Below are 60,490 nucleotides of genomic sequence, written 5' to 3'. Positions count from 1 at the left end.
TCGCTGTCACCACATGGCCTCTAACAACCCAGAATCCTCTCATCCTCCTTGAGGTCAGAGCCATTTCAATGGTGAACCCATCCACAACTATTCTGGGCTTAGAGAGGATGGTCAGGAAAGTGCTTTTTAATGATTTTGGCACTTCCCTCATCAATTGTCCTCTAGCTTTGGTAATGAAGGTGAATTCTGGGCCTTTTCAAGGAATATAATTATTGGGTTGCTCAGCAAGATACATATATAGATTCAGTAAATCATTCTTGCCTCCTGAGGTCTTTAAATGTCTTCCTCTAATTTATGTCAAGAGACTTCCACTGTTGTACAAATTAATGATGGGCCAGAATCATATCCAGGTTTGCATAAACTAACACTTCGAATTTCTAGAATAATGGCTGCCAGCTGTCAGTGGGAGAACATCAGATGCAGAATCGCCAGTAAGTACACTCAAATCAATAAATTCATTTTGATCTAAAATTATATTCAGATTTTCCTTAGTTGAGAACTTTCCAAATCCACCTGCATAAATAGTCCCCTGCCCGCTCATTAAATAAAGTAGCAAATTCCTGTAATTTTTTCTTTGGGAAGGTCTCTTCTGCCCTATATTTGTCTACTTTTCATCCCCCAGGACATGCTAGGTGTGGACTTCCAATTCTGGCTAAGGGGCAAAAAGGGACCTGTTTTCCCCAGCAATTAGGATAATTTTCCCAATTAAAGGAGGATCAAGTTCTTCAGGCAAGGGAGAAGGGAACACTTTCTTTTCTTTTTTTTATTTTTTATTTTTGAGATGGATTCTTGCTCTGTTGCCCAGGCTGGAGTGCAGTGGCACGATCTCAGCTCTCTGCAAGCTCCGCCTCCCAGGTTCATGCCATTCTCCTGCCTCAGTCTCCCGAGTAGCTGGGACTATAGATGCCCACCTAATTTTTGTATTTTTAGTAGAGATGGGGTTTCACCGTGTTAGCCAGGATGGTCTCAATCTCCTGACCTCGTGATCTGCCCGCCTTGGTCTCCTAAAGTGCTGAGATTATAGGTGTAAGCCACCGCGCCCAGCTGGGAACACTTTCTTAGGGCTCAGTAGACAAATCTCTACATTCTCACTAAGAAATCTAACCAAGTTTTGGCTGGGCACAGTGGCTCACATCTGTAATCCCAGGACTCTGGGAGGCTGAGGTGGATGGATTGCTTGAGCTCAGGAGTACAAGACCAGCCTGGGCAACATGGCAAAACCTTGTCTCTACAAGATATAAAAATTAGCCAGATGTGGTGTTGTATACCTGATGCCCCAGCTACTGGGGAAGCTGAAGTAGGAGAATCGCTTGAGCCCAGGAGGTCTAGGCTGTAGTGAGCCATGACTGGGCCACTGCACTCAAGCCTGGGCAACAGAATAAGACCCTGTCTAAATAAAAATAAAATAAAATAAAATTCCATGTGCCAGGACATTGTGGCGAGGGCAATCTTCAGAGCCTCTTGTAAAGCAGTATTGAGGTCCACAACACTTCCTGCAGCAATGCCTTCCTGGGCCGTGGTGGTGGGTTACGAGTGAAGCCAGATCTTGAGTGCATGCAAGCCTCTGCCTCTGCGTGACTACACAGCTGCAGGGAAAGAGTTTTTAATGCTTTTTTAAAAAGTTGAAGTAAAAGTTATGCAACATGCAATTAACTATTTTAAAGTCTACAATTCAGTGGCATTTAGTGTATTCACAATGTTGTACACCAGCAACTCTCCTTCTCTCCTTAGTTTCAACTTTTTTTTTTTTTTTTTGAGACAGAGTTTTGCTCTGTCACCCAGGCTAGAGTGCAGTGGTGAAATCTCAGCTTACTGCAGCATCCACCTCCCAGGTTCAAGCGATTCTCCTGCCTTGGCCTCCCAGGTAATGGGGATTACAGGTTCCTGCCACCATGCCCAGCTAATTTTTTGTATCCTTAGTAGAGATGGGGTTTTACCATGTTATCCAGGCTGATCTCAAACTCTTGATCTCAGGTGATCCTCCCTCCTCAGTCCCCCTAAGGGCTGGGATTACAGGCGTGAGCCACTGTGCCTGGCCAGTTTCAACATTTTTTACCACCCTAGAAAAACACCCCATCCCCATTAAGTAATTATTGCTCATTTCCCCCTCCCCCAATGCCTTGTTAACTGCTAATCATCTTTCTGTCTCTATGGATTTGCCTAGTCTGGATACATCATGTGTGACAGTTAATTTTATGTGTCAACTTGACTGGATCAGGGGATTCCCAGACATCTGGTCAAACATTATTTCTGGGTGTGTCTTTAAGGTTGTTTCCAGATGAGATTAGCATTTGAATCTCTGGACTCAGTCAAGCAGCTTGCCTTCCCCAGTGTGGGTAGGCATAATCTTATTTGTTGAGGATCTAAATAGAACAAAAGTCAGAGCATGGAAGAAGTCAGGGCTTCTGTTCTTTTTTTTTTTTTTTTTTGAGACAGGGTCTTGCTCTGTCACGCACACTGGAGTGCAGCAGCACAATGATAGTGTAAACCAAAAATAAAATTCTAAGCCCACAGCCGACTGGTGAGCCCTCCCCTTGGCCAAGGGCATTCCAAAGTTAACCTGAAGAACTAATTCAGGCCATGATGAGAAGTGGGGGTTCAACATGCCTCAGTATATTCTCCTCCCTTTTGGAATTCAGGCACAGCTGACCAGATTAACATCGATGCGGAGACCTTAAGATTGGCAGAACAGACTAGTTAAATCTGAAGAGAAACATTCATAATCTATTCTCTCTGAAGCCTGCTACCTGGAGGCTTCATCTACATGATAAAACTCTGGTCTTCACAGCCCTTTATCATAACTCAGACACTTCTTTTTATTGATTCCAGGTCTTCAGGTAAACTCTTTCAACCAATTGCCAATCAGAATATTTTTGGAGCCTCAGGACCCACAGAATAGGAAAAAAAAGAAAAAGAAAAATTTTGAATCCACCTATGACCTAGAAGTCGCTTTTCCACCCCACCTCCAGTTATCCCATCTTTCTGGAACAAACCAGAAAGGTTACATCTTCCATATATTGATTGGTGTCTTATGTCTTCCTAAAATATATAAAACCAAGCTGTAGTCCAACCACCTTGGGCACATGTTTTCAGGATCTTCTAGGGATATCTCCTGGGCACGGGCCATTAGTCACTCATATTGGGCTCGGAATAAATCTCTTCAAATATTTTACAGAGTTTGACTCTTTTCATTGGCAATAGCTCACTGCAGCCTTGAACTCACTGCCTCAGCCTTCCAACTAGCTGGGACTACAGGTGTGTGCCACCTTGCTGAGCTAATTTTTAAATTTTTTGCAGAGAAGGGGTCTTGCTATATTGCCCAGGCTGGTCTCCAACTCTTGGCCTCAAACATTCCTCCCACCTTGGCCTCCCAAAGTCCTGGTACTACAGGCATGAATCACTGTTCACAGCCCACGGCTTCTTTTCTGTCTTACTGTTTGAGCTGGGACATCTTTTTTTTTTTTTTTTTAGAGACGGAGTTTCCCTCTTGTTGCCCAGGCTGGCATGCAATGGTGCCATCTCGGCTCACTGCAACCCCCACCTCCTAGGTTCAAGCGATTCTCCTGCCTCAGCCTCCCAAGTGGCTGAGATTATAGGCATGTGCCACCATGCCTGGCTAATTTTGTGTTTTTAGGAGAGACGGGATTTCTCCATGTTGGTCAGGCTGGTCTTAAACTCCCGACCTCAGGTGATCCACCTGCCTCAGCCTCCCAAAGTGCTGGAATTACAGGTGTGAGCAACCGTGCCCATCAAGCTGGGACATCTTATCTTATTTTATTCTACACTTAAATTGGGATTTATACCTTCATCTGCCCTGGTTCTACCACCTTTGACTTGAATTACACCACTAATTTTCTGTGTCTCCAGCTTACAGGTGGCAGATCATGGATTTCTCAGCCTTTATAATTCCATTGTAACAACCTGATGGGTTCTGCCTGCCTGCTGCACAAGTGAAGACTACACCATTGCAGTAGAGAAAGAGTTTAATTGATGCCAGACTGGTCATGACATGCAAGAGTTGGAGTTATTACTCAAATCAATATCATCTAAGACTCATAGGTTAGGGATTTTTCAAAGGCAGTTTGGGGGAAGGGGTAGGGGTGGCTAGGAAATGGGTGCTTGCTGCTGATTGATTGGGGTGTAATTATAGGGGTGTGGGAAATCATCCTCCTGCATGCCAAATCGCTTCTGGGTAGGGCTACAGGAGCCATCAGCAGGTGGGTCCAGGTGGAAGTAGGTGTCAGACATGCAAGAAATCTGAAAAGATATCTCACAAGGCCGATCTTGGGTTCTACAATAGTGATGTTATTTGCAGGAGTAATTGGGAAAGTTGTATATCTTGTGGCTCCTGAAATAATGGCTAGCAATCATTTATGTCTCTACCTTGGCAGAATTCAGGCTCCTCTCTTCCTCCTAACCTGGTGGTCTCTCATTAGCTTTACAAAGGTGGCTGAGTTTTGGGGAAGAGCTATTATCATTTACATGATAACCTGAATGTCTTCCAAAGCAAGGCTAAAGGTAAGAGGGGGATTGGCTAGGCTAAATCAGGTCTTCCCCACTGTCATTTTCTCACTGACACAATTTTTGCAAAGGTGGTTTCACCTTGAGGAATTTCTCATAATAAATCAATTTCTCTTTCTCCTTTTGGTTCTGCTTTTTTGAGAATCTCAACTAATAAATTATATAAAAGAAATCATACAAAATGTGACCTTTTGGCTGGGCATGTTGGCTCACACCTATAATACCAGCATTTTCAAAGGCTGAGGCAGGAGGCTCACTTGAGCTCAAGAATTTGAGACCAGCCTGGGCAACAGAGTGAGACCTCAACACTATTTAATTAATTAATTTAAAAAATTAAGTAATTAATTTTGAGACAAGGTCTCTGTCACCCAGGCTTGAGTGCAGTGATGTGATCATGGTTCACTGCAGTCTTGACCTCCCAGGCTGAAATGATCCTTCCACCTCAGTCTCCCAAGTAACTGGGACTACAGGCGCATGCTACTGCACCTGGCTACTTTTTGTATTTCTTATACAGACAAGGTTTCACCATGTTGCCCAGGCTGGTCTTCAACTCCTGAGCTCAAGCAATCCACCCACCTCGGCCTCCTAAAGTGGTGGAATTACAAGCATGAGCCACTGTGGCCAGCCTATTTTATTTTTTTATTTTAAGACATTTATTTAAGGATTTATTTATTTATTTATTTTGAGATGGGTGTGACAGTTCACGCCTGTAATCCCAGCACTTTGGGAGGCTGAGGTGGGTGGATCACCTGAGGTCAGGAGTTTGAGACCAGCCTGGCCAACATGTTGAAACCCCATCTCTATTAAAAATACAAAAATTAACTGGGCATGGTGGTAGGTGCCTCTATTAAAAATACAAAAATTAGCTGGGCATGGTGGTAGGTGCCTGTAATCTCAGCTGCTTGGGAGGCTGAGACAGGAGAATTGCTTGAACCAGGGAGGCAGAGGTTGTAGTGAGTCAAGATTGCACCACTGCACTCCACCCGGGGCAACAAAGAGTGAAACTCCACTCAAAAAAAAAAAAAAAGAAAAGAAAAAAGATCTCTTGTGTTTGGCTTATTTCACTTAGCATAGTTTTTGAGGTTTATCCAAGTTGTAGCATATATTGGTACTTTGCTCTTCCTTATGACTGAATAATATTCAATTGTATGTCTATGCCACATTCATTCATCTGAAGGTGGATATTTGGGCTGTTCCCACCTTTTGGCTATTATAAATAATGCTGCTATAAACATTAATGTACAAGTTACTCTGGACATATATTTTCATTTCCCTTAGGTATATACCTAAGTGTGGAATTGCTGGGTCATATGCTAATCCTATGTTTAACTTTTTGAGGAACCCGCCAAACTGTGTTTCACAGTTGCTGCACCATTTTACATTCCCACCAGCAATGTACAGGTGTTTCCCTTTTTCCACATCCCTGCTGTTCCGCAGTAGGCAAGCCCACCTCCCTGAAAGTCCGAGGAAGCTGAGTGGCTGGAGACGCTGACATATTCAGTTTCTCATTAAGAGACATTTAATAGGCTGGGCACAGTGGCTTATGCCTGTAATCCCAGCACTTTGGGAGGCCGAGGCGGGTGGATCACCTGAGGTCGGGAGTTCGAGACCAGCCTGACCAACATGGAGAAACCCCGTCTCTACTAAAAAAACAAAATTAACCAGATGTGGTGGTACATACCTGTAATCCTAGCTACTTGGGAGGCTGAGGCAGGAGAATTGGTTGAACCCAGGAGGCGGAGGTTGTGGTGAGCCAAGAGCGTGTCTTTGTACTCCAGCCTGTGCACAAGAGCGAAACTCTGTATCAAAAAAAAAAAAAAGACATTTAATAGGGACTTATGAACAGAAGTCATGTCTGTGTCTTGGGCAACAGTGAGATGAGATAATGGTTACCTGTGCCATTACTCCCTGAGCCCAGGGCTTATTTACCACAGAGAAAGGGCATATGTGATTCAGAAGGAATGTATAGGACAATTGCTTACAGGCAGATCTCATGGAAAGTACATGAACATGAAGGTTATTTTGACCTAAGGGCAGGATTTATGGAAAGAATGTAATCTTACATAAGGAACAAAAAACTAAAAATCTTAGAGGCTTTCCTGGAACTGAGGTTAATCAGAAATCAACATGGTGGATTAACATCCAGAATAGAATTGCTTTGTCCTCTACCCTTGCCAATACTTGTTATCATCTGTTTTGTTTTTTGTTTTTGTTTTTGTTTGAGACAGAGTCTCACTCTGTCACCCAGGATGGAGCGTGATCTCGGTTCACTGCAACCACCGCCTCCTAGGCTCAAGTGATCCTCCCACCTCAGCCTCTTGAGTAGCTGGGATCACAGGCGGGTGCCCGCACACTCGGCTAATTTTTGTATTTGCTATTAATAAGACCTTGTCTAGTCCAAATTAACTTAGAACTGGCATAGGTAGTTCCTTCCTGGTTCTGTAAGTACTTTAAGGCTTGGCTGAGTGCAAACAGCTCCCACTTTTGAGCAGACCAATTATTAGGAAATTTTCCTAACTCTGCTTCTATAAGAGTTTCCCTATCAATTACTGAATAGTCATTGTGTTTTTTTCCCTCAATCACCTGGGAGGAATCATCTATCATCCTGTCCTGAAGGGAGTTCCTCCTAGGTCTGATAGGGCCTTTGTATGGCAATTAATTAAGATTTAGATCCCCTGTTAGGAAACCTGCTGGGTTAAGGAAATTATCAGTGGTTAAAATTAAATGATCTTTTTCTAACAGAATAACCCCATACTGTAAGATTTTTGCGTTAGTAAGCTACCTTTTTGCTTTTTTTTTTTTTTTTTTTTTTGACTTAGGATAGTTCTGAACTGGTGAAGTGTGCTCACAATGAGGTTTCCTCTAAAAGTTATTTTTCTACTTTCTTCTGCTAGCAAAGCAGTTGCTGCTACAGATTGAATGCATTTGGGCCATCTGCGGGTTCCTGGGTTAAGGATTTATTTATTTATTTATTTATTTATTTATTTATTTATTTATTTATTTATAGATGGAGTCTTGCTCTGTTGCCCAGGCTGGAGTGCACTGATGCAATCTTGGATCACTGCAAGCTCCACCTCCCGGGTTCATGCCATTCTCCTGCCTCAGCCTCCCGAGTAGCTGGTACTACAGGCGCTTGCCACCATGCCCAGCTAATTTTTTGTGTATATTTTTTGAGACAGAGTCTTGCTCTGTTGTCAGACTGGAGTGCAGTGGTGCGATCTCAGCTCACTACAACCTCCGCCTCCCGGGTTCAATCAATTCTCCTGCCTCAGCCTCCCAAGCAGCTGGGACTACAGGTGTGCGCCACCACGCCAAGCTAATTTTTGTACTTTTAGTAGAGACGGGGTAGGGGAGGGACCAGTGGGAGTGGAGCTACTTTTTCTTCCCCCGAGAAGAAAGGAAAGCCGGGGGTGGGGGGTTTGTGTAAGGTTCAACCCCCTCCATGGGAATTTCTCACCTCTTTTTTGAGGTTCAATCCCCGCCAAGGGGATTTCTCACCTCTTTCTGAGGTTCAACCCCCACTCATGGGGATTTCTCACTTTTTTTTTTTTTTTTTGAGACGGAATCTCGCTCTGTCACCCATGCTGGAGTGCAGTGGTGCAATCGCAGCTCACTGCAAGCTCTGCCTCCAGGGTCCATGCCATTCTCCTGCCTCAGTCTTCCAAGTAGCTGGGACTACAGGCACCTGCTACCACGCCCAGCTAATTTTTTTGTATTTTTAGTAGAGACAGGGTTTCACTGTGTTAGCCAGGATGGTCTCCATCTCCTGACCTCGTGGTCCACCCGCCTCACCCTCTGGAAGTGCTGGGATTACAGGCATGAGCCATCACGCCCGGCCAATTTCTCACCACTTTTTAACCTCCAGGACATCCCAACTAAGGAATACTTCACTGCCCCGCACGGCTTTCTTTCCCTAGTCCTGACTGAGGAATGCTTTACTGCCCCTGCGGTTTCTCTCTCTTTGGTATGTCCTAACCAAGGAATGCTTCACCGCCCCACGGCTTTTTCCTTAGTCCCGACCACCAAGGAAATACTTTACTGGCTCCTATGGCTTCTCCTTCCTTGGTCTGTGTGTGTGGCAAGCCACCCAGGTGCCAAGGCAAGAGACCAAAGGCACAAGCTGTTCCAGTATAATAAAGAAAATAATTAGAATAAGAATAGTTTATTAGAAATAGAATATAGACATGATTATATATGAATATTATTAATCATTAGTTTGTAGCATTACTCTTTTATTAATAACTTCTGTTCTACAATTATAACTTAGGAAAACCGGCCATACAGAGTTAGCAGCTGAAGGGACGTGGTGAGAAGAGACCGGAAGGCAAGAGTGTGAGCCCTCTGTCACACCTAGACAGGGCCACTAGAGGGCTCCTTGGTCTAGCAGTAACGCCAGTGCCTGAGAAGTCACCCATTACTTAGCAGACCTTGGTCTAGTGGTAGCACCAGTGCCTGGGAAGGCACCTGTTACTTAGCAGACCAGGAAAGGGAGAATCCCTTTCCCTGGGGGAGTTAGAGAACATGCTGCTCCACCACCTCTTGTGGAAGGCCTGACATCAGTTAGGCCTGCCCACAGCCATCTGGAGGCCTAAATGTCTCCCTGTGATGTTGTGCTTCAACAGTCATGCTAATGGTCCACTTTCATGTACCACTCTGTACACCTGGCTCCGCCTTCTAGATAGCAGTAGCAGAATTAGTGAAAGTATTAAAGTCTTTGATCTTTCCAAGAAATGCATAGAAGAAATAATGACATAAGCTGCCCCCTTTCTCTCTCCACCTTGGCTATCAAATAGGGAAGGGCCTCCTGTCCGGTGGACACGTGACTTGCATGACCTTACCTATCACTGGAGATGACTCATACTCCTGACCCCGCCCCCTTGCCTTGTATACAATAAATAGCAGTGCGACCAGGCATTTGGGGCCACTACCGGTCTCCACGTCTTGGTGGTAGTGGTTCCCCAGGCCCAGCTGTCTTTCTCTCTCTCGCTTTGTCTTGTATCTTTATTTTGATGATCTCTCGTCTCCTCACACGAAGAGAAAACCCACAGGCCCTGTAGGGCTGGACCCTACAGTGTCATTGCTGCAGTGTGTGAGGATCCTTTAAGCTAGGTTGCTGGCTATTTTTTTTTTCCATGTTGCTGAGAGCTCAGGTTATTCCTCACACTGGGTGGGTTTTGATTTCTCACCCCTGAGGCAGCCACTCGGGGGCGGGGTGCACCTCCTTACGAGAGAGAACCAGCGACCACCCCTGGAGGGGAATGTAATCCCGGATGAGCCCCCAAATTGTTATAAATAAAGTTTCAGTGCCGCAAAAGAAATAGCACTCGAATATAAAATTTTCTTTTTAATTCTTAGCAAGGCAAGTTACTTCTATAGAAGGGTGCACCCTTACAGATGGAGCAATGGTGAGCACACACTTGGACAAGGGAAGGGAAGGGCTTTTTATTCCTGATGTACGTGGCCTCTGCTGCTGTGTCATTCCCCTATTGGCTAGGGTTAGACTGCACAGGCTAAACTAATTCCAATTGGCTAATTTAAAGAGAGTGGCAGGCTGAGTGGTTTGGTGGGAAAAATGGTCATGCAAGGTGGAGAATGAGTCAGGGTGGAGCAGGTAGCAGGTAATCAGAATGAGTCAGGGTAGAGCATGTAATCGGAATGAGTCAAGGTGGAGCAGGTAATTGAAAAAGGTTGCTTTATGAGAAAGTTAAGTTTGAAAGTAGAAGGCAAAAAATTGTATATACTGACGTATTGATTCTTCAAACATAAATTTAGAACTCATATCTAACATGTTGCTGAGTTTAAGAGTCTTTTTGGGCCGGGCGCGGTGGCTCAAGCCTGTAATCCCAGCACTTTGGGAGGCCGAGACGGGTGGATCACGAGGTCAGAAGATCGAGACCATCCTGGGTAACACAGTGAAACCCCGTCTCTACTAAAACTACAAAAAAACTAGCCGGGCGAGGTGGCAGGCGCCTGTAGTCCCAGCTACTCGGGAGGCTGAGGCAGGAGAATGGCGTAAACCTGGGAGGCGGAGCTTGCAGTGAGCTGAGATCCGGCCACTGCACTCCAGCCTGGGCGACAGAGCGAGACTCCGTCTCAAAAAAAAAAAAAAAAAGAGTCTTTTTGTTTTTTGTTTGTTTGTTTTTGAGACAGGATCTTGCTCTGTCACCCAGGCTGGAATGGAGTGGCCAATCATAGCTCACCGCAGCCTCCAGTTCCTGGGCTCAAGTGATTCTCCCCCCTCAGCCTCCCGAGCAGCTGGGGCTATGGGGATGTGTCACCATGCTCAGCTAATTTTTACATTTTTTGTAGAGATGGAGTCTTGCTATGTGTCCCAGGCTGGTCTTGAAATCTTGGCCTTAAGCCATCCTCCTGCTTGAAACCTCTGCCTCCTAGGTTCAAGCGATTCCCCTGCTTCAGCCTCCTGAGTAACTGGGATTACAGGTGCCTGCCACCACGCTTGGCTAACTTTTTGTATTTTTAGTAGAGATGAGGTTTCATGGTACTAGCCAGGATGATCTCGATCTCCTGACCTTGTGATCTGCCCGCCTCAGCCTCCCAAAGTGCTGGGATTACAGGCATGATCGACCACACCTGGCCCTGTAAATATTTTTAAAGCAAGTATTAGAGAACCAAAGGCAAAAAAGGAAACTAAAGTAGCATAAAGAGAATAACTGGAAGAAGTATCTGCCACCCTTATATCTGAGAATCATAGGAAGAGGGAGAAATTATTCCAATTTAGAAGTTAGAACTAAGATTGCCAGGTAAAATACAGGACACTTCTTTAAGTTAGAATTTCAGATAAACTATGAATAATTTATTTTTATTATTTTTTTTTATTTTTTGAGATGGAGTTTCACTCTTGTTGCCCAGGCTAGAATGCAATGGCACGATCTTGGCTCACTGCAACCTCTGCCTCCTGGGTTCAAGTGATTTTCCTGCCTCAGCCTCCCAAGTAGCTAGGATCACAGGCATGTGCCACCATGCCTGGCTAATTTTGTATTTTTAGTAGAGATAAGTTTCACCATGTTGGTCAGTCTAGTCTTGAACTCCTAACCTCAGGTGATCTGCCTGCCTCAGCCTCCCAAAGTGCTGGGATTAAAGGCGTGAGCCACCACGACCAGTCAACTATGAATAATTTTAGTCAAACTATACACTATGTGAGATTTGGAACATACTTATACTTTTTTTTTTTTTTTTTTTTTTTTTTTTGAGACGGAGTCTTGCTCTGTCACCCAGGCTGGAGTGCAGTGGCCGGATCTCAGCTCACTGCAAGCTCCGCCTCCCGGGTTCACGCCATTCTCCTGCCTCAGCCTCCCAAGTAGCTGGGACTACAGGCGCCCGCCACTTCGCCTGGCTGGTTTTTTGTATTTTTTAGTAGAGATGGGGTTTCACCGTGTTAGCCAGGATGGTCTCGATCTCCTGACCTTGTGATCCACCCGTCTCGGCCTCCCAAAGTGCTGGGATTACAGGCTTGAGCCACCACGCCCGACCATACTTATACTTTTAAATTATTTATTGTTTATCTACAATTCAAATTTAACTGATACTCTGTGTTTTTCTTTGCTAAGTCTGGCAACCCTAGCTAGAACCCTGACATCTGAGGCAAGGAGGCTGCTTGTCAGTGACAGATGTCTTTGAGGGGACCACAGTGAAGCTGATGATTCTGTGAATGGTAGAAAAGTGCAAACAAATCAACTGCTGATACTGGAATAAACTGCAGCTACTGGGTGAAAAATCATTGCTGAGGGGATGCTGATAGGTATAAGAAATTGACAAGAGCTTCTAGCTTAGAAGTTTCCCTCTGGTGTACTCTACTGGCAGCTGGAAAAAAATAATGGTGGTTTTCAATTTCAGCTCTGGCATTAGAAAACAGACCATAGACAGTGGGTTTAAAGCCATGAGTCAACAGATTAGTAATCAGCACAGCTGGGCAGCTGCCAAGAACATTTTCTCCAATGCCCCCCCTGGAGGTGGACATAGAGAAAAATGGACTAGGAAGATCCTTCCAGAGAATCCATCCAGGGGCTGACTAATTGGTTGATCAAGAACTAAGAATCGGCAGGGCAGGGTGGTTCATGCCTGTAATCTCAACACTTTGGGAGGCCAAAGTGGGAGTATTGCTTTAGCCCAGGAGCTTGAGACCAGCCTAGGCAATATAGCAAGACCTCATCTCTACAAAAAAATTTAAAAATCAGCTGAGTCTGGTGATGCACACCTGTAGTCCCACCTACTCGGGAGGCTGAGGAGGGAGGATCCCTTTAGCCAGGCAGGTGGAGGCTGTAGTGAGCCTTGATGCTCACTGTACTCCAGCCTGGGTGAGACAGCGAGACCCTATCTCAAACAAGCCAACAAAAATAATCTCTGCTTTTTGAATGATAGGTTTTTAAAAAGTTGTAGTCATCCTTTCTTCTCTCTCATTGTATACTGGGAGTGTTGAATGATAGACAGATAACGTCTTTACACATCTGAATTTGATGGAGAAGACTGCATGTTATACCGAGACTTTAAGTATGATGCAGTCACTTTGGATGGGACTTTAGAATACCTCTCAGGGAGAAGATCAATGTGTTTTATATTTTGGAAGAAGAATGAGTGTGGATGTGGAGTAGTCAAAAAGTGGACTGTGGCAGAGGCTGAGTAATTACCATCCTATACAAATTCTTCCAGAGAAGAGAAAAAGTGAGAACTTTCCAGTGCATTGCATGAAGTTGGCATGACTGAGGTAGGAAGCAGGACTGGACTCCAGAGCTGGGGCTTAGACTCTGGACCAAACTGAGGACTAGCTAAAACAGGTCTAGGGCGGAAACAGCTTTCCATAAAACATGCCTACCAGTATGCCATGTCAGTTTACCATTGCCATGGCAACACCCAGAATTTACCACCCCTTTACGTGGCAATGACCCTGATAGCCAGGAAATTGCCACCTTTTTCCTAGAAATTTCTGCATAAATTGCCCCTTATTATATTATATGCAAAGATAATATTTGCATATAATTAAAAGTAAAAATATGAATGCAGGCCTGCCTCTGAACTGCTATTCTGGGCACACTGCCTATGGGGTAACCCTGTTCTGCAAGGAGTGGTACCTCTGCCGCCACGGTGCACTGCTGCTTTGATAAAAGTTGCTCCAAGACTTTTTTTTTTTTTTTTTTTTTTGAGATGGAGTCTGGCTCTGTCGCCCAGGCTGGCGTGCAGTGGCCGGATCTCAGCTCACTGCAAGCTCCGCCTCCCGGGTTTACGCCATTCTCCTGCCTCAGCCTCCGGAGTAGCTGGGACTACAGGCGCCCGCCACCTCGCCCGGCTAGTTTTTTGTATTTTTTAATAGAGACGGGGTTTCACCGTGTTAGCCAGGATGGTCTCGATCTCCTGACCTAGTGATCCGCCCGTCTCGGCCTCCCAAAGTGCTGGGATTACAGGCTTGAGCCACCGCGCCCGGCCGCTCCAAGACTTTTTAAAACCACTTTTTGGTTTCATGGTTATATACAGGACAGGGCTCACCTGTGCTGCATCATAACCATGAAACCAAACCTGGTAAGAAATGACAAGAATAAAAATGAAGGGTCAATCTCAATCATGGATATCCATCTAAACAAAATATTAGCAAATTGCATCTTCTATAAGAAAACACCAAATGGCCGATGATGCTGGTGCAGCGGGTGGGGCCAGAAGCCACAGGGGCCCTAGAATGGGAAACCGCAGCAACTTTCAGGAGAGGCTTCGGTAGTGACATTGAGGCCAGGGTGACCAGGGCGGGGCCCAGCTGTGGAGCATGCCGAAGCAAGTCCAAGGCCAAGGAGTGGATGCCATTACTTATAGAAAGGGAAACATTTTGGTTATGGAACATCTCCATCTTATATCCAGTTAATTACACAGTGTATTATATGACTGTCCTCCATTTTCTGGCTAGCCAAGTTCCCCATAAATATGTAAGTTCCAGGGTTATATATAGTAAGCAACCTAGACAGGCCAGGTATATCCAGTTAAGAATGTTTCATAAATAAGGATTTCCTATTATTTTTCGGCCAGTAAATTCTATTCATGTGTTTACCAAGGGTATGAGTTAGTAGCGTGTTTATAAGATTTGACCAGGATCATTTCTTTTTCCCTGAACCCTAGGAAAGACAGGAAATGGGTTACAGCCTTGCTGTTAAGTCTTTCTGTCCCATAACGGAACTTTCTTTATCTCATAAAGGATATTTACAATAAATGTACTTTGTATATTAAAAGTTCTCTGTAATAAAAAGTACAATCAAACAACAACAACCAAACTGAGGCAATCATACCAGAGGACTATTCCTGTGCCTGCCATCCTGTCCAAACGTCCACCTATTACATTTTCTATAAAGTCAGGGCTTCAACTGGGAGTAAAATACAGATTGAGAGGGTATTTGGAATTGACTCAAGAGGCAGTGACCACTGTATCTAATCCAGGGGAAGATGCGTACACCTAAGAATAAATGTGAACGCCCTACATTGGCAGGGAAAACTCAGAGTTGCCCTTGGGTTAAATGGATTTTTTTTTTTTTCTTTTGAGTCAGTCCTCACTCTGTCACCTAGGCTGGAGTTCAGTGGCACAATCAGAGTTCACTGCAGTCTCAACCTCCCACGCTCAAGCAATCCTCCCACCTCAGCCTCTTGAGTAGCTGGGACAACAGGTGTGTGCCACCATGCCTGGCTAATTTTTTATTTTTTGTAGAGACAGGGTCTCACTATGTTGCCCAGGCTAGTGTTGAACTCCTGGGTTCAAGTGGTCCTCTCACCTCAGCCTCCTGAGTAGCTGGGACTACAGACACAAGCCACCATGCCCAGCCTAAACTAATATTAATAAGAAACCTTGGCTGGGTGTGGTGGTACATGCCTTGTAGTCCCAGCGACTCAGGAGGCTGAGACAGGAGGATCACTGGAACCCAGGAGCTCTGAGCACTATGCTGATTGGGTGTGTGCATTAAGTTCAGCATCAGTATGGTGACTTTCTGGGAGCAGGGGGCCACCAGGTTGCCTAAGGCGCGGTGAATTGGCCCAGGTTGGAAACAGAGCAGGTCAAAACTCCTGTGCTGATCGGTAGTGGGATCATGCCTGTGAATAACTACTGTGCTCCTGCCTGGGCAACATAGTGACATCCCCATCTCTAAAAGCAAACAAACAGACAAACAAACAAACAAGCAAACACTGACTTCCATTGAGGTGCAACATATTTTGTGGTGACCGCTTCATGATTCCTTCCAGGAGAGGAGAGATGGTGGCCCAGAACCTGGAGATGCAGAGGGGATGGTTTTGCCTTTGGAATCAGTTACAGGCAAGGACATTATAGCGCCTTGTTGGATGAAGGCAGGTGGAACCCACATCTGTTGCAACACAAGTTATCCACACTCTACCATATTGCTCCTGACAAATCAGATGCCTCCTGACCAGGTGGGCGGCTTCTATTCTTACATCTTTTTGGGAAGTGCCCAGCTGCTCCTGACTCTATTATTCAAGTATCACACACATCCAGTCTCAGTGGAAACTCAGGGAACCCCTGAGAAAAGGTGAGTTGTGTGTAGTTCCTCAAGTGGCTTTCTATTGTTCTGAGTACTCCTCACTAGGACAGATGTTGACAGTGGCTGGCCACAGTAAATACAAAGATTACAAAAAAAAACAATGTGGGGAGGCTGGGTGCTGTGTCTTACACCTGTAATCCCAGCACTTTAGGAGGCCAAAGTGGGAGCATCGTTTTGGGAGAGTCGCTTGAGGCCAGGAGTTTGAGGCTATAGTGAGCTATGATTGCACCACTGCACTTCAGCTGGGGGACAGAGTGAGACCCTGCCTCTGGAAAAAAAAAAAAAAAAAAAAGGGAATACAGTTGTCTGTGGTTTTAAGTTTAGCACCCTAACAGTTGCCATGACAAGCTTCTCATAAATCGCTCCTGTAATAAACCACACACATCCCAAATCCTGAAGGTGACAGTAATGTGTCTCCCCAGTGATAGCTTGAATGTCCTCCATTTTGTTCATTGCCTGTCCTGCCTGAATGCTGACTGGAGAAGTTTTATTGGTGGCCTCTTTTGGACATCAGAAAATGCTCTGTGATTTTCCAGGGTGGCTACAGGTATAGTGCATTTGCAATTGTTCTGGCCCTGCCTGTTGTGGGGAGCAATATGGACAGTCTTAGTGAGGTGGTGTAGCCTTTTTCTATCTTCCCCATATGGGAATCAAATATAGCCAATGTATACAATCCAGTGGCTGGGTATGTCCATATGGACTGCATGGCCCTGAACATGCAGCCATGGTTATCATGTACCTCTTGAGTCTGAGGAAATATATATTGTCCTGTGATGACTTTGTTCAATGATTTGCTTTTTTTTTTTTTTTTTTTTTTTTGAGACAGTTTCACTCTTGTTACCCACACTGGGGTGCAATGACGTAATCTCAGCTCACTGCAACCTCTGCTTCCTGGGTTCATGCGATTCTCCTGCCTCAGCCTCCTGAGTAGCTGGGACTACAGGCACCCTCCACTACACCCAGTTAAGTTTTGTATTTTTAGTAGAGATGGGATTTCACCATGTTGGTCAGGCTGGTCTCAAACTCCTGACCTCAGATGGTCTGCCCATCTTGGCCTCCCAAAGTGCTGGGATTACAGGTGTGAGCTACTGCGCTCGGGTTCAATGATTTTTCAGACCTCTGGGTGGACTAATGGCCTCTGTGCGTCTCTATCCATAAGCCATAGGCACCAAGCTGTGAAAGTGAACATCTTGTAAATGCATCATCCACAGAGAAGACACTGCAATTGGAACAGACCTGTGGGAGAAGCCTGCTGAGTATCATCACAAAGTGCCACCCTTATGTTCTTCCCTAGAAACTTATTTTTCACAGCCTATGGATTGGGCCACCTAAGACAGAAAAACAGCTGATCATTACTAACCAGGCATCACTTGAGGAATACATTCCCACAGGTCAGAAAACAGGACATCCTCATTTGTTGCAGGAAGTCAGGGACTCCGAATGGAGGGACCGACTGGAGCTGAGGCAGAAGAACATAAATTGTGAAAATTTCATGGACATTTATCAGTTCCCAGAATTAATACTTTTATAATTTCTTTTTTTTTTTTTTTTGAGACGGAGTCTTGCTCTGTAGCCCGGGCTGGACTGCAGTGGCCGGATCTCAGCTCACTGCAAGCTCCGCCTCCCGGGTTTACGCCATTCTCCTGCCTCAGCCTCCGGAGTAGCTGGGACTACAGGCGCCCGCCACCTCGCCCGGCTAGTTTTTTGTATTTTTAGTAGAGACGGGGTTTCACTGTGTTAGCCAGGATGGTCTCGATCTCCTGACCTCGTGATCCGCCCGTCTCGGCCTCCCAAAGTGCTGGGATTACAGGCTTGAGCCACCGCGCCCGGCCAATACTTTTATAATTTCTTACACCAGTCTTTACTGCAATCTCTGAACATAAATTGTGAAGATTTCATGGACATTTATCACTTCCCTAATAATACTCTTATAATTTCTTTTTTCTTTTTTTAGAGGATAAAATGGTTTGTTATATTTACACAGATGTCTACAATTTCTGTTGTTCTTCCTTCATTCCTGAAGTTCTGATTTTCCCTCTGGGGTAATTTCCCTTCAATCTGAAGAACTTCCTGTAACTCTTCTTTTAAATTTTTTTTTTAAATTTATTTATTATACTTTATGTTCTAGGGTACATGTGCACAACGTGCAGGTTTGTTACATATGTATACATGTGCCATGTTGGTGTGTTGCACCCATTAGGTGTATCTCCTAATGCTATCCCTCCCCCCTCCCCCCACCCCACAACAGGCCCTGGGTGTGTGATGTTCCCCTTCCTGTGTCCAAGTGTTCTCATTGTTCAATTCCCACTAATGAGTGAGAACATGAAGTGTTTGATTTTCTGTTCTTGCAATAGTTTGCTGAGAATGATGGTTTCCAGCTGCATCCATGTCCCTACAAAGGACATGAACTCATCTTTTTTTATGGCCGCATAGTATTCCATGATGTGGATGTGCCACATTTTCTTAATCCAGTCTGTCATTGATGGACATTTGGGTTGGTTCCAAGTCTTTGCTATTGTGAATACTGCTGCAATAAACATACGTGTGCATGTGTCTTTATAGCAGCATGATTTATAATCCTTTGGGTATATACCCAGTAATGGGATGGCTGGGTCAAATGGTATTTCTAGTTCTAGATCCTTGAGGAATAGCCACACTGTCTTCCACAATGGTTGAACTAGTTTACAGTCCCACCAACAGTGTAAAAGTGTTCCTATTTCCCCATATCCTCTCCAGCACCTGTTGTTTCCTGACTTTTTAATGATCGCCATTCTAAGTGGTGTGAGATGGTATCTCATTGTGGTTTTGATTTGCATTTCTCTGATGGCTAGTGATGATGAGCATGTTTTCATGTGTCTGTTGGCTACATGAATGCCTTCTTTTGAGAAGTGTCTGTTCATATCCTTTGCCCACTTTTTGATAGGGTTGTTTTTTTCTTATAAATTTGTTTGAGTTCTTTGTAGGTTCTGGGTATTAGCCCTTTCTCAGATGAGTAGATCGCAAAAAATTTTCTCCCATTCTGTAGGTTGCCTTTTCACTCTGATGGTAGTTTCTTTTTCTGTACAGAAGCGCTTTAGTTTAACTAGATCCCATTTGTCAATTTTGGCTTTTGTTGCCATTGCTTTTGGTGTTTTAGACATGAAGTCCTTGCCCATGCCTATGTCCTGAATGGTATTGCCTAGGTTTTCTTCTAGGGTTTTTATAGTTTTAGGTTTAACATTTAAGTCTCTAATCCATCTTGAATTAATTTTTGTATAAAGTGTAAGGAAGGGATCCAGTTTCAGCTTTCTACTTATGGCTAGCCAGTTTTCCCAGCATCATTTATTAAATAGGGAACCCTTTCCCCATTTCTTGTTCTTGTCAGGTTTGTCAAAGATCAGATGGTTGTAGATGCGTGGTATTATTTCTGAGGGCTCTGTTCTGTTCCATTGGTCTATATCTCTGTTTTGGTACCAGTACCATGCTGTTTTGGTTACTGTAGCCTTGTAGTATAGTTTGAAGTCAGGTAACATGATGCCTCCAGCTTTGTTCTTCTGGCTTAGGATTGTCTTGACAATGGGGGCTCTTTTTTGGTTCCATATTAACTTTTTTTTTTTTTTTTTTTTTTGAGACAGAGTCTCACTCTGTCACCCGGGCTAGAGTACAGTGGCCGGATCTCAGCTCACTGCAAGCTCCGCCTCTCGGGTTTACCCCATTCTCCTGCCTCAGCCTCCCAAGTAGCTGGGACTACAGGTGCCCGCCACCTTGCCCGGCTACCTTTTTGTATTTTTTAGTAGAGATAGGGTTTCACCGTGTTAGCCAGGATGGTCTCGATCTCCTGACCTCGTGATCTGCCTGTCTTGGCCTCCCAAAGTGCTGGGATTACAGGCTTGAGCCACCACGCCTGGCCCCCATATAAACTTTAAAGTAGTTTTTTCCAATTCTGGGAATAAAGTCATTGGTAGCTTAATGGGGATGACATTGAATCTATAAATTACCTTGGGCAGTATGGCCATTTTCACGATATTGATTCTTCCTATCCATGAGCATGAAATGTTCTTCCATTTGTTTGTGTCCTCTTTTATTTCATTAAGCAGTGGTTTGCAGTTCTCCTTGAAGAGGTCCTTCACACCCCTTGTAAGTTGGATTCCTAGGTATTTTATTCCCTTTGAAGCAATTGTGAATGGGAGTTCACTCATGATTTGCTGTTTGTCTGTCATTGGTGTATAAGAATACTTGTGATTTTTGCACATTGATTTTGTATCCTGAGACTTTGCTGAAGTTGCTTATCAGCTTAAGGAGATTTTGGGCTGAGACGATGGGGTTTTCTAAATATAGAATCATGTCATCTGCAAACAGGGACAATTTGATTTCCTCTTTTCCTAATTGAATACCCTTTATTTCTTTCTCTTGCCTGATTGCTCTAGCCAGAACTTCCACCCCAAATCAACAGAATATACATTCTTCTCAGTACCACATCGCACTTATTCCAAAATTGACCACATAGTTGGAAGTAAAGCACTCCTCGGCAAATGTACAAGAACAGAAATTATAACAAACTGTCTCTCAGACCACAGTGCAATCAAACTAGGACTCAGGATTAAGAAACTCACTCAAAACCGCTCAACTACATGGAAACTGAACAACCTGCTCCTGAATGACTACTGGGTACATAACAAAATTAAGGCAGAAATAAAGATGTTCTTTGAAACCAGTGAAACAAAGATACAACATACCAGAATCTCTGGGACACATTTAAAGCAGTGTGTAGAGGGAAATTTATAGCACTAAATGCCCACAAGAGAAAGCAGGAAAGACCTAAAATTGACACCCTAACATCACAATTAAAAGAACTAGAGAAGCAAGAGCAAACACATTCAAAAGCTAGCAGAAGGCAAGAAATAACTAAGATCAGAGCAGAACTGAAGGAGATAGAGACAGGGAAAACTCTTCAAAAAAAATCAATGAATCTAGGAGCTGGCTTTTTGAAAAGATCAACAAAATTGATAGATCGCTAGCAAGATTAATAAAGAAGAAAAGAGAGAAGAATCAAATAGACACAATAAAAAACGATAAAGGGGATATTACCACTGACCCCACAAAAACATAAACAACCATCAGAGAATACTATAAACACCTCTATGCAAATAAACTAGAAAATATGGAAGAAATGGATAAATTCTGGACACATACACTCTCCCAAGACTACACCAGGAAGAAGTTGAATCCCTGAATAGACCAATAACAGGCTCTGAAATTCAGGCAATAATTAATAGCCTACCAACCAAAAAAAAGTCCAGGACCAGACGGATTCACAGCTGAATTCTACCAGAGGTACAAGGAGTAGCTGGTACCATTCCTTCTGAAACTATTCCAATTGACAGAAAAAGAGGGAATCCTTCCTAACTCATTTTATGAGGCCAACATCATCCTGTTACCAAAGCCTGGCAGAGACACAGCAAAAAAAAGAGAATTTTAGACCAATATCCCTGATGAACATCAATGAAAAAATCCTCAATAAAATACTGGCAAACCGAATCCAGCAGCACATCAAAAAGCTTATCCACCATGATCAAGTGGGCTTCATCCCTGGGATGCAAGGCCGGTTCAATATATGCAAATCAATAAACATAATCCAGCATATAAACAGAACCAAAGACAAAAACCACATGATTATCTCAATAGATGCAGAAAAGGCCTTTGACAAAATTCAACAGCCCTTCATGCTAAAAACTCTCAATAAATTTGGTATTGATGGAACATATCTCAAAATAATAAGAGCTGTTTATGACAAACCCACAGCCAGTATCATACTGAATGGGCAAAAACTGGAAGCATTCCCCTTGAAAACTTGCACAAGACAGTGATGCCCTCTCTCACCACTCCTACTCTTATAATTTCTTATGCCTGACTTTACTTTAATCTCTTAATCCCGTTATCTTTGTAAGCTGAGAATGTACATCACCTCAGGACCACTATTGTACAAATTGATTGTAAAACATGTGTGTTCGAACAATATGAAATCAGTGCACCTTGAAAAAGAACAGAATAACAGTGATTTTCAGGGAACGAGGGAAGATAACCATAAGGTCTGACTGCCTGCAGGGTCGGGCAGAAGAGAACCATATTTTTCTTCTTACACAGAGCCTATAAATGGACATGCAAGTAGGAGAGATATTGCTGAATTCTTTTTCCAGCAAGGAATATCCTGGGGAAGGAATGCATTCCTGGGGGAAGGTCTATAAACGGCTACTCTGGGACTGTCTGTCTTATGCAGTTGAGATAAGGACTGAACTATGCCCTGGTCTCCTGCAGTACCCTCAGGCTTACTAGGATTGGGAACTTTCAGCCTGGTAAATTTTGGTCAGACCAGTTCTCTGCTCTTGAACCCTGTTTTCTGTTAAGATGTTTATCAAGACAATATGTGCACAGTGGGACATAGACCCTCATCAGTAATTCGAATTTTGCCTTTGCCTTGTGATCTTTATTGCCATTTGAAGCATGTGATCTTTGTGACCTACTCCATGTTCATACTCCCCTCCCCTTTTAAAATCGCTAATAAAAACTTGCTGGTTTTGTGGCTCAGGGAATATCACAGACCTACCTACATGTGATGTTACCCCTGGAGGCCCAGCTGTAAAATTCCTCTTTTTGTATTCTTTCTCTTTACTTCTCAGACTGGCCAACACTTAGGGAAAATAGAAAGAACCTATATTGAAATATTGGGGGCAGCTTCCCCAGATCCTCATTTCTCTCTGTATTAGTCTGTTCTCATGCTGCTAATAAAGACATACCCAAAACTGGGTAATTTTAAAGAAGAAGAGGTTTAATGAATTTAGGGACAAATTGTGAATACCCATGGGGTGACTTTTGCACTATAAGAAAGCAAAAAACAGTTCCACGTGACTGGGGAGGCCTCATAATCATGGTGGAAGGTGAAGGAGGAGCAAAGGCATGTCTTATGTGGTGGCAGGCAAGAAGGAGTGTGCAGAGGAACTGCCCTTTATAAAACCATCAGATCTCCTGAGACTTATTCACCATCATGAGAACAGCACCCTTCTCCCATGATTCAATTACCTCCCACTGGGTTCCTCTCACAACACATGGGGGTTATGGGAGCTACAATTCAAGATGAAATTTGGGTGAGGACATACAGCCAAACCATATCACTCTCCTGCTATGTTTTCATGCAAAGCATTACCATGAAAGGGAGCATGCTCCCCATCCTACTCAAGCACAACTCTTGGCTCTGTGCATATATTAGTGGGAGGACTGTTGTGGTTTGGTGAAAAATAAGTCAGCAGCATCCTATCCTGGGTCAAGTACTTGTACCATTAGGAACTTGGAGCCTGCTGGCATCATAACACTGTCCCTTTACCCAGTTAGAGCAAGTGCTTCTACAAGGCACTGTCAGGCCAGAACATGTCCTGGTGTTAGGGGTAGGGGGTTTGGTTTTTCCTTTTTTAATTTTTATTTATTTATTTATTTATTGAGACAGGATCTCACTCTGTCACCAAGGCTGGAGTGCAGTGATCCTGGCTTTCTGCAACCTCCATCTCTGAGGTTCAAGCAATTCTCCTGCCTCAGCCTCCTGAGTCGCTGGGATTACAGACACACACCACCACGCCTTTTTTTTTTTTTTTTTTTTTTGGTATTTTTAGTAGAGATGGGATTTTGCCCTGTTGGCCAGCCTGGTCTTGAACTCCTGACCTCAAGTGAACTGCCCGCCTCAGCCTCTCAAAGTACTAGGATTACAGGTGTGAGCCACCACACCCAGCCTGTTTTTTGCTTTCTTATGTGCAAAAGTCACCCTGTGGGTATTCACAATTTGTCCCTAACCACTAGAGGTTTTCATGAATGTATCCTTTGTAGCACTCCAGAAGGTCAACTTCTTGACAGAAGCTGTCTCCCAACATCAATCAGTACTCAAAAATGTGTCAGTTACCAGACAAGGGGTTATACCCTGATACTTCAATCAATTACTCTGGCATTGGAGAAACTAATAAACAGCTCCAAATATTCTATGATATCTTAAATCAAAACAATTAAGGAAGAGACAAGGGGAACAAATCGTGCCTGCTGCAATGCTTTCTCATTTCCTTTTGGGGAGATAGGGTTCCTTGTTTTCCAGGAAGTCATCCCTTAGAAATTTTTTTTTTTTTTTTTTTTTTTTTTTTGACAGAGTCTTGCTCTGTCACCCAGGCTGGAGTGTAGTGGTGCCATCTTAGCTCACTGCAACCTCCACCTCCCAGGCTCAAGTGATTCTCATGCCTCAGCCTACCAAGTAGCTGGGATTACAGTTCTGTGCTACCACACCCAGCTAATTTTTGTATTTTTATTTTTATTTACGTATTTTTTTTAGATAGAGTTTTACTCTGCCACCCACGGTGGAGTGCAGTGGCACCATCTCTGCTCACTATAACTTCTGCTTCCTGGGTTCGAGCGATTCTCATGCCTCAGCCTCCCGAGTAGCTGGGACTACATGTGTGTGCTACCACACCTGGCTACTTTTTTTGTATTTTTAGTAAAGAGGCGTTTCGTGTTGGCCAGGCTGGTCTCAAACTCCTGACCTCAGGTGATCTGCCTTCCTTGGTCTCCCAAAGTGCTAGGATTGCAAGCATGAGCTACCGCACCCAGCCTAATTTTTGTATTTTTAGTGGGCGGGGGGGGGGGGGGCGGTTCGCAATGTTGGCCAGACTAGTCTCAAACTACAGACCTCAGCTGATCCACCTTTTTTATCCTCCCAGTGCTGGGATTACAGGCATAAACCACTGCTCCCAGCCAGCAATTTTTAATTCTCTATTTTTTGCTCTGGAGGTCCTAAGTTTTAGATTCAGTGACACGTTGCTGTGCCATTCATGCTGCTGGGTATTGCCGATTGGCACTCAGCATCCATTCCCATCTCCTTCTACTGTCCCTTCCTGTGCTGCAGAATCTGGAGAGTTAAAACGTCATGGCCAGGATTTGGAAATGAGGTGGAGGCCACCCGCCTGCTGCTTGCTGCTGATGTATGGCAGCAGAGGTATGAGGCGTGTCTGCAGCAGGGTTGTAGGGTCCAGTCACTAGCCATGTAGGGGTTGAGAGGCTGTTTCAGGGGCAGCAAGGGTGATGTTGACTTCCAATCCCTGAATCACAGCCACGGCAGTGTGTTGTTGAGCTTAACAGGTACAGTGATGACGTCCTCATTTCTTACTTTCCTGATAGCAGCAAAAATGGGTAGCTACCCTGGTGGGACAGTTTGGAGTCATCCTTGCAGAGTCATTCTCTAGCCTCCCTGACAATTTGTATTACCTAATTCCTTATATGAATTCTTTTCTTTTAAACTAGCCAGGTTGCTTTCTGCTTAAACTAGCCAGGTTGGTTTCAACTGAACCTTGAAAGATACAGCGAAGTTCAGAGTGTCTAATACTAAAGGTTGTGCTGGTCTAGGTGGATAGAGTAAGTCCCACAGCAGACCACATCATATCTAGAGATCATAAGGCCTCTAGACATTTCCTATGCCTAGTTGTCAGGATCATGTCCTGTGCAGTCCACCCTAAAAAGCCCTTTTACGTTAGCAGTCTGGAATGTTACTAGGTCATCCAGCACAGGTTGCATGTGCCATAGTCATAAAATGTGGGACCTGAAACTTGGAGCCTGGGTGCAGGAAATGTGGAATGAATACTAGGGTGAGTTCCAGGTAGAGTCACAATTAAGGTGAAGGCATCAATGACATGACTTCCCAGGTGAGAAGATACAAAAGGCTGAGCCCAGAGAAGCTTGGTGCTCCTCACTTCTGATGCTTTCTCTGCTGCCATAATGATCAAAAGTCCTCAGCACCCAAGATGGCCTTTGGGGACTGAGTGGCAAGGACAGTCACACTAAGAGGAAAGATGTAACTGCTGCTATCCCTCTCTGGGTATCCAGCTTTACAAGAAATAGGTAAACTGCTTTTCTTTGATACATAGTACAACGGTGTTTGGCTGACATTTCGCCACCTAAAATTATTAAGTTACCTTTAGAGCAAACTGCAATTACATTTTTGACAAGCTCTAAAATATATCCTAAACAAACCCCCCCATCTCTACCACCTCTACCCTATCCCCAGTTATCAGCATCTATCAGCAGGGGAGAGATCATATCTTATCTCTTCCCTGCTTAAGATCCTTCAAAGGTGTCCCTTCACATTTATAAGGAAAAATCCAAACTCCTTAAGGTGGCCTACAAACTCCTTAAGGTGGCCTTTGCTTCTCTATCCATTCATATTTCCTGTCACCTGGACTGGCTATATAATTTGTGGGGCCCAGGGCAAAATGAAAATGCAGAGCTCCTTGTTCAAAAACTATTAAGAATTTTAAGAGGGCAATGGCAGAGCATTAAACCAGGCATCAGCCCTTTCTTTCCTTTTTTTGAATTCTTAAAATATTTATTTAGACTTTATTATTTTTATTTGTTAGTAATTTAATTTTTCTTCTTCCTGCTCCTCCTCCTCTTCCTCTTCTTCTTTTTTTGAAACAGTGCAGTGGCACGATCTCGGCTCACTGCAACCTCCACCTTTCAAGTTCAAGAGATTCTCATGCCTCAGCCTCCCAAGTAGCTGGAATTACAGGTATGTGTCACCATGCCCAGCTAATTTTTGTATTTTTAGTAGAGACTGGATTTTGCCATGTTGGGCAGGCTGGTCTCAAGTGATCCGCCTGCCTCATCCTCCCAAAGTGCTGGGATTACAGGTGTGAGCCATGGCACCTGGCTCTTGTTTTGTTTTGTTTTGTTTTGTTAAGTAAAAAACCTCACTTGGAAGCACCAGCCCTTTCTGAGTGTGCGGCCCTGTGCCACCACATGAGTTGCATGCCCATGAAGCTGGTCTACCTGCCATCCACTTCCTCAACCCAATGGCATCCTCCCGTTTTTTAGACATGTACCAACAGGTTTTCTGTTTCATCTTAGCATGGCTCACTACTTCTCATTAGGGTCTCTCAGTGGAGAGGGTAGTCTTTTTTTTTTTTTTTTTTTTTTTTTTTTTTTGAGACAGAGTCTTGCTCTGCTGCCCAGGCTGGAGTGCAGTGGCCAGATCTCCACTTACTGCAATCTCCACCTCCCAGGTTCAAGCCATTCCTCTGCCTCAGCCTCCTGAGTTGCTGGGATTACTAGCACGCGCCACCCACGCCTGGCTTATTTTTGTATTTTTAGTAGAAATGGGGTTTCAACATGTTGGCTAGGCTGGTCTCAAACTTCTGACCTCAAGTGATCCACCCGCCACCACTCCAGCCTGGGCGACAGGGTGAGAACTCCATATATTTAAAAAAAAAAAAAAAAAAAAAAAAAAAAAAAAAAAAAAGGTCATACTGGCGTAGAGTGAATCCCTAGTCCAATATGACTGGTATCCTTATAAAAATATTTAATTTTTATTGTATTTTATTTTATTTTTTTTAGACGGAGTCTCTGTCGCCCCAGGCTGGAGTGCAGTGGGGCGATCTCGACTCACTGCAACCAAAAGGAGACATTTTAACATGGAGACATATACAGGGAATATGCCCTGTGAACATGAAGATGGCCATATGCAAGCCCAGGAGAGAAGTCTGGAACAGACTGTTTCCTCACAGCGCTCAGAAGGAACATCTTGCTTTCAGATGTCCCCAGGATTGTGACACAATAAGATCTGTTATTGACGCCACCCGGTTGGTGACATTTAGGTACAGCAGCCCTAGCAAAGGAATACACCCCCATTAGAACTAAGCTCCCTGAGAGCGGTAAGCTGCCTTGTCTTGCTCACAGCTGTCCCAGAACACGCCTGTACGGTCACTTAGCACCTAGTACTGCCATTTAACCGTTTCACTAGTATGTATGAACCGGAGAGCCTGTCAAGGGAAGAGCTGAATCTTTTATCTTTTGTAACGACTACCCAGTGAAGGAAACCGCGGGTATGCAATAAAAACCTGTTGAATCGACTAAATCATTTCACTTATTTCCAGATCTTTGCGGAGAGCGCCGGTAGGTGAAATACGTGCGGACTGATGAGTCACAGCTCTTATTCCCTGGGCTGCATTAATACCCACGACGTGGTTTTCGCTCTCCAGACAAAGAGACCGGTACTTGGCAGGTCCCTCAAGTGGGACTCAAAAGACCGAACCGAGCTGCAGCCTTTCGCTAGCACTGGTCCTCGCCCCTTTTGGCATCTTGGTACTTGTAGTTTTGTCCACTCTGTCTTTACCAGAAAAGCCAGCGCTGAGACCACAACTCCCATCACCCTGCTAGCACCGGCGCCTTCAGAGCGCATCCTCCGAGGGGCACCAGCGCCATTGACCACCCTGCTGGCCGAAGGGCCCGCCTTCCCGAGGTCAGACGCTCCCGCGATTGGCCAGCCGCCCCGCCTCTCATCGGAGGGCGCCAGGTGAATGAAAGGGGGGCGTGTCGGTGCGCGGAGCTCCGTGGCTGCGCTGCTGGAACCCGCTGGAAGGTGAGCGCCAAGAAGCGGGTTGGCGCTGCCGCTTTCGTTGGTTTGGGGAGGATTCCGAGCACCCGGGAGGCTGGCCCGAGATTGGGGTTAGCGAGCAGGATTGCCGCCACTCAGTCATCCTCCTTCGGACCGCTTGGCCCTGGCAACTCCTGGGACCTCCGCCCCGCGAGCCCTTCCAGCGTGGGGAGGGGCAGGCACGGCCGTGGGCTCCCAGCTTCCCTGTCATTGGGTGCTCTCCGCGTCGTCCAGCCGGGGGTCGCAGCGCCGACTTCTTCCACGGTGAATGGTACCCAGGCGTTGGGGCTCAGCCACACGGGGGAAGTGCCAGCCGCAGCGATGGCCACTTTGTCCGCGGGAGGCCACGGGAGGGGCTAGGCCTCAGGGCCCCATCCTTGGGGGCCATGCCCTGTAGCTGGTTCTGGTGGCCTGTGCAGGTCGTCTGGTGCTGGGCGGGGCAGGGTCTGTCTTGCGAGCAATTTAGATGCAGTTGACCCTGAAATTCTTCGTGTGGAAATGGAAACTTCTCTAATGTCGTTCTCCTCCGATCCATGCCTAAAAGAAAGGAGTGACTTCCCCAACCTGTCGCATCGTATCCTGGAGGGTTTGGAGAGGCCGGTTAGCATAGTGGTTAAGGATGTCAACCCGGGAGTCAGTCAGATCTCTGTTCCATTCCTAACTTGGTGATGTTATTTTTATCTTTGAATCTCAGTTCCTCCTCTAAAAAAGAGGATGTAGTTAGAGTATCTGTCGCACTGGGTTATTTTGAGGTGAAAACTAATGTGCTTGTAAAAGCCGGGCATGGTGGCGCGCACCTGTAGTCCCTGCTACTAGGGAAGCTGAGGTTGGGAGGATCTCTTGAGCCCAGGAGTTCCGGGCTGCATTGAGGTAGGATCGTGCACTCCAGCCTGGGCAACACAGCAAGACCGTGCCTTTTAAAAAATTTAATTTAAAAAGTAAAATGAATATGCTCGTACTTTGCACAGTGTTTTATAAGGAATAGTGCTCAATATTTTGCTAAAATTGAGGAGCAGGTTTTTGTTATTCTCAGGTTGGTGGGACTGGAGGAGTCTTGTCAGAAAGGTTTGGGGGTGGAATTCAATGCTGCTTTTGGCCTCTGAACAGAGACAGTTGTGTGATCTGGCTAGGACTCCCTCAAGGGTATATGAGAGTTTGTATTGCAGGTAGCTGTGTTGGCATCTGCTGTCTCCTGGAGGACAGGCACTATACTTGGTTCATTTTTCTATTCCTGGCATCTTCCTTGTGTCAGGCATTGTATGTAGCGGGTAACCGTTGAATTGAGTTGGAACTGTGGGATGGCTGGGAGGTTCCCTGCCAGAGTGCAGATAAATGTGCTTCTGAGAGCAGTCTGCCCTAAGAGCTGCTTTTCTGGGAGAAGTGGTGATCCTCAGCATTTCCTGGGGCAGCAGAGCACTTCAGGCAAATGGGGGTGATATAAATAAATACATACACAATATATACCAAGTACAGGATTGGGGAAAATTTTGAAGAAAGTACTATATGGAAAGACTTGCAAAGTCAGGAAGTAGAATAAAAATAATTGCAATAGAATAAAAAATAATTTAAGTGAGAAAGCCAAAAGAAATTGGTTTTAGGTGCTATTGCTGGAAAGGAGGCTCTTCCAGTGAAAGACGGAAGTGCCCTGGGAAGAGCCCCTGTAGATCAGACCACACTACAAATTAAGAAGTGTTGTACCTACTTACATGTTTATCTACCTGGCTTACCAATTCCTTACCCCTCTGCCCTGCCTCCTTTTTTTCTTAGTTAACAAAGAACAAAGCCAAGGCAGAAGGATCACTTGAGTCCAGGAGTTCGAGACCATTGAAACCAGCCAGGCAACATAGTGAGACCCCATCTCTACAAAAAAATGTTTTCAGAATTAGCTGAGTGTGGTGATGCATGCCTGTAGTCACAGCTCCTCAGGAGGCTGAGGCAGGAGGATTGCTTGAGCCTGGGAGGTCGAGGCTGCACTGAACTGTGATCATGCCACTGCACTCCAGCCTGGGTAACAAAGTGAGACCCTGTCTCAAAAGAAAAGAAAAACAATACATGCACATAATAAAGCCTTCTATCAGAAAGGTTTAAAATTAAAGGCAAAAGTTCCTCCACACACCTTTTTTTTTTTTTTTTTTTTTTTTGAGACGGAGTCTGGCACTGTCACCCAGGCTGGAGTGCAGTGGCACAAACTCTGCTCACTGCAACCTCCACCTCCAACGCCTCCCAAGTTCAAGTGATTCTCCTGCCTCAGCCTCCTGAGTAGCTGGGATTACAGGTGCCCACCACCACACCCAGCTAATTTTTTTTGTATTTTTAGTAGAGATGGGGTTTCACTATGTTGGCCAGGCTGGTCTTGAACTCCTGACCTCTTGATCTGCCTTCCTCAGCCACCCAAAGTTCTGGGATTACAGGTGTGAGCCACTGTGCCTGGCCCCTCCACCCACTTCTTAACTGTACTCCCTTTCCCCAAGGGTGCTGTTAATTCTCGTACAGCCTTCCAGAAAAACATATATTTGCCAGCAAAAGCATATATGCATAGGATCAACTATACATTTTGTTTTGCATCTTGCTTTTTTTAAAAATATATCTTGGTGACTTTTTCACATGAACACAGGCAATTCTACATGGTTGCATAATATTCCATTGTGTGATTGGAAAGTCATTGATTTAACTTGTCCCCTATTGATGGACATTCACATTGTTTCTACTTTTGCGCAAGTACAAAATCGTGGTGTAACAGACATCTCCGAACTTATTTTATTTGAGACAGGGTCTTGCTTTGTCTCCCAGGCAGGAGTGCAGGGATGCCATCACAACTCACCGCAGGCTTGACCTCCCAGGCCCAAGCGATTCTCCTGCTTCAGCCTTCGTGTAGCTGGGACCACAGGCGTGTGCCACCAAACTTGGCAAATCTTTTAAATTTTTTGTAGAGACAGAATTTTGCCATGTTGCCTGGGCTGGTCTCAAACTCCTGAGGTCAAATAATCTGCTCACCTCAGCCTCCCAAAGTGCTAGGATTACAGGCATGAGTCACTGTGCCCAGCCCTGAACTTTAATTTTTTTTTTTTTTTTGAGATGGAGTCTTGCTCTGTCTCCCAGGCTGGAGTGCAGTGGTGCAATGTTGGCTCACTGCAATCTCTGCCTCCCAGGTTCAAGCAATTCTCCTGACTCAGCTTCCTGAGTAGCTGGGATTACAGATGTGCACCACCACACCCGGCTAATTTTTGTATTTTTAGTAGAGATGGAGTTTCACCATGTTGGCCAGGCTGATCTTGAACTCCTGACTTCAAGTGATCTGCCCACCTCGGTCTCCCAAAGTGCTGGGATTACAAGCGTCAGCCACCATGCCCAGCCCTGAACTTATAATTTGATGTATTTGGGGGAATGTATTCAAATGAGTAGATGTATCACAATGAGTTTGCCAAGGCAGAAGGTGTGTACATTTAAAGTGTGATAAATATGGCCAAATTCTCCTCTGATGTGGTATTCCAAATTGTGTTCCCACCAAACTGGATATTATCATATTGAAAAATGTGATTTTATCAGTCTGATGTGTTTTCTTTCACTTCTAAGAAAGAATAAAATGTAGTATTTTTTTTCTGTCTCTTGTTTTTCCCTTAGTATTTTGATGGTCAAAGGAAACAGCAGACACTGCCAAGAAAGCTTGGTTGGAGCAGTGGGAAGGGGTGAGAATGTCAAGTGAAACCTTAGTCCTGTGAAAGTTTTTATTGATTTACTTGGTAATAGAATTTTTCAGATATCTGACAGTTCTCTTTTTTAACCAAAATGTTAACTTTAACCACTTTGGATGGGAAAAAAAATCCTAAAATTATGACATAACTTCCTTGAGTTTAAAATGAATATTAAGATAGGAATCTTCTTAATGCCCATCGGTTATAGCCCTGGGCTTAATTTAGTGGTATCCTTAGGCCATTTTGAATATGTAGGAGTATTTAATACCCTTAGCTAAATAGCCTCCGGCTGATATCTTGAAAAAATTTCTAGGTCTACCTTTTATAGCCTTTTAACTTTTTATAGCTGTCAGTTTTCTCTTTTAGGTTTGTCAGTTTACTGTACTTACAGAGGCTTCTCTCCACTCTCCTCCTGAATTGATTCTCTAGTTTCTAAACTTAACTCTATCATTTGTTATAAATACATACAAAGTAGGTATAAGTTGCCATTTAATAAGGTTCCAGTAAGTCTTTTATGAGTAAAGTCTGCACAATTAATGCATAAACCTTGGATTTTGCCAGTGGAGGAACCCTTTACTGGGGCAAGGGGCACCTGATTTCTCACTGGGAAAGGTCTTGGTGTGTTCCATTTGTGGAGAGGAAGAGTGGTTAAAGAGCTGTTGGCAGCGGTTGCCAGCTCTAGCTAACCCTTTTGTGATTCCAGTAGAGAGGATGCACTTGGCTATAGGAACCTCTCTGATCTCAATGGGTCAGTAAGTAAAGGGGTAATAGCTGATCGATGGTTATGTGATTTATGCGATGGAAGAAGATGGAGTAGGGGAGTTGGGGAACAGGTCAGTGTCTCTGTCCTCCTCACTACCAAGTGGATTTTATCTATTTATTTATTTCTTTTGGAGATAGAGTCTCACTCTATCCCCCAGGCTGCAGTGCAATGGTGCGATCACTGCAACTTCTGCCTCCTGGGTTCAAGCAATTTTTGTGCCTCAGCTTCCTGAGTAGCTGGGATTACAGGCACCTGCCACCACACCCAGCTAATTTTTGTATTTTTAGTAGAGACAAGGTTTCGCTATGTTAGCCAGGCTGGTCTCGAACTCCTGAGCCCAGGTGATCTGCCCACCTCGGCCTCCCAAAGTGCTGGGATTACAAGTGTGAGCCACCATGCCTGGCCCCAACGGGATTTTAAACTTGGTTCATAGTTTATCTACTAAGCAATTAAGAAATGAGTATTCCTTTTTTGCTTAACAAATCTATTTTGCCGGTTGGGCGCAGTGGCTCACGCCTGTAATCCCAGAACTTTGGGAGGCTGAGGTGGGCGGATCGCAAGGTCAGGAGTTTGAGACCAGCCTGGCCAATATGGTGAAACCCCATCTCTACTGAAAATACAAAACTTAGCTGGGCGTGGTGGCGCATGCCTGTAATCCCAGCTACTCGGGAGGCTGAGGCAGGAGAATCACTTGAACCCAGGAGGCGGGGGTTGCAGTAAGCCAAGATTGCACCACTGCACTCCAGCCTAGGCAACAGAGCAAGACTCTACCTCAAAAAAAAAAAAAAAAAAAAAAATCTATTTTGTCCAAAGCACTCTGCCAGATACTGTAAGGGATATAAAATTGAATAAGACATGGCTCATGCTTTCAAAGGGCTTGTAGTTCATTGACAGAGAAGGGCCAGGACATAAATAATAAGCAGGAGTTAACCAAGGGTAGTGGAATCAGTTAGGAGTCTCTCAGTTGCATGAAATAGAAAACCCAACTCAGAGGCCAGGTGTGGTGGCTCACACCTATAACCGCAGCACTTTGGGAGGCCAAGCCGGTGGGGGGCAGATCACTTGAGGCCAGGAGTTCGAGACCAGTCTGGGCAATATGGCAAAACCCTGTCTCTACCAAAAATACAAAAAAAAAAAATAGCCAGGGGTGGGTACCTGTAGTCCCAGCTACTCGGGAGGCTGAGGTATGAGGATTACTTTAGCCAGGGAGGTGAAGGTTGGAGAGGGCCAAGATCACACCACTGCACTCCAGCCTGGGTGACAGTGAGACCCCCTCCCCCATCTAAAAAAAAATACATAATATTTAAAAAAGAAAACCCAACTAAGACCAGCTAAACCAAAAAGGAACTTAATTGGCTTCTGGCACTGCTTGAATTGGGGCTCCGATGTTTTCCCCAGGCTCCATCAGCCCGAGCTGGGCTGTCATCTTTGTTAGGCTGATTTCCCTGGTGGTGTGGCAGCAACATCCCTCACATCCTGCATCCCACAGAGCAGAGAGTGCTCTTTTTTGAAATTCCAGCAAATGTTTCATTGCTTTTCATTGGCTCTGAAAGCCACATGGCCATCTCTGAGCCAATCACTGTGGTCAGAGGGTGGGATGCGTTAATTTTATGAGCCTACATTATAGCTTACACACCTGGTGCTTGAGACTGGCATCAGCTTTATGCAAAGCATGTTGGCCAAGAATGGGGGAAGGACGCTTCCATCAAAGCCAAAAAAGGCACGAGAACCAAAAGAATGTGGAATACATGCTGGCTAGCCCAAGAATCCACCAAATACTTCAGTGTAACGATGATAAAAGGAGACCAGTCTCATTCGTGACCAGACTGGGTAACACGGTGAAACCCCATCTCTACTAAAATAGAAAAAATTAGCTGGGCATGGCAGCATGCACCTGTAATCCCATCTACTCAGGAGGCTGAGGCAGGAGAATCGCTTGAACCCGGGAGGTGGAGGTTGCAGTGAGCCAAGATTGCACCACTGCACTCCAGCCTGGGCGACAGAGCAAGACTCTGTCTCAAAAAAAAAAAAAAAAGACCTGTCTTAAAGTTTTGGATTGGGACACTGGAGGCTCGGTGTGGTGGCTTACTCTTGTAATCTCAGGACTTTGGGAGGTGGAGGCAGGAGGATTGCTTGAGGCAAGGAGCTTGAGACCAGCCTGGGCAACATAGCAAGACTACTATCTCTACAAAAAAATTTTGTTTAATTGGCCGGGCACAGTGGTATGCACTTGTAGTCCTAGGTCTTGGGAGACTGAAGTCGGAGGGTTGCTTGAGCCCAGAAATTTGAGGGTGTAGTGAACTATGATCACACCACTTGCACTCTAACTTGGGCGACAGACCAAAACCCTGTCTCTAAAAAAGAAAAGCAGTTTCAGATTGATACACTAAAGACTCAACTATAATTTTTTTTTTTTTTTTTTTTTTTGAGACAGAATCTCAGTCTGTTGCCCAGGCTGGAGTGTAGTGGCGCAGTCTCAGCTCATTGCATCCTCTGCCTACCGGGTTCAAGCAATTCTGCCTCAGCCTCCCGAGTAGCTGGGACTCATGTACCCACCACCACGCCTGGTTAATTTTTGTAGTTTTAGTAGAGACAGGGTTTTGCCATGTTGGCCAGGCTGGTCTCAAACTCCAGACCTCAGCTGATCTGCCCACCTCAGCCTCCCAAAGTACTAGGATTACAGGTGTGGGCCACCGCACCTGGCCTCAACTATAATTCTTAGATGTGAATATTTTCTGTATTTTGAGCCTTGAAGAAAGTAGAATGTAGTATGTTAGAGCATTGACTCTGGAGGTCAATAGACCTGATTTTGAGTCCCAGATCTGTTACAACTGGGTCATCTCCTACCCTCAATTTCCTTATCAGAACAAGGGAGACAATATTTACTTGTAAGGTTTTTATAAAAATTCACTGAAAGAATCAATGTAAAACAGTAAGCACTGTACTCACATGCAGTTAGCTATAGTTATTTTTTTTTTCATAAATTAACCCAGTTGGATAACCTCTGATTTTTATTAGATCCAAAGCAGACATTATTATTATTATTATTATTATTATTATTATTATTATTATTATTGAGATGGAATCTTACTCTGTCAACCAGGCTGGAGTGCAGTGGTGCAAGCTTAGTTCACTGCAGCCTACACCTCCTGGTTTCAAGCGATCCTCCCACCTCAGCTTCCCTAGTAGCTGGGATTACAGGCCAGGCTAAGTTTTGTATTTTTAGCAGAGAAGGGGTTTCACCATGTTGGGCAGGCTGGTCTCACAGTGATCTGCCTGCTTTGTCCTCCCAAAGTGCTAGGAAGCCCATATCCTACAGATACTATTGGACCACTGGTTTTGGAAAAATTGTTTAAAATTTTTGTTTTTGTTTTTGTTTTTGTTTTTTTTGAGACGGAGTCTCACTCTGTTGCCCAGGCTGGAGTGCAGTGGCACCATATCTGCTGACTGCAAGCTCCGCCTCCCAGGTTCACGCCATTCTCCTGCCTCAGCCTCCCCAGTAGCTGGGACTACAGACGCCCGCCACCGCACCCGGCTAATTTTTTGTATTTTTATTAGAGATGGGGTTTCACCGTGTTAGCCAGGATGGTCTCGATCTCCTGACCTCGTGATCCGCCCGTCTTGACCTCCCAAAGTGCTGGGATTACAGGCGTGAGCCACCGCACCCAGCCTTGTTTAAAATTTTTAAAAGAAATATTATTGGCTGGGCGCGATGGCTCAAGCCTGTAATCCCAGCGCTTTGGGGGGCCGAGGCGGGCGGATCAGGAGATCAAGAGATCGAGACCATAGTACGGTGAAACCCTGTACTAAATACACAAAAAAATTAGCCGAGCGTGGTGGCGGGCGCCTGTAGTCCCAGCTACTCAGGAGACTGAGGCAGGAGAATGGCGTGAACCGGGGAGGCAGAGCTTGCAGTGAGCCGAGATCGCACCATTGCACTCCAGCCTGGGCGACAGAGCGAGACTCCGTCTCAAAAAAACAAAAAACAAAAAACAAAAAAAAATCATATTTATAAAGGTTGAGATTTGTGAATTAACTTAAGAAAAATCTTGACAGAGATACAGGTTTACTCTGGAGCAGCAGCAGCTGGCGGAGCAATGGAGATGCAATCCTATTATGCCAAGCTTTTGGGGGAGCTGAATGAACAGAGAAAGAGGGACTTTTTCTGTGACTGCAGCATCATTGTGGAAGGGCGGATCTTCAAGGCCCACAGGAACATTTTGTTTGCTAACAGCGGCTACTTCCGAGCCCTGCTCATTCACTATATCCAGGACAGCGGGCGGCATAGCACCGCCTCCTTGGACATTGTCACCTCTGATGCCTTCTCCATTATCTTAGATTTCCTCTATTCTGGGAAGTTGGATTTGTGTGGGGAGAATGTGATTGAAGTGATGTCGGCTGCCAGCTACCTGCAGATGAATGATGTGGTGAACTTCTGCAAGACATACATTAGGTCATCCCTCGACATTTGCCGAAAGATGGAGAAGGAGGCTGCTGTGGCTGCAGCAGTGGCGGCAGCAGCGGCGGCGGCTGCAGCGGCGGCGGCAGCGGCGGCTCATCAGGTTGACAGTGGAAGCCGCAGTTCAGGCCGGGAGGGTACCTCCTGTGGTACCAAGAGCTTGGTCTCCTCTCCAGCCGCGGGAGAAAAGAGCGTGGACTGCCTGAGAGAGTCCCCCTGTGGTGACTGCGGAGACTGCCACCCCTTGGAACTGGTGGTGAAAGACAGCCTTGGCGGTGGCTCGGTTGACAGCGACCTCTCTACTCCACCCAAACGGATAGAGCCCAAGGTGGAATTTGATGCTGACGAAGTGGAGGTGGACGTTGGGGAACAGCTGCAGCAGTATGCTGCCCCGCTGAACCTGGCCCACGTGGAGGAGGCCTTGCCCAGCGGCCAGACGGTTGACTTGGCTTATAGCAACTACCACGTGAAGCAGTTCCTGGAGGCGCTCTTGCGCAACAGCGCTGCCCCGAGCAAGGATGATGCGGACCATCACTTTTCTCGGAGTTTGGAGGGAAGACCAGAAGGTGCAGGAGTAGCCATGAGTTCCATGATGGATGTCCAGGCTGACTGGTATGGAGAGGACTCAGGTGAGTTCCCTTAGCATTCATCAGCCCTGTCAGTCATTTAGTACACACTGTCTGTGCCTTGTGTTCTCCCATCATCATGATCATTATCACCATCATCATTGTCACTACCAACATCATCAGTACCATCATCACCAGTACCATCATCATCACTACTATCATCACCAGTGCCATCATCATCAGTACCATCATCACCAGTGCCATAATCATCAGTATCATCATCACTAGTATCATCATCACTACCATCATCACCAGTGCCATCATCATCAGTACCATCATCACCAGTGCCATAATCGTCAGTATCATCACTAGTATCATCGTCATTACCATCATCACCAGTACCATCATCATTACCATCACCAGTACCATCACCAGTACCATCATCATCAGTACCATCATCATCACTACAATCATCACCAGTATCACCATCTCATTATGATCATCATCAGTCACCATTACTGCCACCACCACCACCAGTATGCATTAATTGAGCACCTGCTGTATGCAGGGCATTGTTTCTTCATGTATGTTTGTGTTTTACTTCTACAACTAGAGTGTAAGCGTGTTGGGGGCAGTTTGGAGACATGGGAGGAACCCACTCTCTTCCTCTGACCGGCAGTGGGACCTTGGTTAAATCACTGAATCTCTTTGAGTCTGTTTTGTCATCTGTAAAATGGGGATAATCATCCCTGCCCTGCCTCTCTCACAGGTAACGGTTGTGAGGATCAAATAAGAGAGTTTTCAGAACTTTTTCTCACATATCATCTTAGATTTCCTCTATTCTGGGAGGTTGATTTTGTGTGGAGAGAATGTGATTGAAGTGATGTCCAGAGATATATGCTCCAGAGATTTATACTTCTCTGTGTCAGCCAAGGTGCTTGGCATAGAATAGGCACCCAGCCTGGTGTGTTTGATGATGCCATCTACTTGAGACTATTTGACTGATTGATTGATTGATTGAGACAGGTTCTTGCTCTGACACCCAGACTGGAGTGCAATGGTGCAATCTCAGCTCACTGCAATCTCTGCCTCCCAGGTTCAAGTGATTCTCATGCCTCAGCCTCCCGAGTAGCTAGGATTACCATAGGCGCATACCACCATGCCCAGTATTTTCAGTAGAGACAGGGTTTCACCATGTTGGTCAGGCTGGTCTCAAACTCCTGACCTCAAGTGATCCTCCTGCCTTGGCCTCCCAAAGTGCCGGGATTACAGGCGTGAGCCACTGTGCCCAGCCACTTGAGACTATTTTAGTGCTTGACTTCATGTGTTTGACTTCATGTGAGCTAATTTTTTACATCCTTTGGTAGGCTTTTGTGTTTTAAGAGAACCTGGTTGTTTCTTTGAACAGTTCTGAGAGTTGAGATAATATGGTTAACTCCTCTTAACAGGTAAGGTAATTGTGTTGCAAGGTGTCTTGTAGGAGACAAAAATAAACTCGGCTGCCACCTTACTGACGAAACGTGGCTTCCAGAACCTCAAGCCAAGGCTGGGCGCAGCTGCATGCACCTGTAATCCCAGTTACTCGGGAGGCTGAGGCAGGAGAATAGCTTGAACCTAGGAGGTGGTAGTTGCAGTGAGCCAAGATCGTGCCACCACGCTCCAGCCTGGGTGACAGAGCGAGACTCCTTGCCAAAAAAAAAAAAAAAGAAAGAGAAGAAAAGAAAAAAAAAACAGAACCTCAAGCCAAGAAATTCATGAATTGCAGTCTGGCAGTGAAATATTCAGTAGTAAAAGTCTTTTCCTTTTTTTAGCTTCTAATTCTCTGGTTGAAGTGAAAGTCTTTTAAATAAAGGGAGATCAGCTATTTTTATTCATTACTAAATGGCTGTCTTGAGACTTTTTTTTTCTTTTGAGACAGGGTCTCGCTGTGTTGCCCAGACTAGAGTGTAGTGGCACAATCACAGCTCACTGCAGCCTTGACCTCCCGAGCTTGAGTGATCCTCCCACTTCAGCATCCCAAGTAGCTGGGGCTACAGGCATACACCACCACACCCAGCTAATTTTTTGTATATTTGATTTATAACAGAGACGAGGTTTCCCTATGTTGCTCAGGTTGGTCTCAAACTCCTGGGCTGAAGTGATCCTCCCACCCCAGCCTCTCAAAGTGCTGGGATTACAGGTGTGAACCATTGTGCCTGTCTTGCAAATTTTTAATTTCTGGGGATTTTTGGTTTTGTTTTGTTTTGTTTTGTTTTTGAGGCAGAGTCTCACTCTGTTGCCCAGGCTGGAGTGCAGTGGTGCGATCTCAGCTCACTGCAACCTCTGCCACCTGGGTTCAAGCAAGTCTCCTGCCTCAGCCTCCCGAGTAGCTGGGATTACAGGCATGTGTCACCATGCCCGGCTAATTTTTGTAGTTTTAGTAGAGATGAGGTTTCACCACGTTAGCCAGGCTGGTCTTGAACTACTGACCTCAGGTGATCCCGCTGCCTCGGCCTCTCAAAGTGCTAGGATTACAGGGGTGAGCCACTGTGCCTGGCCTCAAATTTCATTTTTTAAAAGCAAGAGCACTCAGTATGTCTGATTAAAACTGGACTTGAAAAACTTGAAAATGGCCAGGTGCAGCGGCTAACACCTACAATCCCAGCATTTTGAGAGGCCAAGGTGGGAGGATCGCTTGAGCCCAGGAGTTCGAGACCAGCCTGGGCAAGATGGCAAAATCCCATCTCTACAAAAACAAAAAAAAATTGAAAAATTAGCCCGGCGTCGTTGCATGTACCCATAGTCCCAGCTGCTTGGGAGGCTGAGGTGGGAGGATCACCTGAGCCTGGGAGGTCAAGGCTGCGGTGAGCTGTGATCATGCCACTGCACTCCAGCCTCGACAACAGAGTGAGACCCTGTCTCAAAAAAAAAAAAAAAAAAAACTTGAAAATGCTGTTTTTGGTTCTCAGAGACACTGGCTTCACCAGCATTGGGAAGATCGTGGCCGCTTCCATGAACACACCATGGGAACTTGTTGAAATTCTCATTGCTGTGTGTATGATGGCATTTCACACACTGATCACCCTTTCATATCCACGAGACTCTCATGATGCCCCATGTGTTTGACAGACGAAATGTGGAGAAACTGCAACCCAGAAGGGTTTAGTGAGTTTCGTAAGAATGCAGTAGTAAGTGGCCCAGCTAAAACCAGAAACCTGGAGTGGCTTCATTTCATTCATTAAACAAACAGTGAAAGCAACACAAGTAGATAGAGGATTTCAGTGCAATGATTTTTTCTTTGAACCCCTCTGCATGTAAGCACAAGAAGTATCATGAAATAGGCATTTGGCTCTGTGCCTCTTATAATATATTCAGGTCCTGTCTTTATTGGTCTGGAAAGTCAGGCTTCTTGCTACAAGGTGCTGTGGCAATGCAGCTGCCCTGGCCCCTGGCCATGCCTGTTGTCTACCATGTTTTTATTTCATTCATATGGCTCCAGGGTATAGTTTTTCCAAGTGCTAAAGCACAGAGTAGGATTGATTTGTTTGGTTATTCATTTATTTGTTCAAATATTTGAGTACCTTTTGTGTGAAGACATAAAGATAAGTCAGACATGGATGCAGCCCTCAAAGAACTGATGGTGTCGGATAGGAGATAAGACACAAATGTGGGCCAGGCATAGTCGCTCATGCCTGTAATCACAGCACTTTGGGAGGCTGAGACAGGTGGATCGCTTGAGGTCAGGAGTTCGAGACCAGTCTGGCTAACATGATGAAACCCCATCTGTACTAAAAATACAAAAAAAATTGGCCAGGCGTGGTGGTGAGTGCCTGTGATCCCAGCTACTTGGGAGGCTGAGGCAGGAAAATTGCTTGAACCCAGGAGGCAGAGGTTGCAGTGAGCCGAGATCTCACCACTGCACTACAGCCTGGCAACAGAGCGAGACTGTCCCACAAAAAAAAAAAAAAAAAAAGACACAAATGTAAATAACATCACGTGCTAGAAAGGTACTAGGGTTGAAAGACACTCAGGTATGAGTTCACAGTAGTCCAGAAGGAGAACTGGCTTCCTACTGGGAGATCAGGGAGGCATCCTGGAAGTGCCATCTGAAGATAAGAAGAGGGGACAGGGAAAAATTGATTGGAGTCAGATCGTGGAAAACCTTAAATACAAAGAGGGGAGGTTATATCTGTAGGCACAGGGGATTTTTCTTTTTTTTTTTTTTTTTAAACAGTCTTACTCTGTTGCTCAGGCTGGAGTGCAGTGGTGCCATCTCAGCTGACTGCAACCTCTGCCTCCCAGGTTCAAGCAATTTTCCTGCCTCAGCCTCCCAAGTAGCTGGGATGACAGGCGTGCATCACCATGCCCAGCTAATTTTTGTATTTTTCGTAGAGACAGGGTTTCACTATGTTGGTCAGGCTGGTCTCAAACTCGTGACCTTAAGTGATCCACCCACCTCAGCCTCCCAAAGTGCTGGGATTATAGGTGTGAACTGCTGTGCCTGGCCAGGTTTGGTTTGTTTTGTTTTGCTTTGAGACAGGGTCTCATGCTGTCACCCAGGCTGGAGTGCAGTAGCGCAATCACAACTCACTGCAGCCTCGACCTCCTGGGCTCAAGTGGTCCTCCTGCTTCAGCCTCTCAAAGTATTAGGATTATAGGCATGAGCCACCACGCCGGTCACAGGGGAGTTTTTGGTAGTTTCTTTTATTTTTTTAATTTTTATGCCCACCCGGATGCTCTGCACAAGCCTCAATCCCTGTAAAATCTGAACTGAACTCCCCTTTCCTCCTGTACCTGCTTTTCCTTCTGTTAATTTCACTCTTTCTCAGTGTGTCTTCTCTCTACCTCCACAACCACTGCCTTAGCTCCTATCATCTCTCATCCAGACTCACGGTCCCCTCCTACTTGGACTTCCTGCCTTTAATATTGCCTCTCTTAAGTCTTTTCCCTGAATTGTACCCAGAAGGATCTTTTAAATTTGGCCATGAAAATTTGACCATGTGACCATTGTACCTTCCTTGCTTAAAATTCTAGCTGGCCAGGAGTGGTGACTCAGGTCTGTAGTCTCAGCTACTCAGGAGGCTGAGGCAGAAGAATTGCTCGAACCCAGGAGTTGGAGGTTGCAGTGAGCTGAGATCATGCCACTGCACTCCAGCCTGGGTGACAGAGCGAGACTCCATCTCAAAAAAAAAAAAAAAAAAAAAAAAAAAAAAAAAAAAAACCAGGCTGCTTACAAGTAAAGTCTGAATTTCTCAGCATGTTAGTTCCATGAGGGGCAGGGACTTTGGTCTATTCTGTTCACTGTTGTATCCCCAGGACCCTAGAACAGAGCCTGACACATAGTGAGTGCTCAGTATAAATTTGCTGAAAGAATGAATGAATGCATGTGACCATCACAATCTAGTTCTTGTTCCTTCCTTGCCCTCATTCCTAACCCCCACTTCATACTTCATAGTCTCATTTACCTCTATGCCTAAGCACGTGTTCTTCCTCTGCCCGAGATACCTTTCTCTGTCTTGAACTCCCAGTGAACTCCTGTTCATCTTTTAAAACCTTGCTCAAAGTTAACCTCTTCTGTGAAATCTTTGCTGAACTCCTAGGGAAAATCATCACTTTTTATTTATATTTCTTCATCACTTTGAACTTTGCATGTGTGCTTCATATGGTATGAATATGTTTACATATCTTTCCTGCTAGACTTAACTTCTTGAGGGAGGAAACAGGTGTCTTACAATGGCCTGCCATGTAATAGGATTCAGGTGAACTGTTGTATTGGGGGAGTGAGATCAGGAGGGGGGAAGAAAGTGTTGAGACAATCCATACTTTTCTGATGGAGAAATAGTTAACAGTTATTTTTCCAAGGACTTATGCTAGGCCTATTTTATTTTGTGTTTTTGTAGATAATCAGGAAGAAGTGTGTGGTACAAAGCCAAGGTGATGGAGATAAATAACAAGGAAGTTCCACAGTGCCAGAGGAGTGAGCAGGGTGATAAGCTATGAGCTGCTGCTTTGATCCTAGGAAACAGGTTGTTATTCCTGGCCGGGTGCTGTGGCTCACACCTGTAATCCCGGCACTTTGGGACACTGAGGCAAGGAGGATCCCTTAAGCCTAGGAGTTCAATACCAGCCTGGACAACATAGTGAGACTCTGTCTGTCTTTACAAAAAAAAAAATTTGTTAAATTAGCTGCCCGTGGCCAGGCATGGTGGCTCACACCTGTGATCCCAGCACTTTGGGAGGCCAAGGTGGGTGGATCACCTGGGGTCAGGAGTTCGAGACCAGCTTGACCAACATGGTTAAACCTCTGTCTGTACTAAAAATACAAAATTAGCCAGGCATGGTGGTGCATGCCTATAATCCCAGCTACTTGGGAGGCTGAGACAGGAGATTGACTTGAACCTGGGAGGTGGAGGTTACAGTGAGCCGAGATTGTGCCATTGCACTCCAGCCTGCCCAACAAGAGCAAAACTCCATCTCAAAAAAAAAAAAAAAAAAAAAAAAAAAAAAAAATTAGCTGCACGTGGTGGCACATGTCTGTAGTCCCAGCTATTCGGGGAGCTGAGATGGGAGGATCACCTGAGCCTGGGAGGTAGAGGCTGCAGTGAGCCATGATCATGCCACTGCACTCCTGCCTGGGTGACAGAGACCCTGTGTCAAAAACAAAAAACAGGCTGGGCCCGGTGGCTCATGCCTATAATCCCAGCACTTTGGGGGGCTGAAGCAGGTGGATCACTTGAGGTCAGGAGTTCAAGACCAGCCTGGCCAACATGGTGAACTCCTGTCTGTACTAAAAATACAAAAATTAGCCAGGCATTGTGGTGCGCACCTGTAATCCCAGCTGCTCTGGAGGCTGAGACAGGAGAATCACTTGAACCCAGGAGGCGGAGGTTGCAATGAGCCGAGATCGTGCCGCTGTACTCCAGCCTAGGTGACAGAGTGAGACTCCATCTCAGAAAAAAAAAAAAAGAAAAAAAAGATAATCATTCCTATTTTACTTGTATCTCAGTACCAGTGTGAGCAGTGAGAGATTTAATAATTCCACATATGTGAGCAGTGATGAGCTTTTGAGCTGCTACTTTTATCCTGGGAAACAGATTTCGGAGTCACTATAGATTATGCAAAATGTTAGGCATTATTAGGATGGGAACTCAATACCAAAGAGAGTTTCCACCCTTACGTAAAGGATGTTGGACTCTCACATTCAATTTAGTGTGCCATACTTTTCATAGCACCTCAGGAAGGACAGAGCCAGTTAGGTTTCCCAAGCCAGCCTCAGAGAAAAGTTACTCCGGTGTTGACAGAGACCACAAGAGCCTGGACTGCTTACCTGGTAAAAAAATTCTGAAGCGATGACAATGATGACAAACATGGCTGACATTTGCAAGTGCTTACTATGTGCCATGTGCTATGCTTTATGTGTTACTTTATTTCATTCTTACCACAGTCCTGTGAGGTGGGAACTGTTATCATACCTGTTTTACAGATGAGGAAAGTAAGGCACAGAGAAGCTAAGTGAGATGTCGAGGGCCACACGGCTGGTCAGTGCTAGAGCCAGGACTTGAACCACGTTTCTGTACTTGGAAAGCTTGAGTCACTAGTGCCTTCATAGGTGATATGATATGACCAAAATCTGTATATCTGGAAGGGCATGGATAGAAAGAACAAATCTCAGGCCGGGCACAGTGGCTCACGCCTGTAATCCCAGCACTTTGGGAGGCTGAGACAGGTTGATCATCTGAGGTCAGGACTTGAGACCAGCCTGGCCAACATGGTGAAACCCCGTCTCTACTAAAAATACAAAAATTAACTGGGCATAGTGGCAGGTGCCTGTAATCCCAGCTACTCCAGAGGCTGAGGCAGGAGAATCACTTGAACCCAGGAGGTGGAGGTTACAGTGAGCCAAGATCGTGCCACTGCACTCCATCCTGGGCGACAGAGTGAGACTCTGTCTCAAAAAGTAAAATAAATAAATAAAATAAAGAAGAAATCTCGGAATATAGTTGACCCTCTGTGTCCATAGCTTCTGCATCTGTGGATTCAACCAATCATGTATGGAAAATATGGTATTCACAGGATCCACAGGGCTGACTTTGGGACTTGAGCATCCTTGGATTTTGGTATCCAAGGAGTATCCTGGAACCAATTCCCAGTGGATACCAAGGGATGACTATAGCAGTAAGTGTAACTCACAGAACTTGAGTGGAACAGTTTCTATACACATGAGTGATAATCACATTGTCACCTTAATGGTTATATGAGCAAGGTGAGGGAATAAACTGGAAAAAGATTTAAGTGAATTCCTGGATATTTGATGATTTCACATATGTAGAGTTAATATAAATTCCAAACTATTTAGGGTCTGCATCAAAGCAAGCCTCTTCTACGTATGCCTGGAAAATATTCTTAGGAACTACTGTCCAAGAAAGCATGAATTCTGGTCTAGAAATCTGATCCATTATAACAGCATTTTCCAAGTTCTGAAGGTAGTGAGATCAACTCAGAGGGTTGTATTAGTCAGCTCAGGCTGCCACAACAGAGTGCCCCAGACTGGGAAGCTTAACAGAAATGTATCCTCAAAGTTCCAGAGGCTCAGAGTCCAAGATCAAAGTGTCAGCAGGGTTGGGTTCTGGTGAGGCCTCTTCCTGATTTGCAGATGGCAGCCTTCCCACTGTGTCTTCACATAGGCTTTCCTGTGTGTGTGTGCTAGGGGTGGGGATGAGAGGAATGGCAGGGGGTATGCAGGGAGAAGGAGAGAGAGAGCAGTTGATCTCTGGTGTCTCTTCCTCATAAGAAAACCAGTCCTATCATTAGGGCCCCACCTTATAAACTCATTGAACCTTAATTACCCTCTTAAGGGCTTTTATCTCCAAACACAGACTTCAAGGTATGAATTTTAGGGGTACACAATTCAGTCCGTAACAGAGTCTCACCCAGCGGTCTTTTGTTTTGAGATGGAGTCTCGCACTCTTGCCCAGGCTGGAGTGCAGTGGCGCCATCTTGGCTCACTGCAAGCTCCACCTCCTGGGTTCACACCATTCTCCTGCCTCAGCCTCCCGAGTAGCTGGGACTACAGGCGCCCGTCACCAAGCCCGGTTAATTTTTTGTATTTTTAGTAGAGACAGGGTTTCACCGTGTTAGCCAGGATGGTCTCGATCTCCTGACCTTGTGATCCGCCTGCCTTGGCCTCCCAAAGTGCTGGGATTACGGGCATGAGCCACCGTGCCTGGCCCCCAGCAGTCTTAAAATGAAATCAAACAGAATAAACACTATCAGGGTAAGTATTGTTTTGGGAAACTTTTCCAGTTATCCACATAAGGCATGTGTGTTTTGAGGTTGTAATGCAAGCTGAGTTTCTAACTGTGAGTCACACAGAAGCGTGGAAGCTGGTGCCTTACAGCATTCCCGACCTTATAAGAAGTACACTTTACCCTGGGGCTGATTGGGAGCCAGACAGTTGGAATTGCAGACAATGTCTTGCTGTTGGCTGCTGGCGGAGTTGGTGTCCTCCTCCTTCATCTGGGCTGGTGGAATTCCCCAGCTCTGGATCCCATCCACCAGTGGGTAGCCAGGGTTGGTCACTGCGTACAGCACAGCTAAATGAAAGCGTTTGGTTCCCCAGGTGATGTGCTGGTGGTCCCCATCAAGCTCCACAAGTGTCCTTTCTGCCCTTACACTGCCAAGCAGAAGGGCATCCTCAAGCGGCACATCCGTTCACACACAGGCGAGCGGCCCTACCCGTGTGAGACCTGCGGCAAGAGGTTCACGCGACAGGAGCACCTGCGGAGCCACGCCCTGAGTGTAAGTGTTCCAGCTGGCCATGCCCTCGTGTCAAGAGCGATTCATGATATCATCTAATGGAAGGGTACAGCCAGCCTGTCTTTCGTGTCTCTGTCTACTGGGGTATTTTCAGATAATTGTCAACATATATTTTTACTACTAAATTAAAGCTCAGATGGTGGCACTTACAGAAAGTTAAAACTTTATATGTTAAGAGTTAAGTTTTAACTTCAAGTTAGACTAGTTTTCTCGGGGGAAGAGCCAAGAAAGTTTAGATCCTGATAAGAGGTGATTATTGTAATGTAGAGAACAACAGGGCTCAGACAGGATTGTGAATCTCTTCCTACCAGTGTGATACCAAAGGTAAGCTGTATCCTCAGTTTCCCACCCAACCCCAGCACCTGGGGGTAAGGGAAGGGTATACTGCCATGTATAGAGTTCCCTGTGGGCAGCAGACAAAGAGGGCTCCAGCCCAAGGAGACCCTCCCCTCTAACGAGCTGCCGCCTAGGATTTGTCTCCATGTGAGCTGGTGAGTCCAACCAGCTGAAAACCCTTCAGGCCACTTAGAAAGATGTTACATTTATTTATTTATTTATTTAAACTTTTAGGTTTGTTACACAGGTAAACTCATGTCACAGGGGTTTGTTGTACAGATTATTTCATCACCCTGGAATTAATTCTCTTTGCTCTTCTACCACCTCCCACCCTCCAGCCTCCGGTAGACCCCAGGGTCTACTGTTTCCTTCTTTGTGTTCATTAAGTTCTCATCATTTAGCTCCCACTTATAAGTGAGAACATGTTGTATTTGGTTTTCTGTTCCTGTGTTAGTTTGCTGAGAATAATAGCCTCCAGCTCTATCCATGTTCCCACAAAACACATGATCTCATTCTTTTTTATGGCTGCAGATGTTGCATTTTATGATCATCTTTTGTTTTGTTTTGTTTTGTTTGAGACAGAGTCTCACTCTGTCGCCCAGGCTGCAGAGATAGATCATAGCTCACGGCAGCCTTGACCTCCCAAGGCACAGGTGATTCTCTCGTCTTAGCCCCCACTTGGGTAGCTGGAACTACATGCACACACCACCACGCCCAGCTAATGTTTGTTTTTTTTTTGTAGAGACAGGGTTTTTCCAGGTTGCCCAGGCTGGTCTTGAACTCCTGGGCTCAAGCAATCTGCCTGCTTCAGACTCGCAAAGTGCTGGGATTATAGGCATGAGCCACCATGTGCAGTTATGATCATCTTTGAGCAAGACAATCAGTGTTTGGGAAATCTAACATACAAATAGCTTGACCTTCAATGGGCGCTCTTAAGAATACAAAAACTGGGCCAGGTGCAGTGGCTCACGCCTGTAATCCCAGCACTTTGGGAGGCCGAGGTGGGTGGGTCACAAGGTCAGGAGTTCGAGACCAGCCTGGCCAATATGGTGAAATCCCGTCTCTACTAAAAATACAAAAATTAGCCGGGAGTGGTGGCGGACGCCTGTAGTCCTAGCTACTCGGGAGGCTGAGGCAGGAGAATCGCTTGAACTCAGGAGGCGGAGGTTGTAGTGAGCCAAGATCGGGCCACTGCACTCCAGCCTGGGAGACAGAGTGAGACTCCATCTCAAAAAAAAAAAAAAAAAGTACAAAAACTGGCCAGGCATGGTGGCTCACGCCTGTAATCCTAGCACTTTGGGAGGCTGAGGTGGGCAGATCACAAGATCAAGAGATCGAGGCCATCCTGGCCAACATGGTGAAGTCCTGTCTCTACTAAAAATACAAAAATTAGCCGGGCGTGGTGGCGTGTGCCTGTAGTCCCAGCTACTCAGGAGGCTGAGGCAGGAGAACTGCTTGAACCCGGGAGGCGGAGGTTGCAGTGAGTGAAGATCGTGCCACTGCACTCCAGCCTGGTGACAGAGCAAGACTCTGTCTCAAAAAAAAAAAAAAGAATACGAAAACCCTCAGAATGGGAGAAAATATTTGCAAGGGATATATCTGATAACAGTCTAGTATCTGGAATAAAGAACTTTTATAATGCAACAGTAAAAGGATGAATAACTCAATTAAACCTGGGCAAAGGATTTGAATAGACATTTCTTGGGAAAAGATAGACAAATGGCCAATAAGCACATGAAAAGATGCTCAACATCATTAGTCATAGGGTAAATGCAAATCAAAGCCACCATAAGATGCCACTTCCCACCCACTAGGACTGCGCTAATTGTGGGTGGCTCTCCTGTATCAGCTTCTCCCCGTCTCTGCCTCTTGTGTGTATCTTGCATCCAGAGCTCTCTAAAAGAGAGGCTGTGATGGGTTCACAGAGCCCCATTGGCTGGAGTTCCTGAAAAATGTACACATTAAAAAGATAGCTCCTAGGCCCAGCGCAGTGGCTCACACCTGTAATCTTAGCACTTTGGGAGGCTGAGGTGGACGGTTTATCTAAGGTCAAGAGTTTGAGGTCAGCCTGGCCAATGTGGTAAAACCCCTTATCTACTAAAAATACAAAAAAAAAAAAATTAGCCAGCCTTGGTGGCACACGCCTGTAGTCCCAGCTCCTCAGGAGACTGAGGCAGGAGAATTGCTTGAACCTGGGAGGCGGAGGTTGCAGTGAGCCAAGATCGGGCCACTGCACTCCAGCTGGGGCTACAGAGTAAGACACCGTCTGAAAAAAGAAAACAAAAACAAAAACAAAACATAGTTCCCAAAGCAGCTGCTGACACATCTGGGGAATATAGCTGTCTACCCTAGCAAATCTGCCTTCCTAATAATTAAACAATCTAAGGTACATTAAAACTATGTCAGGATTGGGGGATGGGAGACGGACAGCATTAGGAGAAATACCTAATGTAAATGACGAGTTAATGGGTGCAGCAAACCAACATGGCACATGTATACATATATAACAAACCTGCACGTTGTTCACATGTACCCTAGAACTTAAAGTATAATAAAAATAAAAATAAATAAAATATCAATTACCAAAGTTGTCCAATGAGAGGGAAACAAAAAGCCATGTCAAAAATCCTAATGAGAGCCAGATGCAGTGACACACACCTATATTCCCAACTCGAACTCCTGACCTTGGTAGACTGAGGCAGGGGGATCACTTGAGCCCAGGAGTTCAAGTCTAGCCTGGGGAACATAGCAAGACAGCAAGACCCCATCTCTAAAACAAGAAATCCTGGCCAACTATGGTGGCTTACACTTGAAATCTCAACACCTTAGGAGGCCAAGGTGGAAGGATCACTTGAGGCCAGGAGTTCAAGACCAGTCTGGGCAACATAGTGAGACGCCACCTATACAAGAAATAAAAAATTAGCCAGGCATGGTAGTGCATGGGTGCATGTGGTCCCAGCTGCTTGGGAGGCTGGAGGGGGAGGAACGCTTGAGCCCAGGAGTTCAGGGCTTTAGTGAGCTATGATCATGTCACTGCACTCCAGCCTGGGTGACAGAGCAAGACCTTGTCTCAAAAAAAAAAAAAAAAAAATCCCTATCAGTTCACTTTCACTTGAGTGCTCTTTGTATGCCAAGCACTGGGCATATAGTAAGGAATGGGACAGACTCTGTCCCTGCCCTCTTAGAGCTTACAACAATTTGTTGTAATTTTATCAACAATTTGTGAGATGTACAACAAAGGAAGAAGTATAGGTGAGAATCGCTAGCTGGGGGCCCTAACTGGCCTAGAGCATCAGGAGAGACCTCCTTCCAAGGTGTTCATAAGGGGTGAAGAGTTGATGAGAAGGGAATGTCCCACATGTGTCCAATGGCTCTGGGGTAGAAAGAACCTTGGTAAGATGAAGACTCATATGGTTTGGATCTCTGTCCCCACTCAAATCTCATGTTGAAATGTAATCCCTAATGCTAGAAGTGGGGCCTGGTGGGAGGTGGTTGGATCATGGTGGCAGTTTCTCATGGTTTAACGCCATCCCTCATTGGTGCTGTCATTGTGATAGTGAGTTCTCATGAGATCTGGTTGTTTGAAAATATGTGGTGCCTCCCCCTTCTTTCTCTCCCCTCTGCTCTGGCCATGTGAAGTGCAGACTCCCTCTTTGCCTTCTGCCGTGATTGTAAGTTTCCTGAGGCCTCCCCAGAAGCCAAGCAGATGCCAGCATCATGCTTCCTGTACAGCCTGTGGAACTGTGAGGCAATTAAACCTCTTTCCTTTATAAATTACCTAGTCTCGGGTATTTCTTTATAGCAGTGCAAGAACAGACTAATACAAAGGCTGTGGCAGAGAATGCAGGTGGAGTGCTGAAAAAGGAATCCAGAGGGTCAGGCAGGGGCCAGATCACATGGGACCTTGTGGAAAAGGCTCATCTCCTTTTCTGTGACATCTGCTGTGTCCGCTTGTGATTACAGGTCCACAGATCCAACCGTCCAATCATCTGCAAGGGCTGCAGGAGAACATTCACGAGTCACCTGTCCCAGGGGCTGCGGCGCTTCGGGCTGTGTGACAGCTGCACCTGCGTTACAGACACACCTGACGATGATGATGATTTGATGCCTATCAACCTAAGCTTGATGGAGGCTTCATCCGAAAGCCAAGAAAAGAGTGACACAGACAATGACTGGCCAATCTATGTGGAGTCGGGTGAGGAAAATGACCCTGCTGGAGATGACTCTGATGACAAACCACAAATTCAGCCCAACTTATCAGACCGAGAGACACTTACGTAGCAATAAATTGGTGGAGAAGAGGTTTTAGAACTTGTTAGTGCTCATTCTGTTGTTTAAAGATACCATTTGTCCAATTTTGTGGAATGCTGAGAGGAACATTTTTTCACTGTTATATGTGCATTTTTATTAGACTATCTGATAGAGGTTGGATTTTGTGACTCAAAGGACAGATAACCTTTTTGTGTGGTACCCTTGGTTTCTGAGGGCTTTGCTGGCCACTCCTTAATTCTGAGTGAATCGATGCAGGCCCCGAGGTCTCCTGTTTTTCTTGCTGTGCATCCAAACTGTGGTTAGGAGAAAGATAAGAAAATCTCCACGCTTGTTTTTATATTGACTCAGTCCTCTGCATTCCTTTGTTATCATCCTCTTCCTCTAAAAACCATTAAGTTTTGGGATCAAGTTTACCTTTGCCAAGCCTTTCCTAATGAATTCCACATTAAATTTTCTGGCAAAGTATTAAAGAGAAACCTTCATTGATATAAAGCAGGCAGGGCGGTCTGGCTACATGATCATAAAAGGTACTCTCTAAATCTAGGACAGCAATTTTAAAGGCTTGGAATACTTACGGGCAGACAAACATGAGAATGATCCAAAAGGCTCATTATGGCATCCTGACTTGCCCAGTTGAATAAAATTTTAAGTTAGCACTGAGAAGGGAGGCTATGACCCCAGGTCTGGATGGTTTCCCTGTCTGGTTTGGCATTTGACGATTCTACACCTACAACCTGTTCTGTTATCATAAAACAACTCATTTGGGCAAAACTCAAAATGCTCCCCTACTTTTTCCAGCAATTTCCAAAAGTTGGAGCTGTGTAACTTGGAAATGTAGCTGCCTCTGGCATTCTTTTACTTAGTTTATACTGATGCAGGGCAGGCAAGCCCGAATATTGGGGCTTAGTCCAGGGGAGTTCTTGGCTTCACCCAGGAAAGAATTCAAGGTGAGCCAGTGATGTTAGACAGCAGCTTGTATTGAAGCAGCAGTGCGCTGCAGCAGCAGCAAAGGGGCCGCTCCTTGTGGACTAGGACTACCCCATAGGCAGTGTGCCCAGAGTAGCATCTCAGAGGCAAGTCGGCACTCATATTTATACCCACTTTTAGTTGCATGCAAATTAAGGGGCAGATTATGCAGCAATATTTAGGAAAATGGTGGTAACTTCCAAGCCGCTGGGCAATTGCCATGATAAGGGGCAGTGACTTCCAGGTGTTGCCATGGCAATGGTAATTGACATGGCCCAGTGATGAGCGTTTCTTATAAAAGCTGCTTCCCACACCATCCTCCCACCACCGCCTTGTTTTAGCTAGTCCTCAGTTTGGTCCGTGTCTGAGTCCGGCCTTTGGAGTTGGGTCCTGCCTTCTACCTCATTGCCTAGAACTTTAATTGGAGGGAAAGTATAAGCTCATAACACCAAGTTACATTTCTAAAATGTTCATCTTTTAAAAGATCCTCATGAAGGAAAGGCACGGTTAGTAGAAGAACAGGTTTTTAAAAGCAGTCTACCTTTCGCCCACTTTTCAGCCACACAATTATTGTAACAAAAGAGGCTGAACTCTTTAAAGGGCTAAAGGGCAGGCAGTATTAGGAATTCGGAATGTAATTGAAGGCATTTTCCATAATGTTGTCTTACGTTAAAATATCCAAAATGGATTTTAAAAGAAATCTTCTTGTCTTCCTTTAAGTATAATCGTCTTTCAAAAGATGGTAAAGTCACTTTTATTTCTACCTCTTGAGCAACAAAGAAGTCAAAAACATTATAAATTGGCTTGTAAATGTTAGCCAAAGCATTAGAAAGGTGTTCAAGCTGTACTTCTCAATTGTAGTTAAAACTGGAACAGTGCAACTCAAACTCTGGCCCACAGAGAGGCACTGTTCTGTAAATTGTTTTCTACCACTCTGCTACAAGGAAAGTCAGAAATTAAGACTATGCATATAGAAATGTTGATAACACTTTGACATTGCTGTGACTCATGGCTTTGTCTTCCTTTTTTTTTTTTTTTTTTTTTTTTTGAGACAGAGTCTCACTCTTTTGCCTAGGCTGGAGTGCAGTGGCGTGATCTCGGCTCACTGCAAGCTCCACCTCCCGGGTTCACGCCATTCTCTTGCCTCAGCCTCCCGAGTAGCTGGGACTACAGGCGCCCGCCACCATGCCTGGCTAATTTTTTTGTATTTTCAGTAGAGACGGGGTTTCACCGTGTTCGCCAGGATGGTCTTGATCTCCTGACTTCGTGATCTGCCCGCCTTGGCCTCCCAAAGTGCTGAGATTACAGGTGTGAGCCACCGCGCCTGGCCAGCTTTGTCTTCTTGAGTGGGGTATGGACCAGTTCAGTTCTGGTCAGCTAGAGGGCCACATGGTGCAGCGGATGGATACCAGCCTGTAGAGCAGGACCACGTATTGGTCTGCAGTAGATTGGAAATTTTAAAACTTCTTTTATCACAGGTAGTTCAATAAATATCATTCTTGGCTGGGTGTGGTGGCTCACACCTGTAATCCCAGCACCTTGTGAGGCCAACGCAGATGGAACACTTGAGGTCAGGAGTTTGATACCAGCCTGACCAACATGGCAAAACCCCATCTCTACTAAAAATACAAAAATTAGTTAGGAGTGGTGGCATGTGCCTGTAATCCCAGCTACTCAGGAGGCTGTGGTGAGAGGAACACTTGAGCCTGGAAGAGGTTGCAGTTAGCTGGGATCGTGCCACTCCACTCCAACCTGGGCGACAGAGTGAGACACTGTCTCAAAAAAATAATAATAATAAAAATAATAATAAAATAAATAAAAATATTCTAGATCAAGAGTTACACATTGAAAATGATCAGGAACCAGAGATACTTGTCTTATCTAAAATAAAAATACTAGCTGTGGCCAGGCACAGTGGCTCACACCTGTAATCCCAACACTTTGGGAGCCAAGGCGGGTGGATCACCTGAGGTTGGGAGTTCGAGACCACCCTGGCCAACATGGAGAAACCCCGTCTCTACTAAAAATACAAAATTAGCTTGGCATGGTGGTGCATGCCTGTAATTCCAGCTACTTGGGAGGCTGAGGCAGGAGAATCGCTTGAACCCAGGAGGCGGAGGTTGCACTGAGCCGACATCACACCACTACACTCCAGTCTGGGCAACAAGAGCGAAACTGTCTCCAGATATATATGTTAGCTGTTATTTTATTTTATTTTATTTTATTTTTTCTTTGAGACGGAGTCTTGCTCTGTCACCCGGGCTGGAGTGCAGTGGCCAGATCTCAGCTCACTGCAAGCTCCGCCTCCCGGGTTTACGCCATTCTCCTGCCTCAGCCTCCCAAGTAGCGGGGACTACAGGCGCCCGCCACCTCGCCCGGCTAGTTTTTTGTGTTTTTAGTAGAGACGGGGTTTCACTGTGTTAGCCAGGATGGTCTCGATCTCCTGACCTCGTGATCCGCCCGTCTCGGCCTCCCAAAGTGCTGGGATTACAGGCTTGAGCCACCGCGCCCGGCCGTTAGCTGTTATTTTAAAAGAGGGATCTCAGCAAAGAGGAAACTTAAATGAATGTGTAGAAAATGTACTTGGCCAGGAACGGTGTTTGATACTTTTGCTTTCTCTGTTTAAATGATCTCTGATGTTTTAATGACTTTTCTACCTCATAGTTCAACCTCTCTGTCTGCTTTCTCCAGTGGAGCTATGATCCTCTTCAGTGATTCCGCGACCTATTCATATCACTGGGTAAAACATTTTACATGAGAGATTTCCCTGTAGGATAGTGATTCTCAGTTGGGGGCGATTTCGTGCCTTGCAGGTGGCTACTGGCATCTAGTGGGTAGAGGCCAGGGAAGCTGCCAAACATCCTAAAATGCACAGGACAGCCCCCACAACAAATAATTCTCCAATTCAAAATGTCAGTAATACCAAGGTTGAGAAACTCTGTGGTAAGATAAAGTAGGAGTTTTTTAAGGATCTTTAATCAGTGGACTTAATTTTGTGTTATATTTTAAGCTACCTTTTACTTTCATAATATTTATTGATTGATTATTTTATTTTATGTATTTATTTATTTATTTTGAGATGGAGTTTCGTCCTTGTCACTCAGGCTGGAGTGCAATGGCACAATCTCGGCTCACTGCAACCTCTACCTCCCAGGTTGAAGCGATTCTTCTGTCTCAGCCTCTTTAGTAGTTGGGACTACAGGCACATGCCACCATGCCTGGCTAATTTTTGTATTTTTAGTAGAAATGGGGTTTCACCATGTTGGCCAGGCTGGTCTCAAACTCCTGACTTTAAGTGATCTGCCTGCCTCAGCCTCCCAAAGTGCTGGGATTACAGGCATGAGCCACCGTGCCTAGCTGACCTTCATAATATTTAATAGGCCCTTATGTTCTTGCAAATTTTAGAAAATAGTGGATTAGTAAAATGAGGAGCTGAGGCCAGATGGTTCACAGCTTGTCCATGATCTGATTTAGGTTTATAATGTGAAAACTTAGAAAATTCTGACTCATTCATACACCCAGAATCATTACTAGGTTCTGATCATTTTGTTAATTTTTAAAGTAGCAGAATCACTGGGAAGAAAATAGAATGTGACACCTAATATTTAAATGATTCTTTCTTTCGTAATATCTGATTGTTGCATTTCCGGTGGACCATTTGGAGTTTGTGTATAGGCATTGGCAGTAACTGGATCACTGAATTCTATCACTTTTAAAGGAGATACTTCCTTTGTCTAGACTATCAGATCATAAATTGGTCCTCTTTTAAATTTATGTTCACATTAGGTGGTCAGTATTTATAATCACAGTGTCTTTGAGGTTTAATTTGTGGGGTTGGTGATATTTTTATACTAAGTAAATTTATAGTTGAGCCCAACACAGACCGTTAGTGGTTTAGTTTCTATTCTGGCACATTCCACCCAAGTTCACAAAGGGATATTTTTGTCTCATGTTAGATATATTGCATGAATAGGAACAGGACTCTTACTTGTAATGGAATTCCAAAATGGCATTCTTGGGAAGTTATTTCTCTTGGGGGATGAGGACCCCCTTCTCTAAAGTTGAGAAGGAATGTAAATAGGGCCTTACCTATTTCTTACCTAAGAAACGACATAGTGCATCATGATTCTGATCATTTGGCAGAAAGATGCCATTCTGATGTAAATATTTTGGTGGCCACCAGACTTTGAATATTCCTTAAGGAAGCTGCTGACCTAGTGGTCTGCAACATGTTGTGGAATTGAGTATTCTGGTGGTTTTGTTATTGTTCATTGATGTCGTGACAAACCCCAGGGAGAGAAAGGCAACAGGTAGGTCTGCATGCACTGATTCTGTGAGCCGTAGGAAAGAGTGGAGTGGCCTTTGGTTAACTGAACTCAGACTGTTTTATTTGGAACTCTAGATTTTTCTTGTGGGTGTCCTTTGTGCATTAAGAGAATGATCTCTGTGAAGTCTAGTGTAATGGGGTAGGGGGGGCAAAGGGTTGGGGTGGGTGAGAAGTTCCTATTATGCTCTGTTTTGAGCATTCCCACTGTGCTTCCTGTTGTTGCTGGTCTCTTGTAGCTTGCCTTGTGTTTTGATGTGATCACACTGTCTTCTAACCTGATAAGGCGGCACTTTATTCAGGTGCATATGATGGGCACTGTTTTCATTGATTTCTGTTGCTTTTGTAGTTCTCTCCACTCAACAGTACTGTGTTCCACAAACCTTTCATTGTAGTGCTGGAAATTTGAATTCTTTTCTTCAAATGATGCTTCTGTGGAGAAAAATGAAAAGTGTTTTGGGGTCAGTAGTAGTTTGGTTGGTTCCTAAACATGTCCTAGTTTTAAAAGGTGACAGTAACTCACACGACTGCATGATCGGATGATACGGAAACTTCGTAACTGAAGGAGAACATTTAGCATCTGTCTTGACCCTCCAGGTAGATTATTTTGCTACTGGCAATTCTTCATTGACAATTATGGTTTTGTGGGGGGGGGGGGCAATTTTTATATCCATCATTTGATTTCTGGACCTTTGTCAGTTAATCAATGGAGGTTAGGGCAGGGATTATGTGCTCTGATGAGGAAGGTTTAGTAGTAACAAGCTTGGGGATTTTGAGGGAAGGCATCAATTTCATATACAGGTCTTGGTGACATGTAATGGATATGGATTATCTGTCATGCGGACAGTGAAGGGTATAGTCAGGATTTTTTTGAAAGTAGGAAAACATACCAAACAGTTTCACATCTTTTACTATCCATAGGCCCTGAGGAGCATCTACTGCCATCAGAGAAACATGCAAATAGTAGTGCAATGCCCTCCAAGGGCCTTAGGCCCAGCTGAAGGTTTAGAAACATTCAAATTTGGCCGGGCGCAGTGGCTCACGCCTGTAATCCCTGCACTTTGGGAGGCCGAGGCAGGTTGATCACGAGGTCGGGAGATCGAGACCATCCTGGCTAACACGGTGAAACCCCGTCTCTACTAAAAATACAAAAAATTAACTGGGCGTGGTGGCGGGCGCCTGTAGTTCCAGCTACTCGGAAGTCTGAGGCAGGAGAATGGTATGAACCTGGGAGGCGGAGCTTGCAGTGAGCCGAGATGGCGCCACTGCACTCCAGCCTGGGCAGCAGAGTGAGACTCTGTCTCAAAAAAAAAAAAGAAACATTCAAACTTATAAACTGCCACAGTTGGCATCCGATTCACATAGAGGGATATAGAATGGGAAGTGCTACTTACTAGCAAGGCAGAACCAGTTGCTCTTCTCTGAAAGTCTCTGCAGCTGCCTATGTGGCATAATGCAGGTGCAAGAAGACAGATCCACATGGGGCAAGTATGGGAGCTGCCCCGGCTTAAGAGCCCCTTGCCCCACAGGAACAAGTATCTCTTATAACAGCTTCATAGACATGGCCTCCAGGGTCCCTGTAAAAGACATGCCTGTTCCAAGCATCACTGTACTTAGGGAAGCCCAGAGCTGAGGCTTCCTATCAGGCATTTGTAGTTCTCCCAGTCCAGATGCAGTTTACCAGTTGGGTGTTATATCTACCGTATGTAACATTGCCTAGCAGTTGACATATGTATTTTTATTAGGTTGCCAGGGGAACAGAGCTAGAAAGTTAACAAAAGGTAAAATTATCATGCAGACAGGAAAGAGGCTTTGTTAATCCTTTACCAAACACTATGCTAAGCAATTGCATAACAGATATTACACCTAATTCCTGTAGAATATAGCCAGAGGAATTTCCTAGTAAAATATAACCCACTCTAACTCATTTTTCCTTTCTTGAATAGTGTTCTTGGTGCTTAGTTGCTTGTGATTAATAGGCAGTTTGCAAGTTTTGGTAAGGTGTGTGTAAGAGTTGGCTTAACAGTCAAAATGATCCCAGCCAACATACCATGTATCTTTTGGTGTCACTCATAGTAGGCGAGTATAGTATGTAGGGACATTATTGAATGGACATGTCTGAGTATTCCATCAGTCATACTTTGATGGGAGCCTTTGTCCACCTGGGAAACACCAAACACAAGGCTCTTGGTAACCGTGACCCCTTTTTTTTTTTTTTTTTTTTTAAGATGGAGTTTCACTCTTGTTGCCAGGCTGGAGTGCAGTGGTGTGATCTCGGCTCACCACAACCTCCGCCTCCCGGGTTCAAGCAATTCTCCTGTCTCAGCCTCCCAAGTATCTGGGATTACAGGCACCCACCACCATGCCCAGCGAATTTTTGTATTTTTAGTAGAGACGGGGTTTCACCATGTTGGTCAGGCTGATCTTGGCCTGACCTCAGGCAATCCGCCCAAAGTGCTGATATTACAGGTGTGAGCCACCGCGCCCGGCCTGCTCTTGGAAATCATGCCTCTTATTCCTGCGTCATGTGGTACTCTTGCCTGTTTCTGTTGCTCCCAGCATATCAATGAGTGAAGATGGCTGGTTATTCATTCAGTAGTTATCAAACAATTATTTATGGAGTCCTTACCATATGTCAGGCATGAAGGGTACTTCGGAACCATCACAATCCCTGCCCTCAAGGAGCCTGCAGTGTGTAATCACAGAGACTAGCAGTTAACCAGTTATAACACAGCATGTTGGGTGTGACAGTGGGAACAAGCACAGGGTACTCTGAGAATGCATGAGTCGGGTACCTAGCCAGCCACAGAGCCTCAGAGATGCTTT

At 45.1% G+C, this 60,490-nt stretch overlaps 1 protein-coding gene across 1 annotated transcript; it reads left to right on the top strand.

Annotated features, from left to right (window-relative positions):
- The first annotated feature begins 28,366 nt into the window (after window positions 1-28,366).
- On the top strand, window positions 28,367-56,589 carry ZBTB8B (zinc finger and BTB domain containing 8B). Its single transcript, XM_007979571.3, has 4 exons — window positions 28,367-28,476; window positions 37,003-38,034; window positions 47,570-47,748; window positions 52,066-56,589. The coding sequence occupies exons 2-4, from the start codon at window positions 37,044-37,046 to the stop codon at window positions 52,381-52,383; spliced, it is 1,488 nt and encodes a 495-aa protein (XP_007977762.2). The 5' UTR covers window positions 28,367-28,476; window positions 37,003-37,043; the 3' UTR covers window positions 52,384-56,589.
- Window positions 56,590-60,490: the final 3,901 nt, after the last annotated feature.

Source organism: Chlorocebus sabaeus, chromosome 20 (genome assembly GCF_047675955.1).
Source record: "Chlorocebus sabaeus isolate Y175 chromosome 20, mChlSab1.0.hap1, whole genome shotgun sequence".
Lineage (NCBI taxonomy): Eukaryota > Metazoa > Chordata > Mammalia > Primates > Cercopithecidae > Chlorocebus > Chlorocebus sabaeus.
This window is presented reverse-complemented; position numbering and strand designations above follow the sequence as displayed.

What these genes read in the sequence shown, in the direction of transcription:
- ZBTB8B (XM_007979571.3), top strand. Translation starts at nt 37,044, where the DNA reads ATGGAGATGCAATCCTATTATGCCAAGCTTTTGGGGGAGCTGAATGAA. An exon ending in CTGGTATGGAGAGGACTCAG is followed by an intron (nt 38,035 to 47,569) that starts GTGAGTTCCCTT and finishes TTGGTTCCCCAG; the next exon opens with GTGATGTGCTGGTGGTCCCC. An exon ending in TGCGGAGCCACGCCCTGAGT is followed by an intron (nt 47,749 to 52,065) that starts GTAAGTGTTCCA and finishes TTGTGATTACAG; the next exon opens with GTCCACAGATCCAACCGTCC.